Here is a 60,948-nt window from a genome sequence, read left to right on the forward strand (position 1 = left end):
ATCAATTATCCCCGTATTAAAGCTGAGAAGAGATTTTAATTTTCCTGAGTGGTATTTACGGAGCAACCTTCAGTTTATCTCCAGATAAACACCTAATTTCAAAAGAAGGAAAATGATTCTCTCCACCACCCACACCTACTCAAGGTACACACACACACACACACACACACACACACACACACACACCCTCAAAGGTGTCATCTGCCTGGCACCATGTGGGCAGCAATAGATGTGGGAGCTAAGCCAGCGTAGAAAGTGTCTCCAAACACTTACTCATCCTCCCACCGCCTTCCAAAAACACTGTGTTGAGTTTACAGCTTTGAAAATGTAATTAACACTTTTACTTACGGAGAGTGGATCCTGCGAGTTTCAGCAGGCTACACTAGAAACAGCCTCAATTCTCAATGGCCTTACTCAAAGGGTAACCCAAGTATAGACACTCTCTTTTCAACTCCCAGGAGCCTGGAGACCAATACAGGCTTAGGCCGACCTTTCTTCCTCTTCATCCCCACCCCACTCCATCCCCACCCCACCCACAGACTTAAAAATTAAAGTGCACTGAGGACAGCCCTAAGCAGCGCTGTGGTGAGAGCTTGGAAGAGTTACTTAGATTCCGTCTTAGTTCGGTTTCCATTGTTGTAATAAAGACACCGAGACTGAAAGAATTGGGGGAGGAAAGTGTTTATTTCAGTTTACAATTTCACATCGTGGTCCATCAGGAAAGGAAGCCAGGGCAGGAGATCAAGGCGGAACCCTGGAGACAGGAACTGAAGCAGCGGCCATGGAGGAGTGCTGCTTACTCAACTGTTCCTCATGGCTTGCTCAGACTGCTTTCTCAGCCCATCTGCCCAGGGGTGGCCCCACCCACAGTGGTGTAGGGCGGGGCCTTCCTACATCAATCATTAATGAAGAAAATGAATACAGACTTGCCTTCAGGCAATCTGATGGAGGTATTTTATTAACTGGAGTCTCTTCTATCAGATAACTGTACCTTGTATCATGCTGACAAAAAACAAAACAAAAGAAAACAAAAAACCCAACAACAAAAATGCCAAACAAACAAACAAAAAAACCCAAGACAGGTTCTACAACTTTCTGCCATGGTAGAAAGATTTTAAGACTAGATTTACCTAGAGTTGTGTCTTTACAAGGAATGCTATATATAGGGGTGGCATGACGCATGGTATCTTGCTCCCAGACCTCTTTCCTATAAGTCTGTCATGGCACCTAGGATCTTACATGAAAACACCAAAGTCTTTTACTTGAAAGGAAGAAGCAAAACTATCATGATTAGACAGTGAGTTGGCAGTCATTATGGAAGGAAGCAGACTGGGCAAATTTTGGTAAGGAAACAGAACAGAAGGTGATGCTGAGTGGTGCCAGGTTAAGAATCTGGGCCCTGGTGTTCAAGCAAAAGCTGGTTCCCATGTGAGAGAACCAGTTTCACGATGCAACAAAGCCAAAGAAAGAGGCAGACAAACCCGGGATTGCACAGAGTATAATTTATTGGGCACTTAGGTAAAGAAATGTATCTTGAAGCAAGACAGGTGAATGCTCACAAACTGGATCAGAAGAAGGGGGAAGATAGAATGGCCAGCATAACACTACATCCAAGCCAAGTTGGAGCTGGTTTAGCTCCGGCTAATACCAAGGACACAGGACACATTCCTGGTGCTGATGGGTCTATAATCTTGGTCATAAAACTCTGAAGACTATTTATAGATTCTGGAGAAAGCTAGTCAGAGTCACTCGGCATGGTCATGGATCTTATAACTCAAAATGGTTTCCTTCATGTCAAGTTGAAGCCCCACACCTGTGCAAGGGCAAAGGCAGGTAGGGAAGTCCATGGGGCAGAGGGAGATCAGAATTTGTTTCTCTGCCTACAGCTGAAACACATGGACACCACTGGGAAAACATCAGCTAAAACATTGGCCCCTGTCCCAGAGCAGCTGCCATATATGAGGATGTGGGAAACAGGTTTTATGTTAAAAAAAAATACACATTTCTTTGGGAGTTAATTGCAAGATTCACATGTTATTTTAAACAGAGAAAGCAGAAGGCTTTAGTTTCAAATTTCATGCATAGAGTGGAGTCTTGGGATGGTGACCTGCATGCCTCAGCTTTTTCCCAGCTCGGTCCTCACCTGCTCCTGTAGTGAAGGTCACTGGAGACTTTAGAGAGACGCTTTTTAATGAGCTTCAAGGATATAACCCTAGGAAGCCTTGTCATGATCAGAGAACAGTACTAGGAATATGAGTTCTTTGCACTCAAAGGGCCTTGAGGGACTTTTTTTTTCTGCTTGGAATTCTATCAGGGACAATCAGATAAAATCAAGCCCACTTCAAAGTTAGGAGAGTCAGAATGAGAAGCTGAGCAACATAGTCCATTTCTATGGCAGACCACCAGCATCATCTACTTTCTTTGCAAATTGATGCACATGTGTAAGGCCCACTCCCTTATTGCATGTAGTATGCCTAAGAGATGGTCAGTATGGCTGAGTAAGAATGTTTCCAAGCACAGGTCTAGGGAGGGAGACCTGGATAGTTTAATAAATACAACTTTAACCTGGGAACTAAACAGATAACTAGTAGAGTTGTGATATTACAAGCAAGAGGTGCATAACACATGTTAAACACTATTACGATGTTCTTTCTCTAAACATGTCTTACAAAGGACCCAAAGGATGGACTGGAGTCTTTAGCTTAAAGCCCTATTTTCAGGAACCCGAGGTCTGTGTTGGACTTGTACAGGAAGCTTCTCATTGCAGCTGTATTGATAGATAGGTTCTTTAACAGGGACACTAGGGTTATCTCTACTTCTTAAGGGAGCTTCATTGGTGACTGAAGGGATTTAGAGGCAAAAGTGCTTTTAGGAACCATTTAGCAAAGCAGTTCTCGACATCTGTCAGAATGACCACAGCCCTGCACATTTACTTTGAATATTATAACAAACACTGTAGGAGTAAATATTAGTATTTTCCTTCTCCACAATTCCCAATGAAATACAGAAACACTGCATGACAAGTCACCCTGCAAGTGTAGACAGACAACAATCTTGTTGAGAAAACTGCTTGGTGCAAGCTGTAATTAATGAGGCGCCATCTGTGAGAGGCAAGACTCTCTGCATAAGCTGCGACTATCCAAGCGAAGTTCTTAGGCTTTTTAGCCAGATGGGAAGAGAGAAAAGGGTGTAACAAAGCAGAAATGTGGGGTGAATTATCTGATCAGTAACATATGCTATGTGGTTACATTTTATTTTATTATCTGACATATAGATTCATTTTCACATTCTTCCTAGAACTTGGTTTAGAATTTATATCTGACTTTGAATTCTTCCACTTGGTTTGGTAGTTTTGCATTTATTAGTCTCTCTCTCTCTCTCTCTCTCTCTCTCTCTCTCTCTCTCATGTGTGTGTCTGTGTGTGTCTCTCTCTGTGTGTATCCCCTGCTATGGAGATCAGAAGACAACTTACCAGAGTCAGCTCTCTCTTCACCCCACATAGATCCCGAGGATGAAGCTCGGGTCTTCAGGCCCTGCAGCCGAGCCATCTCACTTCTCAACTCCTGCTTGATTTTAAATTGCATCAACAGATCAGCTCATACAAACTGCTTGCTTCCTCCCAACTCTGAGTAAAACTCCAACCCCTCTGCTTCCCGGTTCTTGCATGGGTCACAGAGTGAACTCATGACCAGCCCACTCCTGCTATTCAGTTCCCACAGAGTCATATCTGAGTGACTGCTAAACATGTCCACCTGTTAGCCGGGCCTAGAACACCTCTCTATAACTCCTCCTGCCATATCTCACCCTTCTCCTCTCTTGTCAAAATCCCAGTGACTCTCCAAGGCAGAACACTTCATCCAAAGACTTCCCCCATATGGTCTCAATATATCTTCATGTAAGAAACATTTACAGGCAACTATGACTTCCAATAACTCAGTGCCTATAAAAAACACCATGCCATGTCAGTTAACCTGCAGATCTGAACACTTTTTTAAAAATGTGTATCTATGCCTCTGTGTGTACCATTGGGAGTGTTGGCAAAGGCCAGAGAGGGTGTTGTGTTGTGCTGCCTGGAGCTGAGTTATGAGCAGGTGGAAGCTTCTGATGTGGGTACTAGGAACCAAACTCGGGTTCTCAGGAAGGTGCTCTTAACTGCCGAGCCACCTCTCCAGTCTAAATAGCTGAAGAATTTTTAAGCATATCTATTTAAGGATAATCTGCATATACTAAAGTTGACTTTTGGTAAGGGCACAATTTCCTTGAAAAACTAAAGCAATTTTAATGAGACATAACAGACCTATAATAAAGTGCATGTAAATATATGTTTGTAAATTTTATACATACATTCATAAAGTACACAATATGGTAAGATTGATATATGTATGTATATATTGATAAAGCTGTTAACACCATCAAGGCAATAAATATTTCCATCACAAGGTTTTTTCACGTGTCTCCCCGTAGGCAACAGTCATTAGGATGCACTTTCTGGAACTTTACATAAGGGGGAGCGCCAGCACATGCTCTCTTTCTTGTTTGGGTTTTGTTTGTTTGTTTGTTTTTTTGCTCAAAGCTTATGTGGTTTGAATGTAATTGGCCCACATAAACTCACAGGGAGTGGCACTATTAGGAGGTGTGGCTTTGTTGGAGTGGGTATGGTCTTGTTGGAGGAAGTGTGTCATTGTGGGACAGGCTTTGAGGTCTCATATATGCTCAAGCCATACTCAGTTTTTCAGACCACTTCCTGTTACCTGTAGGTCAAAATGTAGAACTCTGAGCTCCTTTTCCAGCACCACAGATGTCTGCCTGCACACCACCATGTCACACCATGATCATAATGAACTAAACCTCTGAAAATGTAAGCCATCTCAATTAAATGTTTCCCTTTCTAAGAGTTGCCATGGTCATGGTGTCTCTTCACATCAACAGAAACCCTAAGACAACGGAATTCTCTGATATTCACTCACGTTAATGTGCTTCAGCAACAATTCGTTCCTTCTTAAAGTCAAATAGTATTCCACTGTATGGTTGTATGAGTTTATCCACTGACCTGTTAATAGGCATTTGGGGTGTTACCAGTTTGGGGTTATTACAAATAAAGTTGCTATGAACATTCACACCCAAGTCTGTTAAGTGAACATTTTAAAGTTCCAACTGTTTATATGATAACCAGAACTCAGTCTTATCCACTTAAGTTTCAGCTATTCTAATTTAGTTTTTAATTATATTTTCTTCATGACTAATGATATGAGCATCTTTTCCTTTATTACTTTTTTTAAAAAAAACTATCTTTTCTCTTTTTACATATGAACCCCAGTTCCCACTCCCTCCCCCTTCTCACGCTCCCTCCCCCTTCCACCTACACTCCTACTCCCCCCACCCCCCATCTACTCCTCAGAGAGGGTAAGACTTCCCTTTGGGAGTCAACAAAGTCTAGCACATTACTTTGAGGCAGGACCAAGGCCCTCCCCACTATATCTAGGCTGAGTAAGGCGTCCCTCCAAATGGGTTCCAAAAAGCCAGTTCAAGCAGTAGGGATAAATCCTGGTTGAGATGAGAATCTTTTTGTGTGGATATTTGCCACATATAATATGCCATTTCTGGTGAGGTTTCCGTTTATTTTATGGTTGAGATAGTGTCATGCTGTGTATAGCTCAGGTTAGCCTCAAACTGCCCCTACCTCCTCAGTGGTTACTGGCATGCACCATCATCTCCAGCCTTTTTACATGTTTTGAATTTCATTCTCAATGAAAGTCATTTATAAACTACATAGTGCCCTTAAGAATATTTCCTCCCAGTCAATGGTTTATTTTTCTATGCTTAGTAATGCCTTTGGAAGCATGATAGGCTTAAAGGTCCAAGAATTCAAATTTATGAATCTTTTTCTTTCTTTTTTTTCTGATTTTCTGATTCTAGAGTTTTAGCTAAGAAATCACTGTGTGGTACAAATGTACACATGTTATTTCTTCTAAATATACATACACATACATATATACGCATATACACATATATAAGTATATATACATGTATATATATATATATATAGAGAGAGAGAGAGAAATGGAGAAAGGGAGGGAGGGAGAGAGGAAGGGAGGGAGGGAGGGAGGGAGGAGGGGAGGAAGGCAGGAAGGGAGGAAGGAAGGGAGGAAGGGAGGAGGGGAGGAAGGGAGAAAGGGAGGAGGGGAGGAAGGGAGGAGGGGAGGAAGGGACAGAGGGAGAGAGAAAAAGTTTGTCCATAACTCATAACTTGTTTTGAGTTAACTTTTGTCAAGATGTGAGCCAGTGGGCATCTGGGACACACATTAGCTAAATACTAGTAGTGCTTCATTTCAAGTAAACTTAAGATAACAGTTTGATATATAAGATTAATGGGCGTCTAAAACTAATTTGTATCATCAGAGATAAATGAAATAAAAACTCATGCAAAGTGAAAAAAATGTTTTATACACAAGTTGAGTCAGTTTCAGAGAAACAAATATTTTATGTTTTCTCTAAAGTGTGGCCTCTAGATTTTACTTAGAAACTTAAACCACTAGACGTACAGATGACATGAAGGTGACTGTGACACTGGATAGGGGACAAAGGGAATAATGGGGTGAAGTGCACCCCACATACATGACATAATTGTTTGACAGGGTCTGTATCTAACAATGAATGAAAAGCAAAACTAGGAAATACTTATATCTTTCTTTTAAAATATTACCTTATAAAACAACAAACTTCTTAAGGTAGGTTCTGGTTTATAGTATTTTTGTTTGTTTCGAAACAGGGTTTCTCTGGCTTCCCTGGAACTCACTCTGTAGACCAGGCTGGCCTAGAACTCAGAGATCCGCCTGCCTCTGCCTCCCAAGAGCTGGGATTAAGGGTGCGCACCACCACCGCCAGGCTTGGTTTACAGTCTTCTATGCTACCTTCTTAGGTCTGCATGACATTATGGCTACAAATGTGTACATTGCTCTCTCCTGTGCACTGGCCCTTTGTGGAGATGTATTTGGTCCGAGGACTGATCAGATCATAGCAAAGTGCTGCTTTAACTGCTTGATTAAGTGCTGTGTGTCCACGTGCTCTGGAAATGCCGCTTCAGACTTCTGAGCTGCAACATAGCTTCTCTGAAGATCTCCAATCTGTAGGAAATACCAGATCAGGAACAGAATAAGATCTACATATTGGAAAGATGTCAAGAGTTCTCAAAAGTAAATTATTCAGTTTAGAATTATCTAAATTTTAAATCCATCATAAATAATGAGGTAAATAAAATTATATAAGTAACATATGCTCCATTATAGTTGCTTAGTTATGAATCAGAAACGCGTGTTTTCTCTCTCTGTTGCTAAGAGCACAGTAAGTATAAAAGGGCATTTGCAAAGACTCAGGCCTGTATAACTATAATAAATGAAACATCCAACAGAGACATTTGATTAGCATAGTATCTCTTAGGCAGAAAATTTAAATAAAATATATTAACTTAAGATATAAAGGCCAGGCACTGGTAGCACACAGCTTTAATCCCAGGACTCAGGAGACAAAGACAGGAAGATCTCTGTGAGCTCAAGGCCAGCCTCATCTACAGAGCGAGTTCCAGGACAGTCAGGGCTATACAGAGAAACCCTGTTCCAAAAAAGATAAAGGAAAAAAAAAAAGATGGGGTGGGGGTAACTGGAGAGATGGCACAGCAGTTAAGAGCACTGGCCGCCCTTCCAGAGGATCTGGGTTCAATTCCCAGCACCTAAATGGCAGCTCACAACTGTCTGTAACTCAAGTTCTAGGGAATCTGATACCCTCATACCAATGCATATAAAATAAAATTAAATAAATTGTTTTTAAAAGATATAAATTATGTTCTGAGGGGTTCTAAGTAACACTAAACATAATAATGCAGGGCAGATACTGGTTTTTAAGTTTATAAAGGGTATCTCTAATGTTCAATGAACTCTGCTTATGTCCAGTACCAAAGAAAAATAATCTGCCTTCATTCATGTATGCACTTCTGAAAAGACAGAAAATTTTTAGTATGTGCACAAAAAATCTAGATGATTCAACTTTGATAGATTTTTAATAACATATATATGTATGTATTTTATATTTAAATGGTTTCCTTTTAAAATCATAACATTGTCAACATTATTATTTCATAATATATCAAAACATTGCCAACATTACTTCTATTTTATAATATTTTTCTGAACTATCTTATAAGAATTAAGAATTCTTTGAGCTAAGAATCATAAAGGTACACTGATCCTCAGGTGAGCTGGCCTTCCTATAAAAAGTGTCTGTGCCTTTAACTAAGTGGCAGCATGGCACAGTGCAAGATGGAAGGGCATCATAGGAGCTGGGCTTCAGTCTGGAATCTCACGTTGCTAGGTGGCTTTAGGGTGCGTCTTTGTTTTGCTTCAGGTTTAATTTTTATCATTTTTAATTATGTATAGGTGTGAGTGCATGTGGGTATGTGGTCGTGTGTGCAGGTGCTAACAAAGCCAGAGATGCAGAATCTCTAGGAGCTGGAGTTGCAGGTGTTTGTGAGCTGCCTGCCGTGGGTGCTGGGGACCAAATTCTGGTCCTTTGAAAGAGCATCAAGTGCTCTTAATCACTGACTCATCCCCAAAGACCCCTGCTGCTTGGGTTTTATTGCGACTGGATCTTGTTGATCTAACCTTGAACTAGGGACCCTCCTGCCTTAGCTTCCTGCGCCCAGTGTTTTACAGCCTCCACACCAGTCCTATGGATGCCTTGTAACCTCTGTGAGCCTCAGGTTCCATGAAAATGCAAGCATCAAGAAGCAGTTTTCATCTGCTTTATTTTTTTGCTGTCTTCTATGCTGACAACAGGGCCTAGAACACAGAGAGGCTCAGCAAAGAAACCTTGATGGGGTTTTGCAGAGAATTCAAGAAGGTAAGTAAAGCAGCTGCAACAGAAGCTGGTATCTAGTAGCTGTTCCCCAAATTGTAATATGAGTGGGAGCTTTTTCTATTTTCAAAACAGACACATGGATAATTTCGTGATCATGTTATAAAGATACAGTGCTTATGTCTTTAGTAAATAAAACCCTGTACTTATATCATAAACATTTTGAACTGTTTCTTAATCCTCAAGACAGACTTACTTTTCAAGGGTAAAAATGCTGAGATGCTTTGGTCCCCTGGCTTGCTTGTCTGTGTTTTATGAAAATAGCTCACTCTTTCTGTTGACTTCTGGATATTAACTGATTGGCAACAGAATATTAACAACTACCTTCCCCCGTATTGCTCATAACAAAACAGCATTCACTACCAGCCTTAATTCATAACAATCTTGAGAAAGGTGTGGTGGAAATATGATCTGCAGATAATGGACAGGATTCCTTTGCTGTAAAAGTCTATTATAAATCCTTCTTGGGCCAGGAATTATCTCACAAGTGTTCTTTAGTGATTAAATGTGGTATTTCAAAATGTAAGAGATTTCTTCTGCAATTTATAGTGGTGTTTTAGTCAATACCCAGTGATAAAGTTTATTACATAATCTCCTGAAGTGAAGATATTTGTGATAAAAAATTTTAAAAAGTCATTTCTTTCAGATTGAAAATAATCAACCTTCTGTTCAGAAAGATAAGGTTTAAAATGTATTCAATCTGTATTTTTTTAAACCAAGAAAGATCAAGAATGTGTCAGATGATAAATTAATAAAGGAAGAAAATACCTTATCAGAGATGGTTGCAAAATTAAAATGCGGCTCATACATATGGGGTGCTAAAGAGGATGCCGTCTGTAAGAGCGCTCTTGCCTGTGGGGAAGAAACGAGGAGAAGGCAGCCATATGAGCGCATGTTAGACTATAGCTATGACTTCTTTAGGTAAAAAAAAACTTACCTGGGACAGGAACTTAAAACAATCCCATGGAAAATACAAATGACATTCCTCAGGAAGTGCAATGATGTAACAAAATATAGCTTACTCTGGACAGCCTGGCAAAATTATGTTAGTGATCCATACTTCAAAAGAGGAAATAAGAGACTTGAATAGGGTAGACGTAAGTTATTTAAGAACCGCTGCCTCTTTGAGGCCAGCCTGGTCTGTAAGAGCTAGTTCCAGGACAGGAACCAAAAGCTACGGAGAAACCCTGTCTCAAAAAAAAAAAAAAAAAAAAAAAAAAAAATCCAAAAAAAAAAAAAAAAGAACCGCTGCCTCATAAAGTTTGCATTTCAGTATGATACATAATTTGAAATTCGATTTTCTCAAAGCTTAAAAAAAAGGTCTTCTTGATTTAAGCTTTTTCGTTGGAGATCAACTTAGGCGGCTTTAACAGTCTGTTCCCTCATAACAACTTGACATCAATACATTTCACAGTCATTTCAAAGTCCAAAGTTGTGTGTTGGATGAGATGGAGCAAACATTCACGACCCTGCTGATCAGTCTGCTAAGTGAAACAGCAACAGGAAGTGGCAAACTTTCTCTAAAGTACTGTCCTAGTCAGGGTTCCTATTGTTGTGATGAAACACCATGACTGAAAGCGAGCTGGGGAGGAAAGGGCTTATTTGGCTCACACTTCTGCATTGCAGTCCACTACTGAAGGAAGCTAGGACAGAAACTCACAGGGCAGGAACCTGGAGGCAGGAGCTGGTGCAGAGGCCTTGGAGGGGTGTTGCTTATGGGCTTGCTCCTCATGGTTTTCTTATAGAATTCAGGACCACCAGCCCAGGGATGGCACCACCCACCATGGGCTGGGCCTTCCCATATCAACCACTAATTAAGAAAATGCCCTACGGCTTGATTTTTATGGAGGCATTTTGTCAACGGAGGCTCCCTCCTTTCCAAAGCCTCTCCTGTGTGTCAGGTTGGTATGGACTAGCCAACAAAAGTACTCAAAGCATGAAACAGGCTACATTTCACACGATCATGTTTTGCACAGACCATGTTTTGCTTAACAGGAGATGGTAATGCGTGTACCACAGTTCATACCATGCCACTAAACAACCCCCCGCCGCAACCCAAAGACCCTGAGAACAAATTCATGCATCATTTTTTTTTTGAAATGGAAAAAAGGACACCAACTTATATAAGACAGTAGATACTAGATTTTACTATAAAATGGGGGATATAAAACTTTTCAACACATCTGAAATCATATGGACACACACATGCCTCACAGTACTGAGGTACAGATGCAGGCTGCAGTGGCTTTTTAAGTGGGTGCTGGGGATCTGAACTCAAGTTCTCAAGCTAGTGTGACAAGCATTTTACTGACTGAGCCATGTCCCTGGCCCCTTCAGCAACACTGACTTAGACTTCCCATCTGCCAGGTGCTGTTTCTGGTGCTGAGAACGCAGAAGTTACATAACAGACGCGGTCCCTGCTTTCAACAGCCAGCAGTCTGCTCTACATACCAATAGCTAGTAAAACAAGAAAAAGGAAACACCACAAGATGTGCGAGGCCTCCAGGGCTTTTCTTAGACCGATGCTGGGTTTTTCCAAGGAGATGACACTTAAGGCTCATGTGACGAAAAGAAACTTGTCACGGCAAGTTCTGGAGCACTGCAAAGGCCCGAAGGGAGACAAAGCCCTGTGTGTCTGTAGAGCAGTGGAATTGCTCATGCACCTAAAGCCGGTGAGAAAGGAGCACACAGATATAGTCTCCAAGGTAGGGACCAGAATGTAGGGCCTGCACAGGCCAGGCCAGGACGCCTGGGCTTTAGTCCAAATGGAAAGAGAAGGAACTGGAGGGTTTTTAAAAAGCACTAATAAAACGATAGTTTTATAACAAAATCCATTAGGGTCCTCAGAGGAGGATGCGCCGCTGCCTTACTCACTCGTCATTAAGTCGCTTGGTAGTCTCCCTTGTAGGGGTGTGGGGGCGATGGCTTAGTCAGTAAAGTGCCCACCGGGTGTGTGTGTGTGTGTGTGTGTGTGTGTGTGTGTGTGCAGGAAAGAGATGAACATGGGGTAGAGAAGAGGGACCACACCAAGCTAGGGGTGGGGTGACAGGATTGCCAAACAGTGTGGGTGCAGGAGTGCCAGACGGGAAAAAAAGGGGGTTGAAAGGGGGCTGCTAGGGCACTGGCAGGAGCAGCTACACCACAGGTGGGAGACAGTGCGTTTCAGGTGGGAAGAACATGGAGGTGTACGTTATTCCAATAAATCAGATGTTCAGTTTTGGCCGCGGAGAAGTGAAGTGATGGGCCCAAAGCCACACAGCTGGTAATAATGGAGCTGGTAACAGAACCAGGCCTGTTGGACCCTAGAGCTATTTTAAAAGTGTAACAGATAATGAGGGCTAAGTGTCCCAGCTTTCCTCTGAGGAAATGCAGCTCTCTGACCTGTTCAACGTGGCCTTTCCGCATCTCCAGCACGGCCAGGTTGTTGTAGGCCTCCGCATGGTGGTTGTTGTGGACCAGGGCCAGCCGGAAGCACTGATGGGCCAAGTTTGTGTCTCCTATCCCCTGAAAGGAAAAGTGCACGTGCGCACATGAAGCCACAGGCTCCCCACGCCACACCCCCCCCTCATTTGGAATATAAATCTCCCCAGCTGCATAGAGAAAACCAGCACCAATCACAGCGGGGAGGTGTGAGTTCTGTGCATGAATTTAACTTGAGGATATAAAACGATGAAAATCTCCAAATTGTCAGCTGGATTTATTATGTCTGAGAATTTCTTCACATGAACATATGGTGACTTTGTCCTTAACAGGAAATGCACACGCATGCACCACATAGACATACACACAACACACACACACAAAACATACCACAGCAATGTGCCCCAGGTTGTACCAGACATCAGCTGCCTCTTCTTCATTTTCCGCCAGGGAAAGGGCACGCTCAAACGAGGTCAGAGTCATATCATACTGCTGGGCGTAGAAGCAGCACAGCCCCAGGTTGTTGAAAAGCTGGCAGTTATAAACTCCCATCTGCAAGAGGCGTCTTTTCAAAGAGGAGCACAAAGTTGCTGTTAGACTACCTTTACCAACGTTGTTAGAAGTCAATTCATTTAATAATTTTGGGACCCCTGGTGAACATTGACACAAGCATATCAATAAATGTTTTAAACAATGCTTATAACTTGTCATAGGGCATGTGTCCAGGGACAAGGTAGGGAAAGTGGTTTGTTTTGTTTTCTCCCTGAAAAAGCTTTATTAGAAAGAAAGGAGAAGTGGTCACATAAGTTCATACATGTTACTTCAGAGGCCTCAGTACCTGCAAGGAATTCCCTGACACCTGCTCCAACCTGCAGAGTGTGCTCCATGCTTACCACCAAGCCTTCAGTAGTGCCCTGGATTCTGCCATGTACTGTGTGGTACAGGTGTGCTACAGGCTCACTCCAGGGAACCTCTGCCACGGAAGGTGTGACTGGAGTGGGTCTCTGTGCTCCGCACTCAGCTGTCCCAAGGAAGCTCAAGAGCCCCGCTTTGCTTCTATGCATCATTAATCCGACAGCGCTCAGACACACAAACGAAAAGCCAGCCTAGCCGCTTGAGAAGTCCATGACCCACTTTAGGGGTGGAGAGGATGGCCAGCTGCACACGTGCGGGGCGGCATCTGTTTATTTTATGCTTCCAGCATGTGTTTAGAAAAGCTTGTCAGCTGCCAGTCCGTCCCTGTATATTACAAGGGCTGAAACCACCAGGTGAAAGTGAATTTTAGGGGCCATTGGTATGGCTTGGTTGGTAAAGGCACCTGTGTCCAAGCCTGACAACCTGAGTTTGATCCCAGGGACTGGGGTAGTAGAAGGAGAGCCCCGGAAGGAAGGGAGCTAGTTTTCACAAGCAAGCCGTGCAGTACGCACCCCTCCCTAACATGCACAGATAAACAGTGAACGTAATGATCAAAAAGTGTAGCTTAGAAGCCACATAAAGGACAAAATAAGAATGTGCTCAAAACAGAACCAGACTATAATATACTTGGGAAAAGCTGAAAATGTCTCACAGAACAGGTGACCCTGTCTTAAGTCCTCGTTAAGGTTCAGAACACAGAGCACCTGCAAACCTTCCTGCTCCAGGCTCCCTGACTTTAGGTTTGTGGTAGTAAAGGGCAGTGGCAGCAAGAACTATTTCACGAAGCTCTTTAGCCTCTGTTGTTTCTTGACAACTAGCATAAACTCACACAGAACTAAAATGAAAACTTGGCCACACAGGTTTGTTTTTCCAGGATGCCAGCCTGCACATCCGCAAAGTACCGAATATCACTTTAACCTCAGGAAGCAGTTAAGAGACGCAGTTCTTAGATTTATACACATGTGGCCTTTCTAGCATTTCTCTACGTTTTCATTCCATCCCTGTACTGTCTCACTGACTTTGGCTGCAGGCGCAATGTAACGCCCACCTGTAAAAGCGGAGCGCAATCTCTGGCTGGTCAGAATAAAAGTGGTTGCTTCCGATGCAGGCGATGGCTTCCACGTGAGTATTGTCTTGTTTCAGAACTTCTTTGTAGTACTCCGCCGCAGAGGAACTATTGTTCATTTCCTAGTCCCCATCCAGACAGAAGAGCAACGTTTTATTAACACTGGACAAGAAGCTGCTTTTTTTTTTCTAACTAAGTTCGTTCATTCAACAGTATTTATTTCAAGCCTGCCATATGTCAGACTCTGTTCTAGACAGTAGGGACGAAATACGAACAAAAACATGAAGTCATCGTCCCCAAGGAGATGACAGCTGGGGGCAAGACAAACAAGTGAGTCAGTGTAATGTCAGGGAAGGATGAGCCATGGAAAGAAACGGGGTAGGGTGAGCGGAGAGCGAAAGGGAGGCAGGGGCTGCTTGTTCTCAGTCACCTTGGAAGAAGCCCTGTCTAACAGAGCTATAAATGAAGAGAGGTGTTGGAGCCAGCATGTGGGGGTGGGGGGGGCAGTCTCATTTGGCAGAGAGACCAAAGCACACAGTCCTAAAATGAAAACACTTAGAAGAAACATTTTCAAGTGAGCCTGGAGAAGGGGCAGCCAGGACCTGCTGAGGCACTGTGAAGAGCCTCAGACTCCATACTAAGTTGAGAGCCATCAGGGGATTAGAAACAGCAGCATGTCCCAAACAAGCTGCCTCGTGTTTAAGGAATTGCCGGTGACTGACTACAGGCTGTACCAAACAAGAAGAGAAGGCCAAAGAAAGACCAGATCTAGGAATGAAACGAAAGCCACCCAGACCTACTTTAGAAATACATACATAGGTTAAAAAAAAAAAGGAGCCTTCTGCAGTTGCTGTATTCATTTGTAAAACACTAGTAATCACAAATATTGTCTCTAATTGTTCCAACCTACAAAAGAAATCAAGTCTGCAGAAAGAAGTGGGCACAAAATGACCTTTATTAGGGGAGAAAGCATTTTGATGAGGGATAGTCACCATAGGCCCCAAAGTAGGGGAGCATCAGGAGAGATTTCATCAAGGGAGAACTTCAATTCCCAAAATGGAGCTTCATCAGGTGAGATGCCCACCATGCTCAGCCTGAGGGTCCTGAAGGAGAAGGACCTTCAAGGACAAGGGTGGTCGCTGCCTCTTGCAGGTTCTTGGGATGAGGTGGGGCAAGATCCATACCAGGCTCTAACCTGGCCTGGCCTACCTTCCAGGGGTCACAGAAAGGGAGGCGCTAGGTAAAACTACACAATTCAAAGCTGTCCTAAGTCCAAGGACCGGGGCTGGGTTTGTTCATAGCTCTAAGTGAAAGGGAGGGAACTGAATTCATTCTAAGTGCTGGAAAAATCACAGCACATTTTGTCAGCTCTGTCCCAGAGCCAAGAGGGGTGTGGCCTGAGTTCCAGGATGGGGCAGTTAGCAGGTCTATGACATAATACTAGTTTTATTAAATTTGAGGCATATTCTCAGCATGTTGTCCAGTCCGGACTTGAGCCCGAGCTTAAGCTATTCTCCTCCCTTAGCTGCCTGAGTAGGTGGACTGCAGGCAGATGTGACCACATTTGGCTCAACAAATATTGTTAATAAAGGTACCACCTCTTACATCTACCTCAAGGACCAGTCCACCCTCCAGAAAGCTTTCTTTATGTCCAACTTCACACAGATCTCTTCTGCCTCTCAAGCTACATGACACCCATTATCACCCACACACTTGGTCTTACCACAGGAGGACTCTTATTAATGTTAGATCTGAACCATTTTTTAAATCAAATCCAAAAGACCCTGCCAACTGCAAGAAGCACCACACACTGCTTCTTTAAACACAGAACTAGTATTTGGTACAAGACTCACTTGACCAGGCTTGTACTCCAGACCACATTTGCATCTTTATACACAGAAAGAAGTATGTAAACTAAGTTCTTTCACACACAGTCAAATTCTTCCAAGTCCCTGTTTCACTTGGTCATCCGTGTACTGTCTGTGCACTCGGTGCTTTGCTCTTTAAATTTTATTAATAACTTTATATGTCTGTGGGATACAATGAGCAGCCTTGACAGGCACATAGTATAGAATGAATGTATCTAGCTATTACCCACATCTGTAGCCTCACCTACTTCTCATCTTTGAGATGAAGAGGGTTAAGATCCACTACAATGCTCCATACAGTGCTCCCCACCACTGCTCAGGATTCCCGTGCAAGCTCCTGCTTTGGGAGGCTGATGCCTGTGCTTTCTGGATTTAACCAGCAGGTGTCAACAAAAGCTTTCAGGCAACAATCAGAAGTAATTACCATCTTCACCATGTTGGTTAATTGGAATAATCGCCAGGTTTTCACAGGGGCTGCAGATGAGGAAAACTACATAACAGCTGTTACTTGGCTACAAGGAGCAAAAGAAAAATGTGGTATATATAAACACAATGGAATACTATTCAGCCATTAAGAAGACAAAGTTATGTCATTTGCAGGAAAATTGATAAAGCTGGAGATCATTGATGTTAAGGAGAAAAAGCCAGGCTCAGAAAGATAAGTATGTTTTCTCTCAAGAAAAAAAAAAAGACTTGAAACAGAAAAGTAGAGAGATGACTGGGGGAAGGAGGAGGGAGGACACAAGACAGCGAGGAGGTGGTAAATAAGATCAAAGTACATGAACCCCATTACTTTGTACAACTACAACATGGTAATGCAAGGAAAGATGCACCCCGATGTCAGAGATGTTCAAATATGGAAAAGGGGTCTTGCGAGTCTATACGCATATGTGCGTGCATGTGTTTTACTATACGTATAGATGGGTGTGTACATGTGGAGGCCATGTGTCAAACCTTGGCTGTCACTCTTCAACCACCAGCCAGTTTGAATTTTGCGACAGGGCAACTCACTGGCCTGCAATATAACTCCCAGTTGGGTTAGGCTGCAGGTGCTTGAAGACCAAGTGCACTGATGCATGGTTCTCTCTCAGTGAAGTGGCCAAGGGCCAGCCAGAGCACCTTTTCTTTCTTGTGTGTGACATTATTTGTGCACAAATTTGTCTGTGTGTGTATGTGTGTGTGGAGGCTGGATGCCAATGCTGGGTGACTTCCCTTATTGCTCACCCTATTTTCTTTTAAGAACGGGTTTCTCACTGAAATTAGAGCTCATTAGCTAGACTGGCTGGCCATTGGGTTCCAGGAATCTTTCTGTCCCAACCTCCCCAGTGCTGGGGTTACACGTGCACACCACCACATTTGGCCCTTTTTTTTTTTTGTAGGTTCTGAGGACTGACCTTGAGCCAGGCAAGCACATTCTTAACTGAGTTATCACACCAGCCCATTGTGTGTTTGTATTTCCTCACCAAAACATGTCACATTCTCATAAACTACCCAGTTCCTTTTCAGCGAACCTTGGTTTCTTTACATCTTTTAATCAAAAGAACAAGATATAAAACATCTCTGCATAGCTGTACACTCTACTAGAGGGAAATTCCCAAAGTAAAAGTGCCCCCCAAAGAACCTGGTTCGACCTCTCCTTGGTGACTATAAAAGCTTCTGGGTGGGCTGCATCAACCATGTATCAACCGTCAACAGTGCTCACACATGGAATTTGTTTCTTCACACCCTTGGGAGCCTAGGTTCTGTGGAACTTTTTCACCTCTGCCAGTCCAATCAACTGGGAAGTGGCCTATGGCTGGTTTAGCTTTTAACTCTTTAATTCTGACAGAGATGGGGCACTTAACATATGAGACATCACACTTGCTTTTTCTGTGAGTTGCCAGTGTGTGTCCCGTGTCTATTTTCTTAGCTACCCTGCCTTTGGCCCTCTATCACTGGCATTCTGTGTTGCTGTTGCAGAATAGCACAGGGAGAATAATCTATAGTGAACAGAAAGGTGTTCAGCTATGTTTCGGAGCCTGCTGAGCCCAAATCCAGAGGTGGCTTCTGGCGCGGCCACCACACCTACCGGACTCTCACCTGCCATCTACCTCAGGCACAGCAGGCATTTTCCTGGGTGATATCCTAACCTTTTAAGTTTGATTTTATTTAATTTTTTTCTACATAAGATTATTTTTTGAGCTCATAGGGTTCTACTTGCCTCTCCCTCCCCAGTGCTGGGATTAAAGGCGTGCACCGCTGTGCTTGGCTTTGGTATATAGGACATCTATGTAGGGAATGAAAGTTCTCACACATCAGTCTTTACTGTTATGCCTTTATTACTTGGCTTTGGATAAAAAGCTTTTCCTCAGGTAGAAGTGACAGGTGGCTCAGTGGTTAAGAGCACTGGATGCTTTTCCAGAGGCCCTGAGTTCCACTCCCAGCACCCACATGATGGCTCACAAAAGCCCTCTTCTGGCCACAGGCACCAAACATGCGCTGCGGTGCACAGACTTACATCCAGGTAAAACCACCATACACAAAAAAATAACTGAATAAACAAAAAGATTATCCTTATTCTAATTTATACAAATAATCTGCTTATGGTTTTGTTTTTTACATGTTCATGGATTCTTTGCTGGATGGTTTTAACTCTCAACTTGATACAACCAAGAATCACCCAGGAGGAGAGTCTTAATGAAGACTTATCTAGACTAGGTTAGCCTATGGGATGTCTGTGGGGGCTGTGTTGACTATTAGACCAGGTTAGCCTGTGCGATGTCTGTGGGGGCTGTGTTGACTATTAGACCAGGTTAGCCTATGGGATGTCTGTGGGGGCTGTGTTGACTATTAGACCAGGTTAGCCTGTGCGATGTCTGTGGGGGCTGTGTTGACTACTAGACCAGGTTAGCCTGTGCGATGTCTGTGGGGGCTGTGTTGACTATTAGACCAGGTTAGCCTGTGTGATGTCTGTGGGGGCTGTGTTGACTATTAGACCAGGTTAGCCTATGGGATGTCTGTGGGGGCTGTGTTGACTACTAGACCAGGTTAGCCTGTGCGATGTCTGTGGGGGCTGTGTTGACTATTAGACCAGGTTAGCTTATGGGATGTCTGTGGGGGCTGTGTTGACTATTAGACCAGGTTAGCCTGTGCGATGTCTGTGGGGGCTGTGTTGACTATTAGACCAGGTTAGCCTATGGGATGTCTGTGGGGGCTGTGTTGACTATTAGACCAGGTTAGCCTGTGCGATGTCTGTGGGGGCTGTGTTGACTATTGCTATAGGGAAGAACCAACACATCATGGGGCTCACCATTCCCTAGGCATGGTGTTCTAAACAGTATGAAAAGAGAAAGCCTATTGAGAACAAGCTAGGTGTGCTTGTTCTCTCTTTGCTCTTAACTAGAGGTGAGATGTGACTAGCTGCTTAAGTTTTTGCCTTGACTTCCCCCTCGGTGATGGGTTTTAATCTAAAATTGTAAGCTGAATAAATCATTTCTTCCCTAAGTTGTTTTCATCAGGATATTTTACAGAATAGTTTCATGTTTTGAAGTTTTAACTCTTTTTTAAAAGTTTAAATTTGAGATCTAGGGACATGGTTCATTCAGTAAAATTCTTGTCTCAGAAACACTGAGGACCTGAGTTCAAGGCTCAGAAACCACATTAAAAAGCCAGCTGTGGTGACTCGTGTGTGATTTCAGTGCTGGCAAGGGGAGTCCTGGGGCCTATGGGCCAGCCAGGCAGCAACTAGCCAGGCTACACTAATTGATGAGCCCCCGTTTCAGAAACAAGTGAGATGGCTCCTACGGCCTCACACCAAGGTGACCTCTGGCCTCATAGTACACATATATGTATACATATACACACAGCTTAAATCTGGCTGAAATCATTGTTTTAATACATGAAACATCTGTTCATTTGCTCTAACTTTAAAGTATTTAATTAATATCCAGTAACTCAATCTTTGTCACATTCTAAATTTTCATGTGGAGTCTCTTTTGGTCCTTAAACTTATTCCTGCATCAGAACTGGGTAAATCATAATAGTTCGAGAATAGATCTTAACAGCATATACTTAAAATAACATTTCCTTATATGTAAATATTGCCTCAAGTGTGCAATAAACTTGATATTAGTTTAAGTGATTTTTAAAGTGGTTATTTCTGAGCCAATTCATGAAATATGAACTATACTTACAGCTGAATTATTTGAAGTAAAATTGCAAATAGCTCAAGGATGTGAATTTTGCAGTGGTTTTGCTCAGAATAGCAAAGGAGCACATTCAAAATACAAAGGCCTGCGACAGAGATTGATGGGCCATACTTCTTACACATGCCTGAGGCAATTTCCACACACAATAAAGTTGAAAGGCCACTGGAATAACATTTCCAAGATTAGGTTTCTAATTTCAGACATTTTTTTTTTTGGCAAAGAATAGTTAAAATGAGGGCCTTTCTACCAAAATGCCTCAAAAAATTTCAAAAGCATTAAAAATTTAATAAAGATGCATATCTTAAGAAAGCATCTGTAAGAAATGCAAGGAAGCAGAGGTTATACATGCTCACTGTAAAGCAGGAAACACGCAGACCATGACAGAATGAACACAGCGGTAAGGAAAGAACACAAAGGGGAAACCCTAGAGAAAAGCAAAGTCCTCAGAGGCAAATGCGGTGGGGCTGCAAACTAAGGACTTAGCTAATTATCCTCCAAACCACCGTCACACAAAGAGCAAAGGAATCCTCCAGAAATCTGGCTCTGGCGTGGTTAGCTTTGGCAGAAAGGAAATTAACTGCAAAGGCGGGGTGGAGGATGGGGGGCTCTACAGGGTCCTTGCAGGTGGGCCACTCTCCTCTCTACTCCTCTCCCTGCTGCTGCCAACTCCACTCAGAAGAGAAGGGGAGGTAGCCAATAAAACGCTGTTATCTATAGGACCACTGGGTGTTGTGGTGCACAAGGGCAACCCCAGCACTCCAGAGATGGGGGCACGAGGATGGCGAGTTGGAGGCCAGGGAATCTGTTCAGAGCCTTGGCCTGTCCCAGCCTTAGCAACAGTGACTGCATCAGACAGGCATAGATGGAATTCTTCTGAAAAGCAGTCATAATTAAAGATGCTGACAGCTAAATCTTCTATCAAAAGGAAGGACAAAGGGTCTGAGAAATGGCTAATATCAAACTGACTTTTAAAAATAATGCATTTCTATCCACCATCATCAAACAGAAATTACAACACTTCATTCATAGTAATACCTCCATTCATAGTAGTACATCCATTCATGTTACACCTAGGAATACACGTGTGCATGGAAGAGTTAACAGAAGACCTGAGGTTGCTATTCTTAGGAAGGTATGCACTGGGGAACTCAGCTGATTCCTGCTCTCATACAAACTTTCCCCAGATGACAGGAGCCTTGCTAATGCAACACTATTGGTACCGTGTGGTTTGTGCTATTACATGCTAGCTCTGGTACATGATAGGCACATGGTGTCCACACACAGTCTCTAATGAGACTCCTGGCAGACAACACTCTGCAGGAGTTGTCACAACTTGTTGCTGGAAGAATTAAGTGTGCTCCTTGCGACTCCATGTTGTGACTACCCTGCAGAGACGCGCATTAAAAGGGTGTTCTTCTGAACAGAGCTGAAACATTCCATCCTGCAGGGACGCTATTAAGCTCAAAAAGTGAACAACTCAAATGCCTCAGGAAGTCTCTGAAACTGACTGGATGCACTGGGTTCCCCTTTCCCCAAGCATATATCCACTGTCAAGAGAAGCACTGTCAGAAAAGCTGAGCTGCCTAGGAGAGGCTCAGACAAGATGAACCAGCCAACCCCCCTGGGGGAAGTAGGCACCAACCAGTTCAGCTGCCTAAGAGAAGCAAAGATCAGCAGACCTACATGGAAAAGCACAGACCACTTGCACTGCCTGAAACAGACAAGTCTCCAACCTGTGAGCTGGCAGCATGCTCCGGGTTTCCAGATTTTGTGAGTTGTCACCCAGGCTGGGATGGGCTTTGGTGATGCCTATGAGTTATTTCTGTTCCTGTAAGTAACCCTTCATCTATACTCCTGTAAGTAACACCCCTCCCCCCCCCCCCCGATGATGTGGACTTGGGTGGTGTCTGCACTTTTGTCTGTCACCGGTTCCCTAGGTGGGATAAGTAGATGTTGGTAGTGTCAATTAACACTGCACTAGCCGAGATCTTTTGGAAGCTTAACCCTTGCTTCCTCTGAACTTTGCCCGCGAGCCTTTTCCCTTTACTTTTGAATTTGTTTTGTGTCTTTTTCCACTAACACAATGTTCCTTGCTGGATGTTTTATGCTGTGTTTTGGGAGTATTAACGAAAGGACTGAATTTCAGCATGGCTTGGTGACTCCCCCGACAACCTTTCTGGGAATGATCACAAAACATTCACTGGAGCACAAAAATGAATGAAGCAACTACAGAGTTATGTCATAAGGCAGCCTACTTACCCACCCTGTCAATCTAAGTCATTATGCCTGCAAGGCTAAAAAGAAATATGTCTCTCAAGGCACCAGTCTTAAAATCAGTATGGAAGAGCAGAGAGATAAATTTTCAATTATAAAAGAGAAAAACCAGGGGGTAGGATTACCTAATCTAGCCTTGGGATTATTGTAATGCTATAATAATTAGCAGGAAAGAGAAGTTAATGAAACTTTTCTGTTGAATCTGAAAACATGAATCTAAAACTGTATAAGAATAAGAGTCCAAACTATGAAGGCAAACCTACCAGCTACCATTAGAAAACTACAGAAATGTAGCTAGAATGAGCTTGGTAAGACGCTGGGCAAACAGACCAATGAAACAGATAGAAGGCTCAGGCATGTCTACCAGAAATGGGGAAAGCAAGCAAACAAAGAAAACCCCCACATAGTTGGTGTTACAGATCTTGGGAAAGGATTAAGTGTGCTGAGATAACAGGCTACCCATGCAGGAAAAATAAGTTAAATTCCTGTCTTGTATCAATGACCTCTGGGTGTTTAAAATACTTCATTATAAAAATCTAGCTGAATTAAACACACACAGCAAAATCTCTCCTTATACTGCTGAATCACAGCCAACGATCTTAATTTTATAAACTGCTCCCTACTAGGACCCCAAGGGCCCTATGAGCTTTTTAAAGTAGCACACAACCTCAATTTTACACCAGCCTTAAAAATAACGTGAACCTTACCTCATAGATCCTGGCAATTCCACAAAGCAGGGTCACCTCGCCTGGAAATTTATCTAAGCCTTGTTTGAATAGATTTAAAGCAGTCACGGGTTGATCCAATATGATATAAACCTAAAAGCAAGATATATTTTAATAAGATTACTTTAAGCAAGATTTATTTCAATAAGATTATTTTACTGGTTTTTAAAGTAATAACATTTATATAACAAGTTTTAATTATTGGTTAAAAACAAATTTTCTCCCAGAAATTAATGAATTTTCATAGACATAATTAGATTCTAATAATGACTTTACAGTATATCTGCATATTGTACATAAAATTCATCACCCCAAGAAATGTTTACTGTGGGGATATTCTTGTCACAAAGACTCCGTGATACATAAACGAGAAAGGGCCAGGGGAGCATCTTCCTGCTGCCCACACCAACCCTCCACTCCCTATGAGTCTTTCTCTGATAGTCACATCTGTTTGGTTCGTCTCTTGACTCACTAATTTCAACCAGGGTAACGTGCATGACTATGGGTTTCAAGCTACCCACGGGAGCCTGGAGGGCTCACCGGTGGATACACAACGGAAGACAATGACTGTCCTTCACCTAGGAAATACCGGTAGCCAAAAGTTCAGCAGGATGGAATGTGGTCTTACAAGTCCTTTGTTCAGCTGTGACTGACTGATTTTAGGCTTAGGCTCACGCAAGCAATTCTGCTATGAGATCATGATTGCAACGTCTGTGTTTCGTCTAGAAGACAGCAGCTCACAGCCCTTTCCCCACCTTTCCTGCTCTTTTCCTGCGCACAGCACATTTCTTAACTTGGAAACTTTTCTACAGCTGGACCACAATAATGTAATACCTACCACTTCATCAAGTGTTTTCATTCAAAGAGGCCTTGATGAGGCTCAGGCGATGACTTTATCCCAATATAAGTAGAGCTTCCCTTCTCGGAAATGTTTTACCACAGAAGTATTCTCAATTTCTGATTTTGGGATATTCTGGGGGTATTGCAGAACACAAGTCTAAATGTGAAATTCATTGATTTTTTTAAAAATGTTTTCATTTTTACTTTGTGTATGGGTGTTTTGTCTGCATGTATGTTTGTGCACCATTTGTGTGCCTAGAACCCTTGCAGGCCAGAAGAGGGTGTCAGATCTCTTGGAACTGGAGTTCAGATGGTTGTGAGCCACGATGTGGGTGCTGGGAATCGAGCTGGATCCTCTGGAGGAGCAACAAATGCTTTAACTGCTGAGCCATCTCCAGCCGTTTCACTGGTATTTTTCCATGTACATGTAAGGCAGTTTTACACTTGTGGCAATCATATGGTGGCATTCAGTACATTTCAGATTTGGGAGCACTCCAGATTAGGAATGTTCAATCTGCACTGAAAATTCTAGGTGGCCCATGTACTGGAGCTACAGTCACATCATACAGCACAGTGGACTTGAGCTTGCTGCTCTCAGCTCAGTGATGCTGAAAATTTGACCTCCTGCAGTCTCATTTTCCTTAGCAGCACAAAGCAAGGTATAAAACCTACCCTGTAGGGTTACTTTATGGATTAAATTAACCTGTCTTTGCTAACAAGCCTGCTACAATATCCTATACTGAATCGTGCTCAGAGCTGAGTAACTTATGTCCTATAAAGCAATCTACGAAGCAGTCCCTGTTCTTAGAGCAGGGTTTGCTAGCACAGGCCTGGGATCTCAGCTACTCAAGAAGCTGAGGCAGGAGGATGGTGAGTTCAAAGTCTATCTGGACTATACAGTGAAATCTTGTTTTGAAAACAAAGGGGCTTGTTTTATACAACCTGCTCAGGTTTGCGACAAAATAGACTGCAGAAAATACCTTTTTGTTACCTACAGGGTGGTGAGTCTGTGGTGTTTCCTTCTGTCCTAAAAAACAATCTGTCAAAGGGATTTTCTTTTTTTTTCCACAGCCATCAACTCCTTGTGCCGTGGGTACCCTCCATATGCTATTTTTTGCTTGCTATAAAAAATAAGTCTGAACATATTAACTTGCCAAATATTCCAGAAGGAACTGGCAACTTTACCCCATTCAGTGGCCAGCACCCTAAGTAGACAGTTTTCACTCAAGTTAAGAATATTTACTTACTTTCGCCAGATAGAGAAATGTGTCTACCATTTCCTGCTGCTTCAGGGCTGACTTAAACTGCTTCTCTGCTTCACGGTACATTCCTAACCTAGAAACAGCCATTTAAAAAATCAGACATGCCATTGGAAAATCAATGCTACATCATTGTTTTTCAAACACTGAGGATATGAACAGACACATCTCACCCTAGAGCAAGCATATACCAAAGCAGGTGATGCTGGGCACACAGACAGTAACAGGTATGCTAACAAAAGCTAGCAAGAAGCCACCTGTCTCCCAGAGTCATGAGATAGCTAAGCCTCGGATGGTGTAAAGACTACAAGCATGTTGCAGCAGGACCACAAGCTGTCTCTAACGGGGTCACATCGGGTCACCACTGCGAGAGCTTATAATCAGCTGCACATATGGCAAGTGACCTGGATAACTGTGGAGCTGCCACTTCGCTGAAGAGCTAAAGGACAGTGCTTCTTTGAAAACATCTCCTTCCCTAAGACAAGCCCTGTCCCCTTTAGTTATCCCTATACTATCTTAATGAAAGCAACAATTGCCAGTTGCATCCTACAGCTATAGCATCGCTTTTCTACAGATCTTGCTTTCCTCTGCCCGTGAATCTGAAACTTGATCCTTGCCTAAGTGACAGTTTTGATGTCAATGTCCACCCTTGTGGCCCAGGAAGCATGGGTCCTACCAGGACATTCACCAAAGCACATATGACTTTCATTCAGCTTGTCCTGAGTAGACCTGTTCTGCTTTCTGATAACTATTCACTCTTAGCAATCTATGAGCTACTTAGATGTACTTTTTCTGTAAAATAAACTGAAAATTATTTACAATATGATCCATGGGGCTAATCTCACATGCAGCTAGAAAGAATAGCTTTGGTCATTTTTTCATGATCTAGACTTCAAGCATTGGTGTAGCTGATATACTAGCAGCGGCTGGAAGATGGGATTAAAGTGATGTAAGGTGACTTCAACAGATTAGCGTAAAGTTAGAGGGCATGTAAGGAGGCAGAGGTCCCTTCCTCTTCACAGACTATGTATAAAATATTATCAAAGAACCCAAAGTTCTGAGAAATAGAAATAATAAACAATAAAATGAATTTGTCACACGAATTATTGAACAAAAGAACAGAGTACGGCATATTCAAAGATATCTAAGGAATGGGGAAATTGCTCAGTTGATAAAGTACTTGAAATAGAGCATGGGGACCAGAGTTCAATCCCCCAAACTATATACGATCTGGGCCTAGTGACATGCACATGTAATTCCAATGCTGGGGTGACAGAGACAAACGGGGGAGATCACTGGACCTTATTGGACAATCAGCCTGGCCCAACTGGCCAACCTCAGACCAAGAGAACATGTGAGAAAAAGGGGTAAGGCACCTAAGGAACGACACCTGAAGAGGACCTCTGGCTTCCACATATACACGCATCCTCTCTCTCTCCCTATTTCCTACACACACACGCACACACACTTTCAAGAAACACATTTAGATACATCTAAATAAATAAATAAATAAATAAATGACACATCAGTCAGGTTCATAAACTTGGGCCAATGTCAGAGAATCCAGAGCGACAGTGCCCTACAGCTGCCAACCGTTTCCCTGCAAATGAACCTCACACAGCTGTGAAGCATCACCGTACCACATTTCACGATGTTAAAGAGATGCGAAAATGAAGAGGATAGCAAGCATGCCCTTAACGTCGTGACAGAAAAGGGCTAAATGTGTTCACTGACTTAGATGGCCAAGAGGAAAATTACTTGCAGAAGAGTGAGTAAATCAAGAGAATAGTGGATGAGGACTCAACTGTTGGATGTGTGCTGGCATGCATTTCTGGGGGGGAGGGGGAAGCAATATGATATATGTACACAGAAAGGAAAGTGGATAGCATGTAGGGACAGGCTGAGGAATTCATTTAACTGAAAAGGACATGACAACGCAAACAGTGAGAGACATGAGAAAGCAGACAGACAGGGACAACAGCACTAGACTGCACTAACGGTTCAAATGGAGTCATCAAGGAGCCCAACAGCAGCTGTCTGTGCGGATCCCCTCACCATAAGCAGGAAGGAAGTGCTTTTCAACCTGTGGGTCACGACCCCTTTGGAGGTCAAATGACCCTTTCACAGGGGTCACACACCACACACATATTCTGCACATCAGATATTTACATTGTGATTCGTAACAGGAACAAAATTATGGTTATGAAGTAGCAATGAAAATATTTGATGGTTGGGGTCACCACAACCAGAAGGACTGTGTCAAAGGGGCACAATGTTAGGAGGGTTGAGAACCACTGCAGTAAGTGAAAACGAAATGTCCAGAATTAGGGCACTGCAGTGGGGCTGGGCAGTAGGAGAGGAAATCGAGAGTGCAGAGGTAAGATCAGTAGGAACAAAGGCTGAAGTCAGCTTCAGGCCACATCCTCTAGTAAAGCAATTCTGACCTCAACAGTTGACATCACAAGCTCTTTCTCTGGGTTCCCAGTGTGTCATGCCCTTGCTTCCATAATAATAGGAATCATCATAATAATTATTTGTTGTCTGTCTCAGCATCTCAAAGTAACATCTAATAAATCTTTGTGGTCCCATCTGAGAGAGGTTGCTCATTGGCTAAGTGGATGACTATGAACGAGGGAACTATGAATGCATAGTAAAGATGCTCTGAAGGACAGAATGATGATGTAACATGATAGAATGCGCTCATTTGAAAGGAGACTCACCATATAAATGGCATCACCTGTGGGCAGTAGCAAGCATCTGAGTTATGCTTTCCTTTAATTATCAACCACATCTCGAGGTTTTGTATAGAAGCTCAAGATGTTAAAACTGTCTTTAAGAATTAAACTCATAAAATTTTAACATTATAATGATCTCACATTATCTCTCGTACAAAACACGTTTCAATTTATTAGTGGGGAAAAATGATTCAGAGCTGTATGCGAGGCGTCTAAAGGGAAAGTCTCCTTAATTTCCACAACAGCACAAGCACGTTTTCTGCCCACTTCTTCTTTTCCTCACAGAGCGCTGGTCTAGAAAATATGACTTTTTTCCTTTCCATTTTCCCCAAAGGTTCTAAATTTTCTGAATATCAGCAGCAAGCGTCAGATTGCACTAGAATTAGTAATGCCTCTGCTGACCTCTCAGTTTGTTTTCTTTTGGATGTATCTAAACATTAAGCACGTTTAAGAAATATTCTGGTCCTATAAAAACCATAACGATTATGGAAACAGGAGCAGAGTGTGGCAGACTGCTGATGCTGACTTCCCAGAGATTGAGGCAGGAGGAAAATGAGAGCCAGTCTGGGCTGCATGGTCACATTCTGTCTCAACTAAATAAATAAAGTGTTAATAAAAGAATTTGAACCAGTAAATGAAACTGAAATTCTTGCTGTATCACTTCTTAGCTCTATGAATTTCAACAACTTGCTTCACATTGGCCAGGCTCAATCTTCGTCAACTGAGCAGCTGACTCCAGATGCTGTGAGTCTTAAGCGAGCTCTGCAGGGCACTCTACAGATGTGAGGCATTTGTGTAAGTGAGGTCCTGAAGCCAGGAGGACAGACTGAGTTGAACACTCTGGGTTCTAGTCCCAGGTCTGTCGCTAACCAGCTCATGGTGGAAAATGACAACTGAGCTCTGGCCTCAGCTTCCTTGTGTGACAGGTTCTCAGGGCACATGTCCTTACCGCTGTCATGTGACGGTTCAGAAAACGTTTGCTCAGATAAGCCCAAGTTGCCACTGCTTCATGAGGAAACTTGGTTATTTTTTCACCATCATATTGGATGACATAAAAATATTTCCACTTTTAAAGCTTTCACAGATGGGGAAGGTTTTACCTGTAGTAGCATTTTCCGATCTGTACTTTCCACCACCAGTCCTTGTACTGAGAATGCTCTGTGGAAAGGGATGCCAAGTCCAAAGCCTTTGAAAACAATTCATTTCCAATTACAAAATGCTTTTCTAATGGAAAGCAGGCAGGAGGATAAATAATTAAATAAACCACATAATTAGCATCAATCAAAACATGTATTAGAAATTAGACAGAAATTCCAGTTGCCCAAGTTTCCAGATGGCCCCACAAATTCCCCCTAAATAATCAGTTCCAGGCCAGAGGGCTAGCAGCACAGAAGTTGGAGACATTGGTCGAAGGGAAGCAGATGTACAATAAATCAGAATATAATTTTAATATACAAGGCACAAAATTGAATTTAAAACACTAGGATTTTACTCTTCCCACTTTGTAGCTACTCTCTAAAGATTCAAAACGCCTCAAAACTCAGTGATGGCAAGCTTTCTGTATGTAAGGTGGGTCCAGCGGCAGTCCCCAGTTCAAATACAGCTGTAGAGAAAGAGAAGGACGAACTAAGTAGACAGAAGAGGAGTTTGGAAGAGTGGGAGCCATTGCTCAGGAACAGGGTATTTGCCTCATCTGCATGACCAACCCTGGGGTTAATCATAATCACTAGCTACAGCAGAGGACAAGTGAGGCACCGGCTTGCTATGGGGCCTGGGGCCAGGGCTTCAGCAGGCAAAGTGCTTGCTGTGCAGGCATGAGACATGAGCTCAGGTCCCAGTCCCCAGGAAAAGCTGGGTGTGGTACCAGGGACCTGTAACCTCGATGTTAAGGAACATACATGACTTCAGAACAAGAAAGAAAGGGGCTTTTGGAGCGTGGGATGGCACAGAAGAGGCTAAGAAGTCAGTACTTGGGTTCCTGCTGCCTTCAATGATCAGAACTCAAGGCTCTGATGTCACTTTACCTTCTAGTAATCAACGTTGTCCTCCATATTTAACTGCTTATCTGACACCTTTTTAAAAGGATTTCTGTGTGTGCGTGCATGTGTGTCTGAGTGCAAGCGCCTGCAGAGACCAGAGACACCAGATCCCAAGGACTTGGAGTTACAGGTGGTTGTGCACTTCCAGATGTGGGTGCTGGAAACAGGAACTAAACTCTGGTCCTTGACAAGAGCATATGTCCTTAGCCACAATCACCTCTCTGCCACAATCCCATATCTTCTGGAGCTTTTTCCTTCCAGTGTTTTTACATGGTCAGACCAGACACAACCAATTAAGAATTGGGATTTTTAGAGAGAGGAAGTGGAAAACCTTTTGACAGAGGAGAAAGGGAAGCAGGGCGGTGGTGGCGCACGCCTTTAATCCCAGCACTCGGGAGGCAGAGGCAGGCGGATCTCTGTGAGTTCGAGGCCAGCCTGGTCTACAAAAGCTAGTTCCAGGACAGGAACCAAAAAGCTATGGAGAAACCCTGTCTTGAAAATCCAAAAAAAAAGAAAGAAAGAAAGAAAGAAAGAAAGAAAGAAAGAAAAGAAAAGGAGTAAGTTTTAACACAAATTTGAAGTTCACGGAAATCTAAAAGTTCTATAAAGATTCACTGAGTAGAACTGGAATTATCAGTTAAATGAGAATTCTGAGTTTTAATACTTATTTGTCTTCCCAATAGAGAGACTGCTTTATTCTGGAATCAGTGTTAATATAATCATGAGAGCCAACAGTTCCATTAAAGGAACACTTGGATGTTTCAGTTCTATTATCTCAAAGTGCATCCCCTATTACTGTCCTCTTTAATATCAGCTCTCTTCTGAAATTAATGCCAGAAAAGTCCCCTCAACCTACTATTGCAAAATTAATTACTTTTCCATGTGTTCTCTATCTCACTTGCTCCAGGGGAGACCTCTGAATATGCACACTACTTATCCAGGAATGGTGTCACCATGCTGAGCCTCTAATGGACCTAAAAAAATCAACATCTTTACTTGAATGCTATGGAAATGAAAAACAAGCCACATATGATTATACTTTCATGTGCTTATTTTCCTTTTTCCCCTCTAGCCAGAAATAAAAGTCGAGACAAAAAAAAAAATAAGCAAGAAGTATGACTTCCAGTGGCATTATCTCTGGAAACACTGGGAAACGTGTGTTTTCAGAGGGCTACATTCAGACATGCACTGCAAATATCTTTGCGCATTATCTCTGACTCAACCTTTATTAAGACCATTCCTTGCAAGCAGTTCACATTCGCTGTCATGTTTAATATAAACAGACCAAACCTTCTACTTTTGTTTTTTTTTAAATCTTCCATTTGAATGCTTATATACCCTGACTTCCTAAGGCTAGACTCAGTGTTTATGATTGGTGGCCGAGTTTGCCTTCAGATACAGTCCTGAATCAAATCTTCCCATGAAGGAACCAGATGTTCCCATTAATCCAATTAAGGAAAATATAAATTGCTGAGACAATAAAAATGGCAGGAAAAAGTTACATCTTAGCAATTCTTAATCACATGAGAACTTGGGCTGAATTAGACAAGAATTCTTGTAATGACTTCTGAAGGCCCCTACGCTCCCCCAAGGAAAACCCTTTTGTGGGAGTTTGAATGAGACTGTTCCTATAGGTTCCTATACTTGAACATTTGGTCCACAGTTGGTGGCACTGTTTGAGGAGGTTTAGAAGGTGTGGCCTTGTTGGATGTCACTAGAGGCCAGCTGTGAGAGTCATTTCCAGCTGTTCTCTCTGCTTTGTGCTTGCAGTTCAAGAAGTGAGCTCTCGGCATCGCATCCAACTACCATAACTGCCTACGACCTTCAGTCAGCACTACGGACTCTGACCCTCTGGAACCCTAAGCCGACATAAACTCTTCCTTCTCTATGGACTCTGACCCTCTGGAACCCTAAGCCGACATAAACTCTTCCTTCTCTACCTGCCTTGGTCATGGTGTTTTGTCACAACAACAAATTTGAAGATAATGCATATGAAAGCAGCTCTGATTTCATTAGCAGGCTAAAAAAATCTTTGTTTTTTCTTTTTACAGCTGATGTTAAAAATATATAAAAGGTTAAAAAATGTCCGGTTTGTGCTAATTATCTAAATCCTTTTTTGGGAATAACATTTGTGATAAAATCTAAAATGACATTTTAATGGAAGAGTCTGGTCCAAGGAGCACCGTGAGCAAGGATGTGCGTGCGAGCGTGCGAGCTGGTGAGGGCAGGAAGCAGGCACAGGCATATGCCCCCAGCTCCTCCAGTCCGGCACAGCAGCAAGGCAAGGGCTGCAGCAATTATTTGCTTAAGGAATAAACCTGTCATCTCACAAGTGCAAACAGGAGAGGAAAGTTTGTAGTTTTCACTAAGTAAAAACAAAAAGAGCTACCTCCCTGAGTGTTCCACACTGGAGTGACTAGCACATGAAAAAAATACGGGGGCCCAATTATGAGCATGTAAATTTATTGAAGTACTTAATCTATAATAGCAAAAATTGCTATTAATTCAGGAAACAGACAAAAAGTTTGAAAAAAAAATATAAAATGAGTGGTGGTGCACGCCTTTAATCCCAGCACTTGGGAGGCAGAGGCAGGCGGATCTCTGTGAGTTCGAGGCCAGCCTGGTCTACAAGAGCTAGTTCCAGGACAGGCTCCAAAACCACAGAGAAACCCTGTCTCGAAAAACCAAAAAAAAAAAAAAAAAAAAAAAAAAAAAAAGAATATAAAATGAGACTTCATCTCCACTAGTCCCACGAGGCCAACCTGCTTGGTTGATGCACTGTGGGTATTCAACAAGCACACATGGAATGAAGATCTTAAACCTATTCTCAAGAAATAATCCAAGTATCTGTCTTTGGTATATGTGTACCTGTATTTAGTTATAATTCTGTTTAGCATCCTGAATGGATACTTTTTGACTTAACAATAGAAAATAAATATTTGCAATTTTTATAATTTTGGTAACTATTATTTTACTGGCTGCATGAAAGTCCATTCGGCTGCTCATTATAACATCATATTTATCTTCCAGCACTGAGCATTTATGTTGCTTTCCAAGCATTTTTCTACCATATCTAACATTATAGTGATCATTGCAAATAAAGCTATTTTTCCTAACAATTGTTGAGAACTGGAAGTACAGCATTATCTATAATTTGTAATAATTTATACACTGTCCCTCAACATTTTAAAGTCCTTTGTTTTATATTCCTTGTCAGCAAGAAAATACCTGCTTCCTGCTAGTTCCCCCAATGATGTCTCACTGGGTCATGTCTATGCCCATAGGAAGCTCTCTAAGGGCTGGGGAACCGACTTTGTGGGTAAATATCATTCTGATCAAACATGATGACCAGGAGTTTGGATCCCTAGAACCCAGAGAAAAGTTGATTGTGTGTGGTGAGCTGTTTATAATCCCAGATCACAAGGCGGCGGCGAGGATAGTGGGGGGCAAAGTCTAGTATGCTAGACTAGCTGGAACGGCAAGGTCCTGGTTTAGTGTGAGACTCTGCCTCCACATATACAGTACACTGTGATCAAGGAAGATACTTAACATCAACTGTGGGCCTCCATGTGTATGCAAGCACACACACAATGATACATGCGTGTCCATACACATATGAACGCATATGCATACCGCATATATGCCAGAAAAGGCGTTCTAAAATATTCAGATCATCTTTTTTATATAGGACAAACAACATTTACAATCACCCTGCAGGTGCATTTTTGCCTGCTCACCACTATATAGAAATTACATATAAGAACCAGTCAACTTCTTACCATCGTGATTGGTAAGTTTAACTGTTGAACTCTGTATGCTTGTATGTGTGTACACATGTGCACGTGTCCATGCTTGTGCAAGGCAAAGGTCTACCTTGAGTGTCATCCCGTCAGAGCCAGCTTCTTTTTCTCTGAGACAGGGTCTCTAGGCTGGCTCATCAATTAGTTTAGGCTGGCCAGCAAGTCCCCAGGAAAGTGCCGTCTCCATCTCTGCTGCCCCAGCACTGAGATTGTAGGCACATGCCACCATATGAGCTCTGGGGATGAAACTCAGGTCCTTGGGCTTATGAGGCAAGCACTTTACTGAGCCATCTCCCAGCCCTAGTTTAAAGTAGTTTAAATTTTAGTAACTCGTTAATCCAATGCACAGAAGAATGTCCCCAAACAAGCTCCCCCAGTTCATCTAGTGATTCAAAGAGATCTACCACAAAGAGTTTTACATTCTGCTCAGCACCACTTGTTTTGAATATATTAAGTCTTTCATTATTCATGAACATAATCTTACAAAATTTATAGAAGGAGACTCTGGCTCCCAATAAGATTTGGCATCATTTTCTTGTTCCTGGGATATATTTAAAGGTCATTTTGTGATGCTTTCTTTCTACTAATTTGCTAATTTCTTTTGATGAACTTCCTTCCCTGGAGAGGTTGTTACATGGAATTTAAGCTTTCAAATGTTCAACTCTATTTCTCACATCTGAATACATGTTTCCTAGTGTTTCTGTAATTCCAACATACGTCCTAGAGCAGTAGTTCCCAGTCATCATGAACACTAGCATCGCCTGTGGAGTTCTTAACAACAGCAGAGTCACCACCTCCCCTGGGGATTCTCATCTTGGAAGTGTAGCATAGACCCACACACCATTGCTACTAAGTTACACAGGTAATTAATAAAGAGAAGCCCTCTTTGTATTTCCATTTCTAGGTCAATGAGAATACGATTTGCAGATATAACTATATAAAGAGCAAAGACTTGGGTCGGCCGGCCTCCCTCTCCGTCCTTGATCTCAGGACTGAAATGGTGGCTGGCATGCTGTGTCACTCAGAATGACATTGGATGAAAGAGCAGATACCCCTCAGTAAATGAATTATTCTTCAAAAACCCAAGAGTATAAAGTCAGATGTGATGGCACACACCTGTAATCCGAGCACTTGGTGGTCAGAGGCAGGAGCGAGAGTCTGAGGTCAGTGTGGGCTACAAAGTGAGATCCTGTTTCAGAAAACAAAGGAGAAAAAAAAACCCTTCTAAAAACAGATTTGTGACAATTTAATAATTAGAGATTTACTCATTTGTGAAATGGATTGGATTTGGGTAGCATTACATATCATTCCACTAAAAGGCTCTATGAGCCGTATAGCAAGTGAAAACATTGGGTTCTGTTTACAGAAACGCATATGGTTTCTTGGTGCGCTAACCTTAGACTCCGCTGTTCCCTATGTGACCACACAACTTGACTTCTTCATCACAGGTGAGTCCCACATTCTCTGTATCTGGCCTAGGCTCTTAGATGTATACCTGTACCCTACTCCTTAGGGCATGCAATTGTATCTCCACACAGAGATACAAATTCCCAGAGTCACATCAAACACAAAACTCTTTGAGTCAATTATGCAGCTTCATTATAAACTGGTGAGTCAATCCCAGGTCTGTCAGTAAAGCTATCAATTACCCTCACAGCACCCTAGGTGGCAGCTCTGACTGGTGTCCCTTCCCTTGATGTCCTCAACATGAAGCCCATCATCAAGTTCAGTCATTTCTTTATACTGTCTCTTCAGTGCCCTTGTTTTTGAAGATAAGTCTTATTCAGCGATTGTTCCGGTCTCTTTCATGATTTCCAATTTCTCTACAGCTCTTTTGCCGCATTTCCAGGAAACCCTGCTCACTCGGTGGATGTTTGCCAGCATCCATCACTCCTGTCTTCCCTTGGCTCTCCTCAGTCTAGCAATCAACTCTCATTTGTTTGTTTTCACACAGGTCTTACTCCGTAGCTCCGACTACTCTTAACTCATGATTCTCCGGATGCGGCCTCTTGAGTGCTGTGACCGCAGGTGTACACCTCCACTCCCAGGGCCAGTTTATGTCAATTTTAGTTTCTACGTTAGAATGGACAGCTCACAGAAGCAGGTGTGGTATCATATTTTCATTAGCTTGCCCTATACACTGAATTGTGGCTGACACATAGGAAACATAACTGAGGAAAGTATTTTCCTGAACACTCAACATGTGAACATAGTGTTTTTCCTGGACTCATAAGAAATTGGGGAAATTGTTATCTGATATTATAGAATTGACTTCATTTGACTTAAACAACTTCGTGAGACTTCTCCTCATTTATATATCGGCTTATATAAATTGAGGCAAATTTGGAAAATCAGATGCATATAACCTCAAAATTCATTAGTGAGAAGCTAGCATGAAAAGTGACGCTAGCTAAAGCTATATAGGAGTAACGTGGGCTCCTTGTGTTATTATTTCTGCTTTTGTGTGTTTGAAATCTTCATGGGAGAGGAGGCAGAAGACAGCAGAAACGCATGCTAGTAAACTTCTAATACTCTGTGGTCTACAAAAACAATGGACCAGTGGTACTATTAGCATAAAGAAAACATTTTCAGTTATCTTGCCCTTTAACGACAGCTACATAATCTATGAACCAGGAATAAGTCTTATCATGTCTATATTTATACAAATGTCCTCACTAAAACTGAAACTTTCAGTTCCTCGCATTTTTAATGATTCCCCCTTTTTAAGGAAATAAATAGAATATTTCAAAATCTAAAGCTCGAAAGCCTGAAAAATTCCTAGGAAAGAAAATAACAGGAATTCATCACTTACCATCTTAATATCATTTTCATGGTGAAAAATATATTCAAATAAAGCCTGGAAAAGACAAAATGTCAAATATACTCAGTTTTATTTTAATAAAACACTTGTTATTGTTATACAAAAACTCAAAACTTAGTTGACTCAAAGTGCAGGATACTCTAAAGTGCTAGAAATTGGTAAGTAATAAAGGTGACTGCCATTTGTCATAATAATCCATTTTTAAATTCTGCAACTCACAATAAATTTTGTTTTTAATACTGAGAGGCCTAGTTAACTACTAATTAAGTATATATATATATATATATATATATATATATATATATATATATTTCATCCCTTTGAACATCCTTAAATCATACAAGAGTTGAACATTAATTTTCTGAGAACAGTCCAAGCTTAAAAACAAACACATCCAGACAACCTCAAGCTTCAGTCTGCAAAGGTGACTCTGCCTCTCTGCTTTCTTTGTTGCAAATTATTGTTGTTAACTAGGGGAAGGGACTTTCCTATAATAATTACATATGTACTTATTTCTGATCAATTGTACCTAATTCAAGACAAAGAGAATTTTTATATGTTACACTAACTAAATTCTCCATTTCTTCCAAAACCAAGTCATCATACTTCTATCATTACTGCATAACTTAGAAGCTTTGGAAGCACATACCTTTGCCAACTTAGGTTTCTGGGAATATTTTGTTAAATTCAGTCTAGATAAATTTATAAATGGTCCATCAGGACTTGTAAGCATGGAAGCCTGTGAGAGTAAAAGACAAGAAGAAGAAATTGAAAACTTTCTCTTGAAACATAAGAGTTTCTTCTGCATAAATATTATAGTAAATTATAGAAATTATAGAACAACAAGAATTACCTTCAGAATTTCTGTTTAATTCTCCACTGTAATACTAGTGGAACATAAAGTTACTTGAGTAATACAAGGTCCTGGGAGAGCTGACAGAACCTACCGTCCCTAGTCTGACGAACCTTCCAGATGAGCTAGTGATAGGTCGTGCTGTGTAGGCAGTTCTGGGTGTTCTTATGGCCTGCTCCATTGTACCGGGCCTTCCACTCTGTGTGCTAGGCCTAAGGAAACCCGTAATGGGTCTTCCAGCTTGAGTGATTGGCCTATGGAGATTGACAGCTGTTATAACACAAACAAGATCAATTAAGGAAAGTCTGGTCAGGATTTAGAGACAGAGGGATGAACTAAAATACAGACCTGATAGCTTGACTCGGTCCTCCTGCCTGGTTAGTTCCAGGGAGCTTCAAAGATGTGCCAGGGCCTACAAGATAGGATGGTTATCAACTTATCAATTACTTAAGAATTTTTAGATCCACTTAGCAACTTAATTTTCAGACTTATCCTGGCCTGGGAAGAAGAGGGTATGGCAGGAAATGCTTTGAGGAAAGGAGTTGGAGGCTCATCATCAGGGCGCGTGTACTGCTCTGGTCGGCGGCAAGAACCTGGTAGAGTGGGGCCTAAAACCGAGGCAGACTAAAGTCTCAAGCAATAGCCAGCTTTATTCAGAGCATCACACAGTGTACACTCTGAGGTTAAGACAAATCACATGAGCAAGATGTTCAACCACAAGGACAAGCCCCATGTGGCAAAAACATGTTTTTCACAGAGGGATATGAACAACGGCAGCTGAAGTAGACTTATTCCTATCCATTACATATGGGAGCAACATGAAAACAAGAACAATTCTGTGTTTTGAAGAAACTGGGGTCATAAGACTCTTGTTTTCTTGGAGTTTTCTCACAAGCACTCAGAATTCTAACATGACTCCATTCTCAAACTGTGTTCTGACAGCTGAGCCCCTGTCACTGATTTGTGCTATCATTCGGTCTGTAAGGTAGGCTTAGTACTAACCCAGTTAACAGAGGCTCAAGGAATTAAGCTAACAGGTCACTCTATTAGCAGAGTTTAAGTCAATGGCTCTGGACTCAAAGGTTAATTATTTTTCACACAAATGTCCACAAATAAAACATTGTGTCCAGAATTTACATGTGCTAGCAAGTCAATGAGGAAAATAAGATCTTAACAACCAATAAATTACCAACAAACCAACATATATTATGATGTCCCTCCAATACCATTTATTTATATTATGACCCTGACTTGGACTCCAAGGCAATCCCATTATATATGTGTTTATATAAAATTCAGAATACACACATGTTCCTCTTCTATACCATATCTTTCCTTTAACTCAACTCAGTAAGTACTTACGTGGGACTTGGGCAATGGCATTTTCATCCAGAATCATCTCTGCAATCCCTTCATGATCCACATCAATTTCATCTATGTACACCATTTCAGTCAGCGCTCGTGCTTTCAAAATCCAAGCTGCCTAAAAAGCATTGAAAAAAACATTCGGTAAAATAACACAGTGCTTGAACTGGCCTTTTGGATACCTTGGTCAGCCTAGATATAATGAAGAGGACCTTGGTTCTACCTCAAAGTGATGTGCTAGACTTCGTTGACTCTCTGAGGAGTGGGTAGGAGGAAGGTGGGGGGAGCGGGAAGAAGAAAGGGAGTGGGAACTGGGATTGACTGATATGTAAAATGAGAAGCTTGTTTTAAAATAAATTCAAAATTTTAGATAAAAAGTTAGAAATCTCACACAGCTTTGGTAAGAAGCTAGGTGTGTTTTGTTAATGTACTCTGCACTCTACTTCAGGACAATAACATCCAGGAAGTCCTTCTCAGTTTCCAACCCCCAGGCATCCTCTTGTCTTTCTTACAGTTTTCCCTTTAGGTTTCTGGTCTTCTACACATACCATATTTGACAAGTAGTATGATTATCTGAGCATGTGTTAGTCCCTGTTCCCCAGAATACAAGCATTTCAACCTTGTCTACTCTTGCATTTTCTAGACTTTTAGGTTTTTATACATAATTGGGTATTCAGGAAATGTTGCTTGATTCGAGCTAAGATCAATTTCTCTGGATTCCAAATCACTGCTTTGTGATCTAGTAGGGAGAACTGGCTGACGAGAACGGAGGATGGAAAAGTAATTAAAGCTCTAGGCTGAAAGCATCATCAGCTTAGTCGGAGCCTGAGAAGGGCATCATGAAGATGTACATACTTAACTTTCTTGCCAAACACATGAAATTGCTTTACTCAAAAACTTGACCTTTCTGCCTTTGTTTTTTCCAGAATAAAAGCCAAGGACGATGATGCTCAGTGTCCTTTGCACAATCTGAGAGGAACGCGAGTCTGGAAGTGGTGGCATAGGCCTGATTCTACAGTCTACAGGAAAAATAGCAGAAATCTGGGGAGGGACTGGAGCTCACTATACCAGGAGTCTGGCTGTGAGGGAAACAATGAGACTGCAGGACGTCTGCAAAGTCCCCACATGTACAGAACTTTGCCCACTTGGTCTTTTTATTAAAGCCCTCTTAGATTATACACCCACTATCAGGCTGAGTGGGAAACAAGCTCACAACATGGATCCTACCATTCCTGAACACACCATCATCCAGTGGATTAAACAGCAAAACACACAGCAGTATGTGATTAGGTGACAAGTGTGTGGTAGAAGAAAATGGGTTTTATAGAAAATGGTTGAAAGAAAGAAAGAACAGCCGAGATTGTAGTGTACGCTTGTAAACCCAGCACTCAGAAGTTCCTCCTTGACTGCACAGCAAGTTCAAGGTCAAACTGTAATACATAAGTCTGTCTCAAAATAATGATGATTACAATAACAGTGATGAAGGCTTCGGCTCTGAGGTCAGGCAAACCTGCTCACAGCATGTTTAGAAACACCCAGTAGCTGTGATTGTTGAAATGCTGGTGAAACCGTCTGGACTGAGAGACCAGCCAGAGAGCATGTGTGTCACGGTAAGGTTAGGGGTTTTTATTCTGATAATGAGGAGCCAATGAAGCTTCTGGACCATGACTTGGAGTCTAACTTAAATCCTTCTCAACCAATCTGCCCTCCTCTCTCACCTAACCCCCAACCTCTTTCTCTGACAGGGTCTCACAATATAAGCGGGATGTCCTTGAACTCTAGACCCCCTGGTTTAGCCTGAGTGCTGGAATTATAGGCATGTACCACCATACTCATATTACATCAAGTTTTTAAAAGTCAAATTTTTATATTTTTAGGCATCATTTACATAATCAGTTATTAAACATCCATGAACATATTTTAACTAGCTTTGAGTTGTTAGCACTGTTTCATAGTCCAATCTGTTATGCTTGATATCTAGTTCCCGATTAACCTCTTAAATGTTAAGATAATGTAAATTTTCTTTGCTGAGATAATCAAAGCAAGGGAAGTGAATCCATGATTCTCCCTGCCCTGAGTAAATAGATAACTACATCAAAAGTCCAGCAGGAACATCTATTTTTCACTCTCTATGCTTTTTAATACTTAAGTCTTAAGAAATGGAAGCAATGATATGAAAATTTGATATTAAAAATCTGAAGAGACTGGAGACTGCTCAGTGGGTAAAATGCATGCTGTGCAAGCATGAGAGAGGCCTGGTGTTCAGGTCCTCAGCATGCATGTAATGCATATCTGCAATCTCTGCACTGGACGGTGGAGCTAAGAGGCAGGAAAAACTACAAGTTCTTAGGAAGCTAACCTGTTATAAGCAGTGGCAAACAAGAGACCCTGTCTTAAACAAATGGTCCTCTGATATCCACACATGTGCTGTGGCATTCACATGCTCACACATACACATATACACACATCACACACACATAGATATCTCATACATACACACATACACATCATGCATTCATTTACATATATACACATATCATACACATACATACACACACACACAAAAAGATCTTTTAGAGATCTGAAATAAAACATACATTGCTGCTTAGTTTTTGTGAACTTGATACAAACTAAGATGAGGGAACATCAGTTGAAAACTTGTCCCATCAAACTGGCCTGCAGGCAAGTCAGCGAGGCATTTTCTTGTGTGATGATTGATGTGGGAAGGTTCAAAGCACCGTGGGTGGTGCCACCCTTGGGCAGTGGTCCTGGGCTGTATAAGAAAGCAGGCTGAGCAGGCCTTTGAGAGAAAGTTGGAAAGCAGCACTCCCCCAAGGCCTCTGCATCTGTTCCCACCTTGGCTTCCCCCTCAAAGACAGACTGGGAAGTGCCATAGTAAATCTTTCTCCCCAAGTTGCTTTTGTCTTTGGTATTTATCACAGCAATAAGACTCTAACTAGGAAGTTGGAACCAGGAACATGGGGTGCTGCGGTGATGGATCTGACCAAGTGGATTTTATGCCTTGGATAGTCTTCTGGGTAGGATTGTGAAAGCTTTGGGAACTCTGGGTCAGAAAAACCGCTGAGTTCTCAGCACTCAATGGGCTATTCTGCAGGAGGCTGGAAGATAATGCTGACGGAAACACAGGTAATGAAGGCCTGGCTCATGAAATTTTAGAGAGAAGTTTGAGAGTCAGTTCAAATATTCTATTGGGCTGTTTGTGTGATGCATTTGGATTTTTAAAAAATCTAGGGAACTGAAAAATTAGTTTTATTGGGATTATCTGGGACTGAAAAATCAGTTGCGATTAATAAGAGAAGAGCATCCCTGAGGTGAACTCTTCTGGGAAATACTTCCTCAGGGTCAGACACAGAAGCTGTGGTCCACGGAGGGCAAGGGTTGCAGCTCAAGCTGGCAGCCATGCTTGGCAATGTGTAGGAGTCTCACACATGGTACACGCTTTAAAAGCATAAGGGAGTCATGGAGAGCATCTGAGGGCCGCTACTGTGTGGCAGGGTTGGAGGCCCCTGAACAAAGTCAGTGGGGCCACTGGTGAAGGCGCAGCCCCAGCTGCAGTGGAAACCCCGGCATGTTGGACATGTCAAGATCACGGACGAGAGTCAGCCTGTGCCCAAGACATCGGAGCCCAGATCATGAGTGAATCCTAGGCGGTGGACAATAAGTCATTTACTTACACTGTGTGAGTTTGGTTCCACTTTAATCTTACTGTTACTGTGTCCTGATTCCTCCCTCTTAGAATAAAAAGTAGTTTAAGATGAAATAAACCCTTTCCTCCCCACATTGCATTTGGTCATAGTGGTTACCACAGCAACAGAAACCAAACTAGAACACATACTTAAACCATTATTTGATTTAAAATTTCATCAGTGTTTCAGAAAAATTAATCTTCCTGATTGTTCTTCTGTCCTAACAAAAAATGACCTTGAAAATCACATGTTACTGCTGGATTACACATCAGAGTACTTAGGAAAAAAAAAAAACACTACTCCTGGCAATGTGAGCAATTCTTGGGATTTTAATGAAAACAGCAGATGGGGCTTTGGCTCAAAAAAATTATTTTTTGGAAATAAGCCAAATATGTTTTACAGTTCTAAAGTCCTCTGCAAATTAAAATAAAAGAAACATGATCAAATATACACAGGAATCTCTAATTTTCCCTTAAATATGAAAAAACTACAAGTTTGTTTTATGTGTTATGTTCAACTGAATAATTGCAGTCATCCAGCTTAAAAACCAACCAGGTACTTATGCAAGTGACTATATTTATATTACAAGGTCTATAGAATCAATAATGCTAAAAAGATGCTTAGGACATTTTATAAAGAAGAACAGTTTTTCCCAACCTAAATGAGTAATCACCATGCTAATTTACTTGCCTGAACATCTCTTTTGCAGTTCCTATCAATTCTTTGATAATTCTACGCAATGCATTATCAATTCTTTGATCATCCCACACACTGCATTATCAATTCTTTGATCATCCCACACAATGCATTTTGATCGTATTCACTTTCTTGACCAACTCATCCCAGGCCCCACAACCTTCCCAACTTGATGGCCTCTTCTTTTTTTCTTTTCCTTTCTTAAAACCCATCAACGCTTTTCTGTGCTGGATGGGGGCCCTCCACTGAGCACAGTCAACCTGGCAGGGGTCACCCAAGTTACTCACTCCTGAGATGTCTAAAGCATACCCTTGAGGCACAGACCTGCCAGCTTAAGGTTAATCTAATTTCATTTATGAAATAAAAACTCAATTAGCTGAGAAAATACGCTTTAATTATTCTGTTCCTTTTGATAAGTAATTCAAGGCCAACAGGTTAAGGCATGTGAGAAATAATTTCTGATTATTAGGACAAATCAACCAAGAAAATCATCTTTCTGATATGATTTGAACATCATAAAAAAAACTGGTAGAGAGTCAGGCAGTGATGGCACACACCTTTAATCCCAGCACTTGGAATGCAGAGGCAGGCAGATCTCTGAATTCACGGCCTGTCTGGTCTACAAAGCAAGTTCCAGGATAGACAGAGCTGTTATACAGAGAAACCCTGTCTCAAAACAAAAACTAAAACTAAAATAAAAGGAAAAAACCTGGTAGAGATATTTGACAGTCTGCCTGTAAAATGAAATTCTAGGCACAATATATTAAGTTGTCCCTGTGAGGCTTTTAGGGTTTGGTGATGGAATCTCCAAGGCTCATGTATAGATGACAGTCTCCAGTTGGTGGCACTATTGAGAGATGACAAGACTTCTCTGCTGATACCCTCATAGCAGGACTATTAGGGGTGGGGCACAGGTCTAGCTGGAAGAAATGGGAGGCCTGGGGCCTGCCTTTGTAGGGCATATCCTGTCCCCAATTCCTTTCACTCTCTCTGAACCCTGCCACCATGCCCTTCTGTCTCACCACAGGCTCCAAACCAACAGCCACCAACCACCGAGGCCCCTCTAATAATCAGGAGGCAAATCAAACCTTCCTCTTTTAAGTTGTTTTTGGTAGGTTTTTTTTTCTTTTTGTCTCAGTGGCAAAGAGCAAGCATAAGTCTCATTTCTTTTCAAGTTGTAAACAACATGAAAATATGAATGAGGTCAGCCTTGCTCCTTTTTACATCATTACCTGGTGATAATTGAATCTATAGAAACTGTTACTACATATAAGGCTTCTTGAAACTTCTTGCTAGTCTGAAACGTTTAAATACCACAGGCAGCTTTCAGCCATGTTTACACGCAAATTCCTAATGCCTCAGTTTAATTTTAATAAAAATCTTCCAGATGACTAAGAGCAAAACTATACTCATTTATTTGGAAACACATTACATTTCTGATTAGATCTGTCTTGAAATAACTAGATGTATAGTTTATAAAATATAATCTTCAGCCTATACAGAGCTCAGAATCGCATTTGGGCCATTTTCCAGTGTTGGTCTAATACAGAGGTCTCCATTAGAATACCTCTCGACTTGTTTTCCACTCTGAAAAACTGGATCACTAGCAGAAGTACCTTGAGTGAAGTTCAAATCACTCTCTTAGATGATGCTGCTAGCGCTGTATCTCAGCACGAGCAAGCATGGAGTAACATTTAAGCTCTTCGATTTACTACTCTCTGTATCTCTTCTCCTCTTCTCAGAGTCAATAGAAAGCCTTCTGGATGAAAAGTTTCACTGGTCAAGTACTATCCTCCATAGCTAGATCCAAACGAAACCTCTTCTCTTCCAGAGCCTTCTGACTCTTGTTTCTTACCCCGTTAGCAGTTCTCTAGACGTCATCTCTAACCAGCAGCCATGGCAATCTGGCCACTGACCCTTCCTCCCTCTCTCCCTCTCCCTTTCTTCCTTCTTCACTGGGACAGCTTTGTCCTCCCTGTTAGAGCTACCAGGTCAGTTAGAAGCAAGCAGAGTGGGACTACTGGATTCAAAATCTCTGCTGCCCATCACAGTTCTGCAGATACTTGTGCCTCTGCCCACAGCCTGGCTCCCTCCTAAGTCTGATTCCTTTTACCACCATGGGGTTTTTGGTGTTTTTTTTTTTCCATCATTCTACTCGATCTTGGCAACTGCTACAAGCCCACGTCTTAATAAGCAGGTCACATTGGTTCTACAAGGCTATTAAATAAAAGCTTTAGAAAAATGAAAGTTTATTTATGCACTAAAGAACAGAACAGCTGGTAGACGCAGCTAAGTTTCTAATACTATGAGCAGATACACAGAGCATTTTCTAATTTTCAGTAGCAAATAAGCAATAGCAACTAAGCTACTCTTTAATGTTTGCAGCTAAACCTTTACCTGAGACACTGGCAAATCGGGAGCTGGTTCCTGGAAAGCATGAAAGGTTGTAAACATTTTAAGACATGCAATTTCTGAAATCAAAAGATCTTAGTGAATACGTATTCAATGACAGTTTAAATACTGCATGTGTGCATGTGTAGTGTATGCATGTGTATGTACAAGGTGGGTTCCTTGGCCCTGAGTCTATGCATTCAGAGGAGAGAGGCTAACTTTGGGGATCTTCCTGATTTCCTCTCCATCCACTTTTTCTGAGACAAGGTCTCTCACTCAACTTAGAGCTCGTGAGTCAGCTAGAGTGGCTGACCAACAAGCCTTGAGATCCACCTATCTCTGCTCCCCACCCCAGTGCTGGGCTCACCTCCACACACTGCAAGTCTTTCTGCACACGGTGACTATCTGAACACAGGTCCTCATGCTCACAGAGCATGTTCTTTACTCATGTCCCAGACTGGAAATAGAAATCGCAATCTTTTTCCAGAAGTACTCTCAAAAACAGCATACACAGAAAATTCTTGTTTTTTTTTATCAGAAAGTTCTGCTTATCCAGAGTAAAGAGAAATGTAGCTCAACTACTTGTTTAAAGAAGTCAATAAAAGGCCCATGATACAGCCCAGTGGGTAAAGGCATTTGCCACCGAACCTGAGGACCTAAGTTTGATTTAAATCCAGAACCCACATGATGGAAGAACAGAACTGACTCCCAAAAGTTGTTCTCTTAGCCGGGCGGTGGTGGCGCACGCCTTTAATCCCAGCACTCGGGAGGCAGAGGCAGGCGGATCTCTGTGAGTTCGAGACCAGCCTGGTCTACAAGAGCTAGTTCCAGGACAGGCTCCAAAACCACAGAGAAACCCTGTCTCGAAAAACCAAAAAAAAAAAAAAAAAAAAAAAAAAAAAGTTGTTCTCTTGCTACCACCTAAACTACTCCTTCACACACACACACACACACACACACACACACACACACACTTTAAAAAGCCAACACAAAAGGAAAGTAGAAGTAATAATTTAAAAACAATTATTTCAATAAACTTTATTCATGAAAAATGACTCAATAACTATGAAAATAAGATTAATTTTAAACTATACGAAGGAACTATTTTCTTGCCTCCAAAAGCAAGACATTTAGACTTTAATCACTCATGAGGCAGAAGGAAAATCCAGATAATATAAACCTTTGATTCCACATAACCACGATAAGATTAGTGGCTGATAGTAAGAAATTAATTCTAACTACAATGTTCTTGTAGAAATGTTTATAAAGACTACATAGTATATATTATATTAGTGCTGGGTGTTGATAAATGTGGCACCTAAATCTTTTCTTTCCAACTTAAATAGGAAACCATTCGTCAATCAGATCTTACAACAGACATCTACATTTCCATGTCTAGGCAGCAGCAGCCAAACACGTCATCTATGCCATGCTTTAGTGGAGAAAATGTTAAGAAACAGAAAGATCCTTGCTCTCTCTAATGCTACGATCTGAAAGGAACACTGTGGATATATTACATACATTATCTGCACAAGCAAAGGCCAAGCTGTGGATAGATATATGAATTCTTTAGCAGGGTTCATGACAGGGACACGAGAGGAAAAGGCTGAGCCAGGCTGGACAATGACCACCCCAAAGGACCAAATTTAGAGAGGATCTTACAATGTACTAATAAACCAAACACAAAACAGCAGCTGGAGAGCATAGAGCAACTACAAGTTGGATCTAAAAGCAGCACGAATTTCCTAAGCATGGCTCATACTTCAGCAGTGTGAGACAGAGGGGAGGAGATGGCAGATCCCGGAAACACACCTTTCTATTCTTTCTTGTGTATGTGTGGCAATCTCATTCGGATGTCATAACAACAGTCTACACAAATCAAGAATACGAATCAAGAATTATCATCCGGAGATAACAAAACAGAGAATGAAAACAGATTTAAAGACAGTAATCCGTTCAAGGTCATAGTGCTGACTAATTTAGATGGGTACCTTGACTGAACTAAGAAATACCTAGGGCATTAAGGAAGCACACCTTTGGGTGAATCTGTGAGAATGTCTCTAGGAAGATTTAGCCTAGGAGAGAGGACACATACTAATGTAGGCAGCACCATCATGGGATGGTACCACTGCCTTAAGGACCAGCGTCCAGCAGCTCAGGGTTTGAGGGAGAGTAACGGAGTCAGCAAATTCATCACTCAGCTTGAATTTTCTATCTGAGGGAGTAAAAATTCTGGGGGAGCTGGTGCTGCGATGGGGGGAAAAACTTAACTCTCTGGGGCTGGCGAAAAGGGAAACACACACACACACACACACACACACACACACACACACACACACCTCCAACATGGCAGGACCTCACCCAGGGTGCTGATGAATGGCAAGCTTTCAGCAGGTCAGAGAAAGTGAAGAGGAGATGCAGAGCAGGAAAACCACTGGACAAACAGACAAACGGGGACTTTTCTAAGGGCCAAAGCTTAGTTCTTTGTTTTAGTCTTCTTTCTGTTGCTTGTTCCACTCTATTCTTCTGGTGTTTTCCTTCTGTCTCTCTTGATGTCTTCCTCCTAACTTTCCTTCTACAGCTTTCCTGGGGTTTTCCTTCTCTCGTCTCTTTATTTTTTCCCTCCTTATAGCATATATACCCCAGCAAAATCTTTTAAACAGTATAAAAATTACAATGTGAATTTCAAGTGAATTTCAAATGAATACAAGTAAAACACAGCATTCTTCCATATCCCTTACATGATTAAACTTTTACATACTACAGATGAAAAACAAATTGTCCCAAGAACCCACATATATTCGTGTCCAAGCAACTTGTTATAGATTAACTGAGTGTAAGCAAGCAAGGTATTTTTCTCAGCCAGTTCTTTTACTGGCAGGCTGCATTTTATGGTTACAAAGAAAGAATAAATTATTTTATTAGTTATCTCAAAAGGTAATCTTTTTTTTTCAAGACAAGGTTTTTCTGTAGCTTTGGAGCCTGTCCTGGAACTAGCTCTTGTAGACCAGGCTGGCCTCAAACTCACAGAAATCCACCTGTCTCTGTATCCCGAGTGCTGGATTAAAGGTGTGCGCCACCACCACCTGGCTCAAAAGGTAATCTTATAAAAAAAAAAAAAGCTTTCATTAGATTCTTTTTAAAGATATATATATATATATATGTATATATATATATATGTATATATATATATATATATATATATACATATATATATATCAAGTCAGCTCTATTTGAAATCCCCAGGGTGGATATCTCTCATCGGCTACTCATCGGCAGTTTTTATACCAGGAAGCTGAGGGCAGAAATGGGCACTAGGAATTAATCATCATCCCATCCTAGCAGGAAAGATACGTCAGCCAGCTTTAGTCAGGCTGCCATCGCTCTTGTTTCTTGACCTCAATGAGTCCTCACTCAACTACTAAAAAGTGTGCCTTCAAATTGCTTTCCAAGATTTTTTTTTACCTCAAAGTCATTAACAAAAACATCTTAGCCTAACCTTAAGTCATTGTTTAAGGCTTTGTTTTAGCTATGAAACACATCTCTCAACATTAAGATTAAAAGAACTTGAGCTAAGAGCTTCTGGGACTCAATTGCTTCTCTTAATCGTTGACCCAAACCATAATCTATATGGCTCCTCAAGAGAAACTAGCTGTGCCGGGCGGTGGTGGCGCACGCCTTTAATCCCAGCACTCGGGAGGCAGAGGCAGGAGGATCTCTGTGAGTTCGAGACCAGCCTGGTCTACAAGAGCTAGTTCCAGGACAGGCTTCAAAACCACAGAGAAACCCTGTCTCGAAAAAAAAAAAAAAAAAAAAGAGAAACTAGCTGTGTGATTTTCCTTGTTCCTATTTTCTATCCTCTGCAGCCACTGTTTTATCAAGGGTGAGGATAACACTTTAAACAATACAACTTAGGAGGAAAGCATCTTTGTAATCCACAGGTAAAAATGTCCATAGCGCGGGATATTTCCATGAGATAATCGCACTACATCAAGGTTCATTCACAACAAGCCAGATACCAGAGAAAAATGGCAGCGGCAAACATGTAAAGGCACCGCAGTAGCAGGAGACATTCTGGGGCTAAAGCCTTGCCTATCCTGAGATTCACCCATCAGTGCTTTGCTTCCTAGTAGGCCTATCCCCTGAAGTCAACTGCCACCTGCTACTCCTCTGACATGGCCACCAGCAGGATGGGGTCCAAGGCTGATTGCAAGGGGAAAGGGAGAAAGGCAGCTGAGCACTGGCTGTCCTTTCTCCACTCCCTCTTTAGCGCCACAGCCCATGCATAACCCCTGCCTTCTCTGCTACAGTGCACTGCGCTCCTCTGCACCATCCACCGAAACAGACTCCTCCCTTCCTTAAGCTGCTCTGGTTAATGTTTGGCTACAGCAAAGAGAGGAGTAACTAACACAGTTCTACAAATGTGTGTGAACCAAGAGCACATTTTGTCAGCTTATTGGAAATTTAAATTTTCTTAAAAGCCAGAAATAATAAGGCATGCCAAAGTAAAAAGTAAAGTTTAGATGCGAGGCTGGATTACATTTCAGTGGTATAAGGTATGTTCGTATGCAACCCTGGATCCATAATCTCTAGTACCTCAAAAAGTGAAAAACCAAATTAAGTTTAGAATATCTGTAAGACAGGACCAATATAGAATTAAATGGGTATGGTGGTTTGAAAAGAAAACACCCTCCAAAGGGAGTAGCACTATTAGGAGATGTGGCATTACTGGAGTAGGTGTGGACTTGTTGGAGGAAGTGTGTCACTGTGGAAGGGGGCTTTAAGGTCTCGTATATGCTAAAGATAACACTCAGTGTCCCAGTTTGCTTCCTGTTGACTGCCGATCAAGATGTAGGACTCTCGAGCTCCAGCACCAAGTCTGCCTTCATGCCAACAGGATGACAATGGACTGAACCTCCGAACTGTAAGCCGCCCAGTTAAACGCTTTCCTTTAAAAGAGTTGCTGAGGTAATGGAGTCTCCACAGCAGCTGAAATCCTCACTGAGACAGTGGGAAAGATCGACAACAAAGATCAAAGGCGATTGCAGACAATGTTTGAAAAGGAAGAGCAAACAACTAAAGGAACAGAAATCTCTAACAAAGCTTTTGCCTGGTGTTCCTTATTCTACCAACAGGAGTTAGATTCCTCCAGTGGCCCAAACAGAAGCCACCAACTCAGCTTCACTGGGTTCTGTTTATTGATGAAGGACTTTGTGATCCCTCTATCCTGTTTTTCCATCTATCCCTTGAGGACATATGTGTAACTGTGCAGGAGAGGAGCAGGTAGGAAAACAAGATGTCAGAGAAGAAAATGAGAGGCCCAGAGGGTGGGGAGGACAGAGTAGGGGGCTGGTTATGTGGGTGAAAATGTGGATGGAAAACAGAGGCAAGGCCTAAAAGGGTGTGAGACAGAGAACATGTTCATTCCGCAGCCTGTTCCTGGCAGTTCTGGCACCCACCAAGATGCTGCAAACACTCTACAGGGGAATATGCAAAATTAAATAAACTACAACATAATGTGCTAGGTGCTGTGGTTATGTCGATTTTTTTTTTTTTTTTGATTTTTCGAGACAGGGTTTCTCCGTAGCTTTTGGTTCCTGTCCTGGAACTAGCTCTTGTAGACCAGGCTGGCCTCGAACTCACAGAGATCCGCCTGCCTCTGCCTCCCGAGTGCTGGGATTAAAGGCGTGCGACACCACCGCCCGGCGGTGCTGTGGTTATGGAGTGAACACATTTCAGAGAACTCAGGTGGAGGGGAAAGAGGTAGGGCAGAAAACATAGGAAATGAGAAGGAAGTCCGAGGAGGGGGAGATTTGTCTGGATCTCTTAAACAACAAGGGTTCACATAACTCCTTGGCATATAGGTATAGTACCATTTTCACTACGAGTGAGATCAAGGTGTGGAGGCAGTGTTTAAGCCTAGACACCCTGAGCTGAGAGCATTCCCTATGCTAAGTATATGAGATGATATCAAGAGAGGAAAACTGACCACCACAAGATACAGACAAAGGGCAGGCATGTGTCATTTGAAGGCCCATCAGGAGCACAACCATGAGAGAAAAGAATTTTTCATTTCAATTAAACATTTTAATTTAAGGCTAAATTTTAATTTAAAATTAGGGCAATACTTTAATTAGAAAACACTGCAGCCTTTAACTTGGAGTCTGTCTAAATTATATTTTCTGTGTGATTAAATTCATTCCTCTATATATTTTGGAAATCAGCCCTCTGTCAGATATGATAGTGACAAAGCTCTTTTCCCATTCTGTAGGCTGCCATTTTGTCCTATTGGTGGTGTCCTTTGCCCTACAGAAGCTTTTTAGTCTCATGGGGTCACATTTATTAATTGTCAAACTTGGTACCTGAGCTATTCAGGTGTTCTGTTCAGGAAGCTGTCTCTTATGCCAATGTGCCCAAGGCTATTCCCCACTTTTCCTTCTATCAGGTTCAGTGTCTATGGATTTATGTTGTGGACTTTGATCCACTTGGACTTGAGTTTTTGTGCATGATGATAGATATAGATCTACCTGTATTTTTCTACATGCTGACATCCAGTTAAAACAGCACCATTTGAAGAAGCTTTTTTTCCCCATTGTATAATTTTGGCTTCTTTGCCAAATATCAGGTCAAGAAACTAGAAATCAAAAACCAAATAACCCAATTTAAAAAATGGGGTACAGATCTAAACAGAGAATTCTCAACAGAGGAATCTCAAATGGTCAAGAAACACTTAAACAAATGCTCAACATCCTTAGCACCCAGGGAAATGCAAATAAAAATGACGCTAAGATTCTATCTTACACCTGTCAGAATGGGTAAGATCAAAAACACAAGTGACAGTTCATGCTGGTGAGTTCAAACTTGCACAGATGCTCTGGAAATCAGTGTGGTGGTTTCTCAGAAAACTGGAAATCAATCTACCTCAAGATCCAGCTATACCACTCTTGGGCATATACCCAAAAGATGCTCAATCATACCACAAAGAAACTTTCTCAACTATGTTCATAACAGCTTTATTCACAATAACCAGAGCCCAGAAACAACCTAAATGCCCCTTAACCAAAGAATGGATAATGAAAATGTGGTACATTTACACGATGGAGTATTACTCAGCTGTTAAAAACAATGACATCATGAAATTTGAAGGCAAATGAACAGAACTTGGAAAAAATCGCCCTGAGGGAGGCAACCCAGACCCAGAAAGACCAACAGTATTGATGCCTAGCCCAATTGTCATCAGAGAGGCTTCATCAGCAGCTGATAGAAACAGATGCAGAGACCTAAAGCCAAATATTAGGCCCAGCTCAAGGAATCCTGCTGAAGAGATAGGGAAGGATTGTACAAACCAGAGGGGTCAAGGTCTTCACAAGAAAACCCACAGAATGAACTAACCTGGGCTCAAATGAGCTCACAGAGACTGAACTAATAACCAGGAAGTCTTCATGGGACTGACCTAGGCACTCTGGTTATATGTGACAGTTGTATAGCTTGGTCTTCTAGTGAGACTCCTAACAGTGGGAGAAGGGGCTGTCTTTGACTCTTTGATGGATTTTGGGACTCTATTCCTCATATTGCCTTGCCCAGCTGTAATATAAGGGGGGGGCACTTAGTTTTACTGCAACTTAATATGCTGTGTTTTGTTGATATCTATGGAAGGCCTGCTCTTTTCTGAATAGAAATGGAGGAGAAGAACTGGGGTGGGTAGAGGGGAGGCAGAGGTTGGGAGGAGAGGAGGGAAGAGAAAGCCTACATGACAATACAGGGAATGCACAGCTGACAGACCAATAGACAGGCCCACAGGAAGTGTGTACATCCATATGAAATAACCCATTTTGCAGAGCTGCAAGAACACTTGTCTTTCGGAAAAGTCGCTGTCATATCTGTGGAAACCTGTGAAGACATGATTCTTCCATTCAAAATGGGATTCATTCCAAAACACCTCAGTAGTGTGCCTTCCGCAGGGCAACAGAATGACCTTGTTCCATTCCCCCACACCATGAGGCCTTACAGCAACAACAGGCAAATTTGTTCTTTGTTCTAACAGGCAAATTTACAGAGTCAGTCCCACAAAATTACCTGCTAACAGACCACATAGAAATTTCTATAGAAGACAGGCACTGAGCAGGAAGGCAGCATGCCCCGCCTTTGCTAACAAACAAATCTGGACGCGCCCCAAGCTGGTTATCACCAAAGAGATTAGATGAGGAGACTGGGTAAATCCAGGATTCAGAGATGGTTTGTAACTTTAGCTAATGGTTTGGAATGTCAGGTACTTCCCCTTGGATGCTGGCTCTTCCCTGGGTCGGGTCACCTGTTCCAGAGTACAGCTTTGTCAGGTTCTACCTGCCCTTTTTGTGATTTTGATATGCATATTATCATTGTTCTTGCCTATGGAATTTTCCAACTATGTCTGTAAAAACTAGAAACCTCATGGAGATCAGCTCTTACTCTTACTCTTCTCCAGCAGTTTGTCTCTGTGACAGATTAAAGTGATGGTCAACTTGACAGAAGCACTTAGGAGACACATTTTCTGGACGAGTCTATGAGGGATTTTCCAGATTAAGTAAATTGAGAGGTAGGAAGACCCATCCTAAATACTGTTGGCACTGCTCCACGGTCTGGGGTCCTGAGCTGAATACAAAGAAAGAAGCGGGTTGACAAATGAGCATTTACTACTTTCAGCTCTCTCAGTAAGAAGCAAAGTGATTTGTTAGCCTCCTGCTCCGGCCACCATGTGCTCCCCACTGCAGTGGACTGTATCTCCTAAGACTGTAAACCAAGAAAAACATTTCCTCCTTTAAATGGCTTCTTGTCAGGTATTTTGGTCACAGCAACTAGGAAAGTCTCTTTCCTTCCTCCCTGGGGGATGTTTCTCTTACGCCGTTGTTATTCCTTCAGGGAACTGAATCTCCAGATATTTCTGAACACAACTTCCTAATTATCACCAACACTTACTCAGGCTAATGAGCCTGCCCAGATCTAAAACTGCAGTACTGTCATTCAGAATTTAGTCATAGCAGCAAGGAGAAGCCTGTAAGGCAACAAAGATGGGTGGGTTTCAAAAGGCTAGGAGGTCAAGTGACCAAGCAGCCGTGTGGCAATGCAATCTGCATAATCTGGGAGGACAGAAACGCAGGCAACCAAGTGTCTGGCACGTACAGATGAAACCAAAGGATGAAGCCTCCATGGCCCCAAAGAGGAAACAAATTAGGTAATTGGACAGAAAGACAAACTGGGGCGGGGGTGGGAGTGGGGGCTGTACCATCAAATCATTGCACTACTCACTCACCGAAGACAACTTGTTTCCTATCTTTCATCTTCCAATCATTTGCCTTCCTCTTTGTAATATCTGTCTGTGTAAGGGGAGACTCAGGTAGGAGAGGAAAAAGTAAACACACCAAATATTTCCGCCTTCAGAAAGCTACCCCATTCAAGAACAGAGTGTCTTCTTTTAAACCCCACTGCCTATCCGAGTTCCATGCTGTTGCTGTAGGGAATGTGTAGTTAGAGAGGGCCTCTACATTCAGCACTGTCTTGAAGGCCATTAATCTGACATATGGAACACAAAGAACAGTAATCAGATTAGGCCACTAATCAGGACGATCAACAGGAGCCTGGGAAGCCAGCCCTCCCTCTAGGTCACACTGCTCTGCCAGGTGGCTTTGTGTCTCCTCCTTTCACATCTAATCACTTCTTGCCACATTTTTAGTCACAATTAAAACAAAAGACAGGGCTCCTCGCTGTAATTGGTCATCTTTTTTTTCTAATGGGAGAAAACTATGATAAATGAACCCACTATCTCTCTGGCTTTACTCTTAGGAGACCCAACTTCCATATCCTCCAAGCTTAGGGATCCTGGCTTCTGTCTCTCACTGTTAATCATACTGTTTCTGGGGAAAAGAATTCACAAGCCATGCTCTCTTAGAATGCTTCTCCATTACCAAAACCACATATCTTATATTCACCCCACTCTTGGCCCTTCCGTAGCCAAATAAAACAAGAAACATGTTGTTCCTGGTCTGGATGCTTCTGTGGGAAGCCCAACTGCCCTGACTTATCCTAACTTTGGCTAGAATTAAAAATAAATAAAATCTGATGTCCTACTAAAAATGCAAGGCACTAAGGATTCTTGATAGTACTATTTCACAGGTATCACATGTGCAATGAAAGCAGACGAGAAGAAGCAACTCGGGTGGAGCATTTGCCTGGCATGCACAAGGTTCTAGGCTCAATTCCTAGACCTGTGAGAAGAAAAAATGAGTCAGATGAAATAGAGACAGGCTTCATCCAATAGGTCCACATATGAAGACATATGTTATCTTTTGATGCTCCCTGGCCCAGCTTACACGAGTAAGAAATATCAAATCACTTTACCAAAGCTCCTTCATCTATATGGAATAAAAATAAAGAAATCCAAGGTGAAAAAAAAATTACTTTTGAAAACAAATGTTCTTACCTGTATTTGAGGAGAGAGAAAAGCAGGGGCCAAAATGAACCCACTGGCATAGAAAAGAAGCATTTGCATTTCTTTGTCCCACTATGTGTCTGGGAACTGCTCCAAAGAAACTCATTCACACCAAAATCAGTTTGATAGCCCAGGAATGGCAATTAAAATAAACCGAAAGGATTCTGAAAGGAGGAAGTTCAAGAAATGCTAGTGTTTTGTCAGGTTGACACGAGCTAGCATCATTTAAGAAGAGAGAACCATGAGAGAGTGTGTGTGGCTTGTGGGCAAACCTCTGGGTCATTTTTTTCCTTTGGGAGGTGGTGAGAATTAATGACTGATAATTAATGATTGACCCAGATCACTGTGAGCACTACTAACTCTAGGGAATCTAAGAAAGTAGGCTGGAAAAGCCATGAGGACGAGCAATCCGGTAAACAGCGATCTCCATGCTCTCTGCTTCAGTTCCTGCCTGGAGTTACTGCCCATGTGAGCCAAACAGACCCCTCCCCTCCCCAGTTTGCTTTTGGTCACAGTGCTCTATCACAGCAATGGAATCCCTAACTAAGACATATTTACCCAAACTGAGTATAACTCTTGCTCATATCAACAAATTACAAAGGACAACTCCTCTGTGGTATAAACTATGTATCACATTATGAAGTCTTATAACAAATCCACAAAAAAATAGACTGATGTAATAAGCTAGAACCTAATAAGATCTCTCTCCGCGATGATCTTAGCCATGCTAATCACCCAGCAGCACCTACAGCAGCATTTCCAGAGGGATCCCATGTCTGTTTTCTTTATCATCAACACCATCATCATCATCATGAAATCATCATGAAACCACATGTTCACAAAACAATCTTAGACTGGGGGTTAAGACATAATGAGATCAATACAAGAGACCAAACTAAGACCCTTTATCTTCTTTAGCTGAAAATATGAGACTGTAAACAAAGCACTTACTTTGTTTTCTCTTTTTTCCTGGAAAAAAAATCTTTCCTGACCATAATAAAAGCACCACTTCTGTGGCTGTTGGTTTTCCCAAACAGTATCTTCGTCAAACAATGGAGGAAATTTGTCCTCCCCTTTCCCTTCTGTTCAAATAAGTTTTATTATTTGGCTAAATCAGAATCAGAACTTTTTACCTTAAGACTAATCAGAGCTTTTAATCCAACCACATAGATGTGTCAAAATCCTACACCAGCTAAGATCTTGGGAGTAGAGAGAAAGCATGTGAGAAAAAATATACTGGGAAAAGTTTAGTGGCAACCTAAAGGGCTTGTTTTGCTAGCTTTGTACTTTTGGACACACTTCTGTGTCCTGGATCATGAGATGGGGAAAAATAATTCCAAGCCCTAAAGTAGCTGAGGATTAAATGAGATAGCACAATAAAATTCTCAAAACCAAATCTGTTGTTTTTGTTACCTACTTTACAAGGTTATTTTAAGTATTAGAAAATTATTTACTTTATAGAATTTATGCTTGCAAAATCATAAGTAGTCTATAGATGCTCATTGAAATAAACACAAAGAGTCCTGACGAAAGAATCTAGCACAAATAAAATTTCAGCTCACAGGTGTAGTACTGAATGTCACTATGAGAACACTTTTGCTAACAATATCTACTCCAAATAATAAGAAGTACATTTGTCCTAAGGACAAAAAAAAATCAGTACTCAAGTAAGTTTCTAAATAACTAAATTTCTAAGTAAATAAAATTTGGCAAAAATCAGCTTTATTTTCTTCGGAACTATTCAGGGCCTTTTGGGCACATCTGAAATCTCTAAAAAGGGCGTGTCTATCTTTCACTGGCATTAATGAGGAAACTTCCAGCCAACAGCTCTTGGGAATCCTGTTTGTGGAAACCATCCCAACTCAATGGAAACAACACGGAAAGTTCTTGAGACTCTTTGTGCCCAGAACAATGTCTGATACATCAAAACTTCTTAACAAACTTCCCTCATAACAAAGGTAACAAGATCTTATATTATCTCATTGTTTCCAAACTTTTGCCGGAAATGTCTTTTGCAGCATTTGTAAGACTAATGGGCCAAGAGACACTCTTGGAAAAAGACTTGTTTACAGACACGCAGTCCTTTAATGAGGTGAGTACCAAGACCAGAAGCTCGTTTAGCATCACCATTGTTGGGCAGGCCAGATGCAATCACTAGGTTACTTCCATCCATTTGCTCAGAGAGTAGCAGAGCCCAGAAACAGCCTTCACACTCGGATCCCTGCTTTTCTAACTCCCCACCTTTCCCTAGCAATGCCAAGGCAATGCCACGAGAGGAAAAGCAGGGGAATCAGAACTGTATAGGTGCACTCTGCATGTACTTGAAGCACTGCCAAACTGCCACGATTCTAATACTAACCTCTCATTTTTCTTCCTCTTCCAGGAGCCATTTGCTCAATGGCGTTGTACCTCTCCGTTTATCATTACCCTTTCCGTTTAGCATACACAACGTTACTACACTGTTACTTTCTTTCTAAAGGCAGGTTCTTACCTCACCAGGCCAGCCTTGAACTCTCTACTTAGCAAGGATTACTTTGAACTACTTTGCCTCTACCTCCCAAGAACGGGGAGTACACAAGTGCACTCTCACGCTGGACGCTGGACTGTTAAATTTCCCTTGAATCAACACTATCATTTTCTCTTAGAGGGATTCTATCTTTCCCTCCTACAAGTATAGTTTCTCCTGCCCAGGTAGTTTCTTTAGAAATAAATATATCCTGTATCTTGTCTCAAGTCAAACTCATGACTCAGAAACAAAAGCTCCTTGACACTTGGACATAGAGGCAGGAAGATCGCATGCTTCATCTGAACCAAAAGATAGCTGTGTTTAAAGGGGGCAGCGTCTCTGATCTTCGTTCGCATACGTCTTTCCTTTTTAGAAACCAACGAAGTAAAGAGTCTGACCAGTGAATGGCCAATGAATTATCAAAGCTCCTCACAAACTTAACAGAGTCGCTTTAAATGTAACTAACTCTGGAAAGGGGGTGCTGTGGTTTACAGCAGGAGCTGTCAAGGCACAGAACTCAGGATCTCCGGAGATGTAAAGGCCAAGGACCCACCATCCAGGACTCCAAAGAGTCTTGCTTTGGGTGCCTCTGCGGACCACACAGGTAACTTCGCTTAGGGCCCTCCTCCCAGGGCTACCCCAGGGGACACAGGGATCCTCTAGAGCCCACGGCCATAGCAAGAGAATTCACCGACTGCCTAGGGTCAGCAGGTACCTGGTCATAAGGGGATTTCTCCAGCATCTGCGTGCATAGATCGGCGCAGAGCTGGAACTTCCTGCGCCTAAAATAGCTCCAGGCCCGGAGCAGAGGCTCCATCTCCGAACCCATGGTGGACCAGACAACGCTCTAGTGCCCGGGGTCCGGGGCCCAGGGCCCGGAGTAGGGAGGGCAGGGTCCGGGAGCAGCGAGCGGGAGGATTCGGGCTCTGCCTGGCAACGCGGCGGGGCCTGGCCTGAAAGGTGTCCACAGCGCGCCTGAAAACAGGGGAAAGAAAAGCCGCCGTGAGCCGACCTCATCCAGAGAGTTTGCTCAGAATTGGCTGAAAAAAATTATGTGCTCTTTTAAAGACAACAGCTTTCATTAATTTTGAAAAGCCACCACTCCTTCAAACAAAACAACACAAAAACAGGAAGTGACTTAGACAGCTTGTCTGGGGGCCTCCGTGCGTACACGAGATGCAGTTGCCTAGCAACCGCCCCGCTGCTTCCCCAGTAAAGGCAAAACTACCTAAATTGACCCGGGTTGTGCCCCCCTACTTCACTCATTCCTACTGCGCTCATATTTCTGACTCTAGAAACATAAATGCGGAAACAGCTTTTCCTCTACCCTAAAAAAAAGAAAAAGAAAAAAACAAATGAAAAATCAAAACAATACCTCCAGTAGTTTTCCGTCTAACCCCGCCTCAGTGTTGAAATTGTAGGGGAACTGAGAGATTGCTTGGTCCAATCCATTCATTTTAGAGATGAGAAACTGAGATAGACTCCAAAAAGAGAAATTAATTGCCTAAAGTTGCCCGGATTTAGGGAGCTGTATGACGTCAGGGTGTTGATTTTGAATTCTATATCTACGGATTGATAGCACTTCCTCCAAAGTAGATAATTATGGAAAAGGGAATTTGATTTTTCGATTTTGTTTGATTTCTTTTGGTATCAGGGTCTTGCTATGTATCTTTGGCTAGCCCCCAGTTCAGCCTCCCCCGTGCGGAGGTAACAGACATTTGACACACGTTACAGCAAAAGAACATTTGAAACACCATCTTTGGGCACATGTGTCATCTGCTGAACGTTTTTGTGTGCACAATATTTTCTCCCCTGCTGAAGACTGAGTCCAGGTTTTTGGCATGTGCTAGGTAAAGAGTCTGTCATTGAAATCCTTGAGCTAACTCAGCAGAGCCAGAACGATTTCTTCGGGATCTGTGTCCTTCCCTCTACAGATTTACAAAGATGGCAAATATTTCGTGGTAAAGCCGGTTAGACAGAAATGTGACAAGGAGTCTGGGGGTGGCTTCTTAGATCATCCACTTGCCCCCTTCCTACCATGATGGAAGATGGAAGCGAAAAACCTCCATAGCCAGCGTTTTCTGATAGTGTCCAAATTTCCTTTCAGAG

The 60,948-nt window shown here is 42.1% G+C and overlaps 1 protein-coding gene across 2 annotated transcripts; it reads right to left on the minus strand.

Moving 5' to 3' along the window:
* Positions 1-6,423: 6,423 nt before the first annotated feature.
* Positions 6,424-59,763, minus strand: LOC121452321 (tetratricopeptide repeat protein 8). Of its 2 annotated transcripts, XM_041658395.1 has the most exons (14): positions 59,555-59,763; positions 39,072-39,192; positions 38,058-38,121; positions 37,804-37,963; positions 37,506-37,595; positions 36,848-36,892; positions 29,297-29,382; positions 25,450-25,537; positions 23,345-23,455; positions 14,291-14,430; positions 12,718-12,892; positions 12,289-12,411; positions 9,676-9,759; positions 6,424-7,124 (listed from the first exon to the last, which is right to left on the minus strand). In XM_041658395.1, exons 1-14 carry the CDS (start codon positions 59,666-59,668, stop codon positions 7,008-7,010), a joined length of 1,518 nt encoding a protein of 505 aa, XP_041514329.1. In that variant the 5' UTR covers positions 59,669-59,763; the 3' UTR covers positions 6,424-7,007. The 2 variants fall into 2 exon arrangements, with proteins under 2 accessions (XP_041514329.1, XP_041514330.1); XM_041658396.1 differs by lacking the exon at positions 59,555-59,763 and having other exon boundaries at positions 37,804-37,979; positions 39,072-39,104.
* Positions 59,764-60,948: the final 1,185 nt, after the last annotated feature.

This window comes from Microtus oregoni, unplaced genomic scaffold, assembly GCF_018167655.1.
Source record: "Microtus oregoni isolate MIOR12 unplaced genomic scaffold, Mior012 000009F_ref0000495, whole genome shotgun sequence".
Taxonomy (NCBI): Eukaryota; Metazoa; Chordata; class Mammalia; order Rodentia; family Cricetidae; genus Microtus; species Microtus oregoni.

Bases quoted from the DNA above. Each gene is read 5' to 3' on its own strand.
- LOC121452321 (XM_041658395.1), bottom strand. From the start codon at position 59,668: ATGGGTTCGGAGATGGAGCCTCTGCTCCGGGCCTGGAGCTATTTTAGG. The intron at 38,122-39,071 runs GTAAGTACTTAC...CCTATCTTGTAG, and splicing joins TGCCATTGCCCAAGTCCCAC to GCCCTGGCACATCTTTGAAG. The intron at 36,893-37,505 runs GTATGTGCTTCC...TGTCTTTTCCAG, and splicing joins AGAAACCTAAGTTGGCAAAG to GCTTTATTTGAATATATTTT.